The 53,052-nt window shown below is 36.1% G+C and overlaps 1 non-coding gene across 1 annotated transcript; it reads right to left on the reverse strand.

The window, feature by feature from the left end:
• Window positions 1–30,185: 30,185 nt before the first annotated feature.
• LOC128282215 (small nucleolar RNA R71) lies at window positions 30,186–30,292 on the reverse strand. Its single transcript, XR_008272429.1, has one exon. It is a non-coding gene; the product is annotated as a small nucleolar RNA R71 (small nucleolar RNA).
• Between the last annotated feature and the right edge of the window lie 22,760 nt (window positions 30,293–53,052).

Raw genomic sequence — 53,052 nt, forward strand, 5'->3', positions numbered from 1 at the left:
GGGGAACATACCCAAGGAATTTTAGGAGGGTAGGCTTGAGGAGCTACCTTATAAGAACATGGAAGAAAGAAGAATCCACACTAAGGTCAAATAGAAGAAGGGATATAAGTAAAGGAAAGGGTAGAGTCCGCGGGGATAGTAAGACATCCGAGGAACCGTCAAGACTGATCGAAGATTTATAGGATTGCAAATGAGGAAATCACCTGACGACATATTCGCCAATGGATAGGTTCAGGAATAAATCAGAGCCCGCTATATCGGGTTAAGGGAAATTTAGTCGTACAAGGAGGGAATTAATTGTATTTAGTTTTTTTTTCTTTTCTTACCCCTAGGAGACGGGGTCTAAGTATAAGTAAGCCAATTAGGAAACTCAAAAAGTTCTTTTAGGACTTACAAAGGTTTGACCTGTGATTTCAGGATTTGCAGAATAAGTAATTCGATGAGGGACCAAGCCAGACCGTGTTGGATCAATGAGCTCTATTAGTAAAGTATCATGCACATAGGAATGGGGTACCTTTAGAAACTTCTCCATAGGGGCAAATATATTGTACTTATGTAGTTCTCTTAAAGTCCAGAGTTGGGATAGTGAACTTTTATTTAAAATTTTGCCTCCATTGTAAGTTTTTTTTTTTTTATAAATAGGTAATACAATCTGATTTTAAAATAATGAGCTCTAATCTTGTACATGAACCCAATTCAATTGTGATGCTTCATACACAGATTCGACAAACGGGTTGGGTAAGGTTGTTACACTTTTTTCTAGGGTTCCATCGGGAAAAAACATTTTAAATGAAATGGATTTGGTAACCAGTTTGATATGCCATTGAAAGGATTTATATGTAAATGGTATATCCTTATAAATTGATGATAAAATATGTTAATGAAATGAGTTCTATATACTTGGTACAATCTTATGGATTGTTGATTGAATATGTCATTGTGTTAGGTTATGTGAAAATTAATATGAACTGGTATGTTTTAATATGCTTATAATGTTTAATGATCATGTATATATATATATATATACATATGCTCACCTTGTTGTGCCATGACATAGCCAATCTTATGCCAAGCTAAGGTAGCTATTAGAATTAAGTAGGAACAATGTAAGTATAGTATTTTCCATCTGAACTTACTAAACATTTGTATGCTTACTCTAGTTGTTTCCCCTACTTGTAGATCTTTACCTTGCTTAACTTGTCAAGTCGGATCAACATGAAGTACACACTATCAACAAGATAGTAGAATTATATTCATTTTGATTATAAATATTGTGGCATGTATATAAGGGCACTCTAGTATGCAAATGGTCCTTTTGGATGGTTAGTTACATGGTTATTGTGATTATGGTTGATCTTGTGCAATAAGGTTACCTTGTGACTTATGTAATGTATGATATTGGTTATGTTTAATGCTAGCATGAGTGATAATCTTAATCTTGTGTGATTTGGCATGTTCAAGGAGAGGTAGTTTGGTTAGTCAAGTGGATTAATGGTTTGGGAATAGCATGTTTGAATGTTATGCTTGAAAAATTGTTAGTTATACTTTGTTTTGGTTCATGTTAAAGATATGTGAGTTCTTCATACTCGAATTGCATAGGTATAAATGTTATAAGCTTCAATTGGTATAGACTGGTATAGAATGATGGTGTTTTGATTCTGGATATATGGAAATGGTATTGATCATGAATGAAAATGGTTTTGAGTTGAATTGAATTTGTATATAGAACTATCTTATGTGTACGAATGGTTATGTTGGGGCTATATAGCCAACTCTTGTAGTCTTATGTTAACTTGAAAATGTATGGAAATTGGAACATAGTGGAATATTTTACAGGTCACGACTTCACACCCTAAATGTCGCGACACCAGGTTATCTCATTGCAATGTCCCCTATTTGATATTGAGACGTCGACTATATAATGTTTAGAAATTTTATAAATTGGTCTTTAGGTTGGGAAGTTTGCTATTGTAACACCCCTAACCCTAAACCATTGTCGGAACAGAGTTATGAAGCATTACCTGACATATCAAATCAAATATGAAACTTAAACAGATAATTTACATACATTTCATAAATATATCATATATATTATCCAAATCAATTCAATTGATTTCATTCAATCCAATTCAAATACCATACCAAAATAACCCAAACATGCCATTTCATAATCTTAACATTTCATTTATATTGTATATAACCATCCAAAGTTAATTTATAATACCATTCACAAGCATATTTCAAAATGACCTATACAATCAACCTAGGTACATGCCATTTTACAAAAGAGAATATACATCGCCACTTTGCTGAGTTCGGGATTGGCTTGGATGATGTTCCGGAACTTTTGACTTCAACTAACCTACACTCAATGGTATTATTATAATTCAAATTTTAAAATAAAAAATAAATAAATAAATATGCACTAAACTTTCATTCCTTAACAATAGCTATTTCAAATAACTTTTCTCCATTTTGGTTCACACATTATTTCACTATATCAAAAATCCATTCCATGAACCCATGGTTCAAACATTTTGTTTTCATATTTCAATTCAATATCCCATTCCAATTCATATACAAAATCATGTGATTTATCAATTCAATTAATACGAATTCTAATTTCAAATTCGTTCATTTACCCCTATTAACTTGACTCGAACTTTCACGGATACACAGATCCAACCAAGCACACTAGTACGACACCTTGTGCCTCATCAACCTAGCCGAAGTGAATCAGTACTTAGTACCTCATCAGATTTAATCTGAACCAATAATACGACACATAGTGCCTCATCGAAATTATCTGAAGCAATATTATGACACATATAGTGCCTCATCGACTTGAGGTCGAAGTATCTCTGAACACTTCCAATCCTATGGCATGCCAACTATATCCGACTTATCCCGACTAGTTAATAGGGTTTTCAATTCACTTTCTCAATTCAATTTCAATCAAATTCATACCAATCAAAAATTCTCATATTTTCAATTCAATATCACAATAACTTATTTAATTCAATTCAAATCACTTTCAATTTCCAATCAATATAGATTCAAATATTCACATAATTCACAATTCAATATCATTTCTTACCTCAATTCCACTTAGCACACACATTAATTAAAGTTCAAAAATAAATAATAACTAAATTCAAATTATAGTAATACAAACCGTAATTTTGAATCATTCATCGTCGACTTTTCCTTTCCTTTATTGGTCGATATCTCCAGCACAATGTTAGCAAATTAGCTTGGAGCCCTAATTTCCCTTTTTTTTTCTCCTTTCTTTTTCTCCCTATTCTTCTCTGTTTTCGTTTGCTATTCTGTTTATGTTTCTTTTCTTTCTTTTGTTTATTATATATATATAATAATATAATAGTATAATATAATAATATAAATTAATATATATTACTTATTTATTAAGTAATTATAATATAATATATTATATTTTAATAAAAAATATCTTTGATATTTCTATCGTAAACCGCCTCAACATTTGAAAATAACATAATTGCCTATTTGGTCCTTTTAACTTTCTTTAATATATAATTAAACTTTCACATCTATTGCAATTTAGTCCTTTTTCGTAGTTACTCTTATTTTAAGCTAATTTACCTAACCAAAACCTAATTAAACTCACAACTAACTTCGTAAATATTTTTAATAAATATTTACGAATCTGTTTTACTAAAATGAAGACCTGACAACTCACTTTTTCGATGCCTGTAAATTTTAGGTCGTTATATTGCTCCCCCTTAATAAATTTTGTCCTCAAAATTTACCTGAAAAGAGGTGGGGGTAATGAGATCTTATAGTTTCATTTGGTTCCCAAGTTGTTTTTTCTACACTATGACTTCTCCACAATACTTTCACTAAGGGAACCCGTTTATTTCTTAATTCTTTTATCTCTCGTGCTACTATATTAATTGGTTCTTCTTCATATGTCAAAACTGGTCAGATTTCAATATCTTCTGTAGAGATAACATGAGAGGGATCTAATCGATATCTTTTGAGCATAGAAACATGAAAAGCATCGTGAATCTTTTGTAATTTTGGAGGCAAAGCCAAATGATATGCAACTAGTCCAACTCTCTCCACAATCTCAGATGGTCCAATAAAACGTGGGCTCAATTTTCCCTTTCGACCAAATCTTAGAATTTTCTTCCAAGGGGATACTTTAAGAAATACCTTATCATCGACAGAATATTCAATATCATGACATTTCAGATCTATATATGACTTATGTCTATCAAAAGCTGCCTTTAATCTTTCTCGAATCTTCTTAACAATTTCCTCTGTTTCTTAGATTAACTTTGGTCCAATCATTTTTTTTTCATTCAATTCCACCCAGCACATAGGTGATCGACATTTATGACCATATAAAGCTTTATACGGAGCCATTTGAATACGCAATTGAAAACTATTATTATACACAAATCCAACCAATTGTAAATAACATTCCCAACCTGATTCAAAATCAATGACACAAGCTCGAAGCATATCTTCTAATATCTGAATAACTCGTTTAGACTATCCATCAATCTGTGGATGAAAAGCTGTATTGAAATTGAGCCATGTACTAAAAGGTTTATGCAACTGTCTCCAAAACCTTGAAGTGAACCATGGGTCCCAATCAGAAATTATCGATATAGGAATACCGTGAAATCTTACAGTTTCTTGATTGCAAACCTCAGCAAGTTTCTAAAGTGACCAATCAGTTCTAACTGCTATAAAATGAGCTGAATTTGTAAGCCAATCAACAATCACCAAATAACATTTTTCTTACTTTCCGACAATGGTAACCTAGTTACAAAATCCATCATAATACAGTCCCATTTCCATTCAGGAATATTAATAGGCTGAAGTGTAACAACCCGATTTAGGGCCTAGTCGGAACAGTGGTCTCGGGACCACATATTCAAAGATAGAAAAATTATTTTTATATTATTTTTATGAGGTTATAGTATGATATTATTAGTGCATGAAAATTTTGGTGAGTTAATTTCAATGTTTTCAAGCCCGATTGCGAAAAAGGACTAAATCGCATGAAAGGAAAAAGTTACATTTTAGTACCCAAATGTGTTAGATAGCTACAGAATAAAATTTTAGGGCTTTTAAAGGGAAATTACACCCTTTTAATAGTGTTGTTCAGCCATGTGATGGATTTTAAACAAATAGTCAAAGTATTAGGTGGACGATGTCATGATTTGGTGATAAAATAATGCCTAAAAGCCTAGCTATCATTTCCTTCTTCTTCATCTTCTTTCTCCACCAAAAATATCATAAAAAAATGGAGTTTTGAAAGCTGAAAAATTACAGCAACTTATTCCTCTCATAATGTAAGTGATCTTGATGATTTTCTTGGTGATTTTTACATTTTTAGTATGCTTGTTTCATGGGCTTTCAAATGAGGGGTCTATTTTGCATAATGATTGAAAGTTTAGGGAGTTTCCATGAAAGGATTTATGATGTTTGCTGAGTTTTTATGGAAGAATATGAGCCCTAGTTGTGTTATAAACAACTTTTGTGAAAGGTGCTAGCATGAAAGCACCTAAAAGGACTATTTTGCATAAGTTGCAAAATGAGTGGTTAGTGTGTAAAATAGTTAGAATTTGGGATTGCTATAGTAGTAAAAAGAGTTTATCTAGGCTTGAAATATGAAGAAATTTGATAAAAATTGATTTTCGGGCATAGTAGTAAAATGGTCATTTTGCCAAGGCCTAAGGGCAAAATGACCATTTTACCAAAGTTGTGAATTTATGAATGCCTAATTGTATTTAGTGACTAAATGGATGCATATTATTATTATAGATGAAGATTTTCCAAAACTGAGCCTAGACCGGGGCAAAGCCAAGCAATCCGATTAAGCCGTCTAGTCAAGTACTTTTTGTAATCCGAGTCAAGTTGTATGTAAATGATACAACCACACTGTTAATATTTGTATTCATATTGTCATTGAATTGATAATGTATGAGTTGTTAAGTTATAAATTAAGAATGCCTTGTAATATTTGAGATAGTAGAAATATCCTGTTGAAACCTTAGGATATGAACTGGATATTCGTGCCAAGACATTGGGTGATTTGTACGCTAGTGTAAGACATGTCTAGGACATACTTCGGCCACATTATGAGAGCCAGTGTAAGACCATGTCTGGGACATGGCATCAACATCCAGACAAGGGCTAGTGTAAGACATGTCTAGGACATGCATCAGCCATATTATGAGAGCCAGTGCAAGACCATGTCTGGGGCATGGCATCGGCACAGAGATGAGTGCCAGAGTAAGACATGTCTGGGATATGCATCGGCCTCGACAGAGATAGCCAGTGTAAGACATGTTTGGAACATGCATCAGCACGCATTTATGAGAGACAGTGTACGACCATGTCTGGGACATGGCATCGGTAATATATCCCATGATGAAGGTTCATAGAATATCCAGTAGTATTCCAAACAGTTCAATGATGAAAGTTGTAGTTCAATTTTGATAAAGAAAGGGTGATCCTGTTGTAAGTGTTACAGGTACCTATATGATAAGCATGAGTAACGAGCTTAATTTAGAAAATGAGACTCAAGTAGATAATGAGTAAGTTAAGTTATGTTTACCTTTGAGCTATAAGCATGATGGCAAAGGGTGATCCTGTTGTTGTATATTTATTTATGTGCAACTTACTAAGCTTTATGCTTACCCTCTTTCCTTCCCTCTTCTTTCAGTGTCGCCAAGCTAGCTTAAGGATCCTCTAAAGTCAAAGATATCGATCACACTATCAGCCGCAGCTCTCGGTATAGTTTGATTTACATTTTTGAAGGTGTCATGTATAGGGCTAGACTAGGATGTTGTATTAAGAGAATTATTCATGTATTTTGGCTCAAGTTAAAAACTCTTCATTTTGTATCAAGCCTAGAATAATGGCTATTATTCATTTTGATAAAAGCATATAATGTTCTTTCTATGGATGAATTGGTGTCCATTGTAATGAAATTTGTATATTGACATGATCTTGTGTAGGTTGTGCAAAATGGGTGACAAAATAGCTTGGGACATAGCCTAGTTTGTCCATATGGGTAAGACACGCGGGCATGTGTCTAGGCCTTGTGTGACACACGGCTCACGCCCATAGGTGTGCGTCATGGTCGTACGTCCCTTGCACTTAAAATTTTAAAGTCATTTTAGTACACGGACAAGCCACACGGGTGTGTATGCATGCTAGTGGTACACGGGAAGAGACACGACCGTGTAAAATACACGGTTATAGGGCACGGGTGTGTGCTTGGGTCATGTGGATTTGGCAGAATGCCCAGGTTTTCAGACACGAGTTTAGGACATGGGCGTGTCCCTAGCACACGGTCGTGCGTTCTATATCCACACGGGCATGTGGAGTCTTGATGCATGGAATTTTCTAAGTTTTTCATGAGGTCTCAGTTGGGTTTTGAACCACCTCGGATCTATGTTTTGGGCCTCATAAGCCCGTATAAGAGACAGCTTGATTGTGAAAAGAGAAGTTTTTAAATTGTTTGAAATTTCACGCCCCAGTTTTATACAGTTGAATGAGTTTAAGTCAGGTAGCACCATGAACCCTATCCTAACGTCGGATACGGGTGAGGGGTGTTATATTTAGTGGTATCAGAGCATGATTTTGTCTATTCTAGGACTAAACTAGCCAGAGTACGAGTCTAGCTATACATGCCACGTATATGCATATTGATAATGTGACGATTCCTAACGATTATAAATTGTGTTTTTCTTATATAGTAAATGGATCTTGATAGAACCACGACAGATGACGTGGAAAGTAATGCCCTGGCTCCAGCAGAAGGGACCGCACCTGTAGAGAGTGAGGTCGTAAGTATGGACCAAGGCCGAGGGGCTAGGGAAGCCTACCTCCAAATGATGGATGCTTGGTATACAGAGTTCGGTGCGAACCTGAACACTCCACCTCCCCCACCTCCCCCGATTCCTCAATATGCCCCAGTGGCTCCGCAAGGTGCAAACGTGTTCAGAAGAGAAAAGCCTCCGATAAAAAAGATCCGAAAGTAAGGGGCCGAGGAATTTCAGGCTAGTGTAGATGATAACCCAGAGAGAGCGGAGTTTTGGCTAGAGAATACCATGAGGGTATTTGATGAGCTATCATGCACACCCGATGAGTGCGTGAAGTGTGCCATGTCACTTCTACGATACTCAGATTATCAGTGGTGGAACACTCTCATGTTTGTGGTACCGAGAGAAAGAGTAACTTGGGAATTCTTCCAAGAAGAGTTTCGAAAGAAGTATATTAGCCAGAGGTTTATGGACCAAAAAAGGAAGGAATTCCTAGAGTTGAAGCAAGGTAATAAGACTGTGACAGAGTATGAATAGGAGTTTGTGAAACTCAGCAAGTATGCGTAAGAATACGTATCCACTGAAGCTACCATGTGTAAGAGGTTTGAGGATGGCCTTAACGAAGACATTCGAGTGTTTGTGGGCATCCTAGAGTTAAGAGAATTTGTGGTGCTCGTTGAGAGAGCATGTAAAGCAGAAGAGCTTGTGAAGGAAAAGAGGAAGGCGGCCATTGAGTGGCGAGATTTAAAGAGAAGACAGTTAGGGAAGATGCATCAGTCCTCCTCTAAGAGGTCGAAAGAAATTAGTACACGATTGAACGCTTCGGTAGGATTTTCACGAAGGAACAAGAATCAACAGAATATGATGTCTAAAGCCCAGACCACTTCAGTTGCTAGTGTCGGTAGTATACAGCAAAATAGACAGGAGTGTCTGCAATGTGAGAGATGCTACTTAGGCAAATATCGAGTAAACGAGAGGGGCTATTTCAAGTGTGGGTCACTTGACCACTTTATCCGCGAGTGCCCTAAGATAGACGAGAGAGAGAGAAAACAAGAGGTGAAAGCAAGCAGTGCTGCCTTGAGGGGTAGGCCTCAAAGGAACCCCAAGAGTGGGAATAGTAGTAGAGGTGCATCAAGAGAGGCCACGATAAGGTCTGAAGGCAAAGCGCCAGCGAGGACCTATGTTATACGAGCTCGTGAAGAGGCAGAGTCTCTAGACGTGATCACGGGTACCTTTTCTATTCACAATATACTTTTGTCGCTTTGATTGACCCGGGATCCACCCACTCTTACATATGTATAGATTTGATGCCTCGTACAAACATGTTAGTAGAGTCCACTAAGTTTGTAATAAAAGTGTCTAACCCGTTAGGCAAGCATGTATTAGTGGACCAAGTATGTAGAAATTGTCTTTTGATGATTAGAGGCCACTATTTTTTAGCCAACTTGATGTTATTGTCGTTTAATGAATTCAATGTAATTCTTGGGATGGATTAGTTGACCTCCCATGGCATTGTAGTAGACTGTGGGAGAAAAGTAATTTAGTTAAGATGTGAGGATGGAAATGTTCTTCGAGTTCCGCCAGATAAGTCAGATAACTTGTCTGTGGTAATATCGTCTTTAGTAGTCGAAAGATATTTGAGAAAAGGTTATGAAGCTTATCTAGCTTTTGTGCTAAATACCCAAGTGTCTGAGTCGAAGATTGAATCAATGCCAGTGGTTTGTGAGTTTAAAGACGTCTTTCCAGAGGAGTTACCAAGGTTACCCCTAGAGAGAGAGGTTGAGTTTGGTATCGAGTTGGCTCTTGGTACTACGCCAATCTCTATTGCACCTTATAGGATGGCCCCCACCGAGTTAAAGGAGTTGAAAGTGCAGTTGCAAGAGTTAACAAATAAAGGTTTTGCTAGATCGAGTTATTCATCATGGGGTGCTCCAGTGCTTTTTGTGAAAAAGAATGACGGGTCAATGAGGTTATGTATCGACTACAGACAGCTTAACAAGGTGACAGTAAAGAACAAGTATCCCTTGCCGAGGGTTGATGATCTCTTCGATCAACTGAGAGGAGCCACTTTATTTTCCAAAATAGATTTGAGGTCAGGTTACTACCAGTTAAGAGTCAAGAAACAAGATGTATCGAAGATTTCTTTTCGGACAAGATATGGGCATTATGAGTTTCTTGTTATGCCTTTTAGACTGACAAATGCCCCAGCAGTATTTATGGACTTGATGAACCGCGTCTTTTGACCGTATTTGGATAGGTTCATTGTCATTTTTATTGATGACATCTTGGTTTATTCGCGTAACGAGAATAAGCACGCGGAGCATTTGAGAACTGTGTAGCAGATCTTAAGGGATAAGCAACTTTATGCGAAGTTTAGTAAGAGTGAGTTTTGGCTCAAAGAGGTCGGGTTTCTAGGACATATAGTGTCGGGTGATGGAATTCGAGTTGGTCCAAATAAGATCTCCGCCATTGTGGAGTGGAAACCACCGAGGAATGTGACAGAGGTTCACAGTTTTCTGGGGCTAGCGGGATACTATAGATGATTTGTAAATGGATTTTCTATAATAGCCACCCCGATAACAAGACTATTGCAGAAAGATGTCAATTTTGAATGGATAGAAAAGCGTCAGTAGAGTTTTGAAAAATTAAAGGCTTTGTTGACCGAAGCCTCAATTTTAGTACAACCTGAGTCGGGCAAGGAATTTGTAGTTTTTAGTGACGTCTCCCTAAACGATTTAGGATGTGTACTAATGCAAGAAGGCAAGGTAATAGCCTATACCTCAAGATAGCTAAAACTTCATAAGAGGAATTATCTGACCCATGATTTAGAGCTAGTAGCTGTGATGTTCACACTGAGGATTTGGCGACACCATTTGTATGGTGAGAGATGCCTAGTATTTACTGATCACAAGAGTCTAAAGTATTTAATGACTCAGGAAGATTTGAATTTGAGGCAACGATGATGGTTAGAGCTAATAAAAGATTATGAGTTGATTATCGACTACCATCCAAGAAAGGCGAACGTAGTCGCTGACGCTTTGAGTAGGAAGTCATTGTTTGCCTTGAGAGCCTTGAACATTCAGTTGACTATATCTAATGATGGATCGGTCCTAGCAAATTTGAGAGCCAAACTGACTTTTCTTCATGCAATCTGTGAAGCTCAGAAAGATGACGAGAAACTACAAGCCAAGAGAACTCAGTGTGAATCAGAGATTGAGTCAGATTTTCGTATTGGTACTAATGGGAGTATAATGTTCAAAGATAGAATTTGTGTGCCCTAAGATAGTGAGCTCATTCAGAAGATCTTACAAGAGGCACACAGTGGTTGTTCGTCAGTTCACCCGGGTAGCGTGAAAATGTACAACAACCTTAAGAAAATGTATTGGTGGTCGGGTATGAAAAGAGAAATTTCAGAGTTTGTTTCCAAGTGCCTAGTGTCAACAAGTAAAGGCTGAACATCAAGTGCCTTTGGGTTTACTTTGGCCTAGTATAATTCCCGAATGGAAATGGGATTGTATTACCATGGACTTTGTGACCAGTTTACCACTGACCCCGAAAAAGAAAGATACAGTATGGTTTATTGTCGATAGACTCACTAAGTCAGCACACTTCATACCAGTGCATACCGACTACTCCCTTGAAAAATTAGCTGACTTATATGTTTTCGAGATTGTGAGGCTTCACGATGTGCCGTTGTCAATTGTTTCGGATTGAGACCCGGGGTTTACCTTGAGGTTTTAGAAAAAGTTGCAAGAGGCTCTAGGAACTAAGTTGAGTTTCAGCACGGCTTTTCATCCGCAGACTGAAGGACAGTTAGAAAGAGTAATACAGATCTTAGAGGACATGTTGAGATGTTGTGTTCTTGAATTCCAAGGAAGTTGGGAAAAATACTTACCATTGGTTGAATTTGCCTATAACAATAGCTATCAGTCAAGTCTAAAAATGGCGCCTTATGAGGCTTTGTACAGGCGAAAGTGCCAAACGCCCTTATACTGGACCGCGTTGAGAGAGAGTCAGATTTACGGGGTAGATTTGATTAAAGAGACTGAGGAAAAAGTTAAGGTGATTCGTGACTATTTGAAAGCAGCCTCGGATAGACAAAAATCCTACACAGATTTGAAACGAAGGGAGATTAAGTTTGAAGTCGGGGATACGGTATTTTTGAAAGTTTCCCCATGGAGGAAAGTCCTCAAATTTGGTAGAAAAGGCAAGTTGAGTCCTCGTTTTATAGGACCTTATGAGGTTACCGAGAGAGTAGGGCCTGTTGCCTATCGTTTGGAATTGCTGCCAGAATTAGAAAAGATTCACGATGTGCTTCACGTGTCTATGTTATGCCGATACAGATCAGACCTTTCGCACGTAATTGCACCAACTGAAGTTGAGATTCTTCTAGATATGACTTATGGTGAAGAACCAATCAAGATCTTAGCTCGAGAGGTCAAGCAGTTAAGAAATAAGAATATACCACTTGTGAAGGTTTTGTGGCATACACATGGAATCGAGGAAGCCACATGGGAACCCGAAGAGTCTCTAAGAGAGCAATATCTAAACTTATTCACCGGTAAGATTTTTGAGGACGAAAATCCCTAAGGGGGGAGAAATGTAACAACCCGATTTAGGGCCTAGCCGAAATAGTGGTCTCGGGACCATATATCCAAAGATAGAAAAATTATTTTTCTATTATTTTTATGAGGTTATAGTACGATATTATTAGTGCATGAAAAATTTGGTTAGTTAATTTCAATATTTTCAAGCCCGATTGCGAAAAAAAACTAAATCGTGTAAAAGGCAAAAGTTACATTTTAGTACCCAAATGTGTTAAATAGGTACAGAATAAAATTTAGGGCTTTTAAAGGGAAATTACACCCTTTTAATAGTGTTGGCCGGCCATGTGATGGATTTTAAACAAATAGTCAAAGTATTAGGTGGATGATGTCATGATTTGGTGATAAAATAATGCCTAAAAGCCTAGCTATCATTTCCTTCTTCTTCATCTTCTTTCTCCACTGAAAATATCAGCAAAAGTGGAGTTTTAAAAGCTGAAAACTTACAGAAGCTTATTCCTCTCATAATGTAAGTGATCTTGATGATTTTCTTGATGATTTTTACATTTTTAGTATGCTTGTTTCATGGGCTTTCAAATGAGGGGTTTATTTTGCATAATTATTGAAAGTTTAGGGAGGTGCCATAAAAGGATTTGTGATGTTTTCTGAGTTTTTATGGAAGAATATGAGTCCTAGTTGCGTTATAAACAACTTTTGTGAAAGGTGTTAGCATGAAAGCACCTAAAAGGACTATTTTGCATAAGTTGCAAAATGGGTGGTTAGTGTGTAAAATAGTGAGAATTTGGGATGGCTATAGTAGTAAAAAGACTTTAGCTAGGCTTGAAATAGGAATAAATTTGATAAAAATAGATTTTAGAGCATAGGGGTAAAATGGTCATTTTGCCAAGGCCTAGGGGTAAAATGGTCATTTTACCAAAGTTATGAATTTATGAATGCCTAATTGTTTTTAGTGACTAAATGATTGCATATTATTATTATAGATGAAGATTTTCCAAAACCGAGCCTAAACCGGGGCAAAGCCAAACAATCCGATTAAGCCATCCAGTCAAGTACTTTTTGTAATCCGAGGTAAGTTGTATGTAAATGATACAACCACACTGTTAATATTTGTATTCATATTGTCATTGAATTGATAATGTATGAGTTGTTAAGTTATAAATTAATAATGCCCTGTAATATTTGAGATAGTAGAAATATTCCGTTAAAACCTTAGGATATGAACTGGATATTCGTGCCAAGACATTGGGTGATTTGTGCGCCAGTGTAAGACATGTCTGGGACATGCTTCAGCCACATTATGAGAGCCAGTGTAAGATCATGTCTGGGACATGGCATCTGCATCCAGAAGAGGGCTAGTGTAAGACATGTTTGGGACATGCATCAGCCATATTATGAGAGCTAGTGTAAGACCATGTCTGAGACATGGCATCAGCACAGAGATGAGTGCTAGAGTAAGACATGTCTGGGACATGCATCAGCCTCGACAGAGATAGCCAGTGTAAGACGTGTCTAGGACACGCATCGGCTAAAAGTTATGCTAGTGTAAGACATGTCTGGGACATGCATCAGCACGTATATATGTGAGCCAGTGTAAGACCATGTCTGGGACATGGCATCGGCAATATATCCCATGTTGAAGGTTGATAGAATATCCAGTAGTATTCCAAACGGTTTAATGGTGAAAGTTATAGTTCAATTTTGATAAAGAAAGGGTGATCCTGTTGTAAGTGTTACAGGTACCTATATGATAAGCATGAGTAGCGAGCTTAATTTAGAAAATGAGACTCAAGTAGATGATAATGAGTAAGTTAAGTTATGTTTACCTTTGAGCTATAAGCATGATGGAAAATGGCGAGATTGTTGTTGTATATTTATTTATATGCAACTTACTAAGCTTTATGCTTACCCTCTTTCCTTCCCTCTTCTTTTAGTATCGCCAAGCTAGCTTAAGGATCCCTTAAAGTCAGAGATATCGATCACACTATCAGCCGCAACACTTGGTATAGTTTGATTTATATTTTTGAAGGTGGCATGTATAGGGCTAGACTAGGATGTTGTATTAAGAGAATTATTCATGTATTTTGGCTCAAGTAAAAAACTCTTCATTTTGTATCAAGCCTAGGATAATGGCTATTATTCATTTTGATAAATGCATACAATGTTTTTCTATGGATGAGTTGGTGTCAATTGTGATGAAATTTGTATATTGACATGATCTTGTGTAGGTTGTGCAAAATGGGTGAAAAAATGGCTTGGGAAATAGCCTCGTTTGTCTACACGAGTAAGACATGAAGGCGTGTGTCTAGGCCGTGTGTGACATACGGCTCACACCCATGGGTGTGTGTCATGGCCGTGTGTCCCCTGCACTTAAAATTTTAAAGTCATTTTAGTACACGGGCAGGCTACACGGGTGTGTGCCAATGCCGTGTCATAAAGTCAGTATGCATGCTAGTGGTACACGGGTAAGAGACACGACCGTGTGTCTCGATCGTGTGAAGGACACGGTTATAGGGCACCGGTGTGTGCTTGGGCAGTGTGGATTTGGTAGAATGCCCAGGTTTTTAGACACGGGTTCGAGGCATGGGCGTGTCCCTAGCACACGGTCGTGTGTTCTATATCAACATGGGCATGTGGAGTCTTGATGCATGAAATTTTCTAAGTTTTTTATGAGGTCTCGGTTGGGTTGCAAACCACCCCGGATCTATGTTTTGGGCCTCGTAAGCCCGTATATGAAACAGTTTGATTGTGAAAAGAGAAGTTTTTAAATTGTTTGAAATTTCATGGCCCAGTTTTATACAGTTGAATGAGTTTAAGTCAGGTAGCACCACGAACCCTATCCTAGCCTGGAATACGAGTAAGGGTGTTACATGAAGTAATCCAGTAGGAACCTGATGCTCTGCCTTTACTCGCTGACAAGTCAAATATTCACCCACACACTTAATTATATCCCTCTTCATACCCAGTCACCAATACAATTCTCACAAATTCCGTAACATTTTCATTCCTACAATGTAACACCCCAAACCCGGCCTAGACGTTATGGCCAAATCTAGTGATGTCACATGGTAGTGCTTTAGAAATCGCAAGGATGTTAAAACCATTTTTCTGTATATACCACTTTTCATTATCTTATGCTATCTTCTAAAATGTGTCATTTCTTTTCAATCACTATCCATTTTCAAAATGTAATAATTTGCGGAAGCTTTTAAAACCACTTTGTATAAATGGTAGTTTTGTAAAACATTCGATTCTTTTGAAAACCCGAGTTTTCCTACTACTAGCAGTAAAAACCGTAACCCTTTGCAAAATCCCAATTTAAGCAAAAATCCAGAAAGGGCCTTAATTACATCAAATTTTTACCAAATATAAATTAAATCATAAGTAAACAGAAAATAGTCCAAGTGGAAAACGATGTGGCCACTGCTGAGTCCTCTGCTACTCCAATCCGTCTAATGCTGGGGATTACCTAAACAGATAAAACAAAAAAGGGTGAGTTTTCATAAACTAAGTGTGTAATCCCAACAGATAAATCATGCATACAAAAAAAACATCATAATACAGTCTGGGGCCGGAGCCCATTACAGAACCAGTCTGGGCCTTAGCCCACTCAGATACAGAACAGATCATCAAAGTCCTACCCACCAGCCTCTACACACCATCTCCGTCCAACCCTACACACCATGTGGGGATAAAATCAACCTACCCATCCCTACACACCAGGCTTTATCGAAAAGCGGCACATAATCAAATAATTGTAGATGAGCTGCTAAATATCAGGCTTAAAAGCCTTTCAGAATGCTTCCCCCAATTAGCATCAACCCAACCCCAATGCAATACAACATACAAATTTGACATGCTAATATGCAGTTTACCAGATCATATACTCAATTCAGTACAAATATCATTCTCAGTCGAACACCATATATTTAGATCACATAAATAGGGATCTAAGTAACGCTTACCGACCCTACAGTAGGCCCACAGTAATCTTGGGCGACCCGTACAACCTTACTAAATATTTCAAAAAAATGGGCTCACATGCCCATGTTGCGCACATGGCCCAAATTGGCCTTGGCTGTGTGGATCACACGGCTTGGCCTAGTATCCCACACGCCCGTGTGGGTCCACATGCTTGTGTAGCTCACTTGGCCCAAATTGGTCTAGCTCGTGTGTCACACATGGCCTACCTGGCCATCATATGGCCATGTCTAGTGTGCACTTCCTAGCCACGTCAGTCACATGGCCGTGTACTGTCACATGGCCTACCACACGGCTGTGTGGTTGCCCGTGTGGCATCGACAGATTCATTTTTTAGCTTTTTCCATTTCTCGTTTTCTGTGATTTCGGGTACACACATGGTTCTAATTTACTGCAAAACACTTTCGAGCCTTTAGAGACCTAAAATCAGTATATTTTAGCCTTTAAGAAACCCAAAAACGAGTCTAAAATGATTAATCACAAAAAATGAAAAGTCAGCTTACCGTTATAGAACAAACACTACTTTGAATCAAATCGATGAAACGCTAATACCAACCTTACGAGTGCCTCCTAAACAGCAACCAAAACCCCATTAGTGAACCAAAAACTTACCATATGTGCCCCAACAGTGAGAAAACAAGACAATAGCAATCAAGGAAAAAAGTAAAGTTGAACAAACAAAGGAATTTCAGTAGTACAAGGAGTAAAAGAAAGGGGAACCGACAGCAAAAAGAGAGGAAAGAGAGAAGGGTAGCTGAAATTGCCAAAAAGGAAGCAGTAAAATTGAAAACTGATAACTCCTCAGTGATTTTCTCCTTAATTCTCTCCATTACTCAGATTTCTGATCCAACTCAAACTCTTCCTTGTAACCACACAAAAATAAAGCCGACGCAGGGAATCGAACAAAGAACCTCTAACTTTTGACCTCTCACACACACCCAGAACACTTAACCATTGAAGCAGATACACACTTGTGCCATAAATTCACAGAAACAAAAATATAACTTTTGAGGTGTTACAACTCTACCCCGTGAAAGAAAATTTCAGCCTCAAAATTTACCTGATCAGAACAGAAGAGGATACTACTAACGCATCACATCTTCAGGCTCCTACGTAGCCTCCTTAGTGCTATGATTCCTCTATAACACATTTACTAAAGGAATAGATTTCCTCCTCAAAATTTGAACGTCATGATCCAGAATTTGAACCGGCTCCTCCTCGAAAGTTAGATCTGGTTGAACCTCAATCTCCTCAATAGGGACAATATGCGTGGGATCAGAGCGGTAACGCCTCAACATTGAGACGTGGAAAACATAATGAATGTGATCTAACTCCAAAAGTGGCTCCAACTGATACGCGACTGGTCCTACTCGTCTCAAAATTAGATACGGCCCAATAAACCTAGGGCTCAACTTACCTTTGCGACCGAACCTCAGAATCTTCTTGCATGGCGAGACCTTGAGAAAAACGAAGTCCCCCATAGAATACTCTATCTTATGTCTCTTCATATCAGCATAAGACTTCTACCTGCTAGAAACTGCTTTTAGTCTATCCCTAATAAGTCAAACCTTATCTTCAGTTTCCAAAACCAACTCCAGACCCAGAACACATCGCTCGCCCAACTCAGTCCAACATAAAAAAGTACGACACTAATGACCATACAGTGCCTCGTAAGGTGCCATCTGGATGCTAGCACTGGAAGTTGTTATTGTAGGCGAACTCCGCCAATGGCAAGTACTCCTCTCAACTGCCTCGAAAATCTATAACACAACTCCTCAACATGTCCTCCAGAATCTGAATCACCCTCTCCGATTGACCGTTTGTCTGAGGATGGAAAGAAGTACTGAAGTCTAACCTTGAACCAGAGCTTCACGAGTCTTAAACTGACGAGACGTATATGCTACCACCCTACCTTCTTGCATCAATACACATCCAAACCGACATGTGATGCATCGCTGTAAACAGTAAAATCTCTTCCAGACTCAGGCTGTATCAGAATAGGATCCTCAATTAAAATAGTTTTGAGCTTATCAAAGCTCTCCTGCTGTGCATCAGTCCAAACGAAAGGAACTCCCTTACGCAGAAGCTTAGTCAACGGAGCTGCAATCAAGGAAAATCCCTCTACGAAACGTAGATAATATCCTGCCAGCCCCAGAAAGCTACAGATTTCAGACACACTCTTCGGCTATTTCCAACTCAACACAGCTTCAATCTTACAAGGATCAACATGAATCCCCTCATCTGAAACCACATGTCCCAAAAAAGTCACTTCTCGGAGCCAGAATTCACACTTACTGAACTTTGTAAATAATTATTTCTCACGGAAAGTCTGTAAAACCACTCTGAGATGCTCATCTTGCTCGTCTTCAGACTTAGAATACACCAAGATATCATTGATGAACACCACTACAAACTGATCTAGGTAGGGCTGAAATACTGGTTCATCAAATCCATGAATGTCGCTGGTGCATTAGTCAAACCAAAGGGTATAATTAGGAACTCGTAATGTCCATATTGAGTCCTAAATGTCGTCGTATGAACATCCGCCTCCTTAACTCTCAACTGATGATAGGCTGAACGTAAATCAATCTTAGAAAACACATAGGCCCCTTTGAATTGGTCGAAAAAGTCGTCTATTCTCGAAAGTGAGTATTTATTCTTGACCGTTAGCTTGTTCAGCTGTAGAGCTGTAGATAATCGATGCACATCCTCAATGTCCCATCTTTCTTCTTTACAAATAGAACATGTGTTCTCCACAGAAACACACTGGGATGAATGAACCCGCGATCTAACAGCTCCTGAATCTAATCCTTAAATTCTGCCAACTCTTTCGATGTCATTATGTAGGGCGCGATAGATACCAGAGCTGTACCAGGGATCAACTCAATTCCAAACTCCACCTCTCAGCTTAGAGGAAAACTGGTAGTTCCTCAGGAAACACAACTGGAAAGTCCATCATGGTTCTGATGTCCTCAACCAAATAATCCCCAAAATCTGAAACACTAATATAGGTAAAAATGCCTCACATTAGTCAAATAATTCCGACGCGCTCCTTAATCACAACTACCTCAATATCCTCTTCGGTTCTTAAGACGACTCTCTTCATCATACAATCCAGACTTACCTAGTGTTTTACCAGCCAATCCATCCCTAATATCAAATCGAACTCCCTAAACGGAAGCTCCATCAGATCAGCCAGAAATACTTTCCCTTGAACCTCTAACGAAACGTCTCTATACAACCTACTAACCCGAAAATATTGTCCCAATGGGCTCAACACAGTCAGCTCACTATCAATATTCTCAACTAGAGTACCCTAATGACATCTGGAGCATCTCAGTCCTCTCGGCAATGAGCAGCATAGACAAGAGCAGGCTGCCTCACCTCTATATGTCTAGCACTTTTGCCCAGTGCTCTCTATCCATGGCCTATGCCGTTACCACCTCTAGCTTGCCCACAGCCCCTAGGTGGCTGTAAAAATACCCTCGGCAGCTGTGTAGTCCCAGTAACCGAAGCTTGCATCTGATCAATTCTCAATAGAAAATCTCTAACACAATGCTCAGTGGACTCACATCTCAGGCATGCCCCAATAGTCCTCTAACACTCGTCTAGATGGCGTACAATAGGAGCCCCAACTTTCACTGACCCATCAGGTCTGGCCTTTTTCTTAGTCCTTAACACAGAACTCAAAGGCTCTGAATCCCTCTTGTTCTTACCCTTCTCGTCATCCATGTTCTAACGCTTTGCACACTTAACATCATCAGCAATCTTGGCCTTCTCGACTAGCGCTCCCTCTGCAGAGCTATCAGTACCCTTAGATTATCCTTGAGGTTGTCTTCAAAACGGACACATCTCTCATATTCATTCGCCACCATGCCTCACGCATAATGGCTCAATCTGAAAAATTCAGCCTCATACTCGGCCACCGATAGATCACCTTAGGTGAGATTTAGGAACTCACGGCTCCTAGCATCAATATAACTGGGGCTCCTACATACTTACTCTAAAATGCTGTCTTAAAATACTCCCAAGTCAATCGTTCGGATTGGGCGCCCTCCTTAACCATCAGCCACCACTGGTATGCTTCGTCACAAAGCAGAAAAACAACCCCCTTAAGCTTTTGCTCAGCAGTAAAGTTTAAGTCTTCCATAATTCTTTTTGTGGCCTCCATCCAATACTTGGCCACGTTAGGGATGACTTCAGTGACACCCCGAAATAACTCAGCCCCATTAGACAAAAGTCGTTCCGTAACCGACCCTCGGCCTCTAGATCCAATGTTAGGCCTGTGACCCTCTCTAAAATCCGTTGCATAGCTTGGGACAATGGGTCGTCCCCAGCCATGTGATCCCGAAACCCAGTCTCAATAGCAGGTGACACTGGCGTCTCACTAGTGTCTAAATTTGGTATATTATCCATGGCAGATGACTCAGCTCGAGCCCCTCTACGGCCTCTACCTCGACCTCTAGTACCACTTCCACAATACCTCATGCGCTCATTGCCTAATTGAATTTATCTGTATTAAAAATTTTATGAATCAGATATAGTTTCAGTATTTATTAATAGATGTTTTATGCAAAATAGTATCAGAAGTTCAGAGTTTGTTTCCGTAAGTTGCAGTCTCACTACAGTTTTCAGTATAGACTAACTAGAGTGTTTTCAGTGTAATGTACTAACTAAAGTAGTTTTAGTATATTCTAATCATACTTTCAGTCAATTCTAAACAGAGTTTCAGAAACTTACAAAATCGGCACCGTCGGTGTACCACATACTTATTCATAGAAATATTTTAAACTATTTACAAATCATTTCTTTAAAACCAAATTTTAAAACCCAAATCTTAAGCCGAGTTTTGCAACCTAACTCTGATACCACTAAATGTAACACCTCAAACCTGGCCTAGACATTATGGCCGAATCTAGCGATGTCACATAATAGTGCTTTAGAAATCGCAATGATGTTAAGACCATTTCTCCGTATGTACCACTTTTCATTATCTTATGCTATCTTCTAAAACGTGTAATTTGTTTTTAATCACTATCCATTTTCAAAACATTATACTTAGCGAAAGCTTTTAAAACCACTTTCGTATGCATGGTAGTTTCGTAAAATATTCGATTCTTTTGAAAACTCGAGTTTTCCTACTACTAGTAGTAAAAACCATAAAACTTTGTAAAATCCCAAATTAAGCAAAAATCTAAAAAAAAGGGCCTTAATTACATCAATTTTTCCCCAAATATAAATTAAATCATAAGTAAATAGAAAATAGTCTAAGTGGAAAACTGTGTGGCCACCGCTAAGTCCTCCGCTACTTTGATCCGTTTAATGTTGGGAATTACCTGAATAAATAAAACAGAAAATGGTGAGTTTTTGCAAACTCAGTGTATAATCCCTACAAATAAATCATGCATACAAACAAACATCAGAATACAGTCTGGGGCCAAAGCCCATCACAGAACCAGTCTGGGCCTTAGGCCACTCAGATACAGATGTAGACTAGATCATTAAAGTCCTACCCACAAGCCTCTACACACCATCTCCATCCAACCCTACACATCATGTGAGGATAAAATCAACCCACCCATCTTTAAAACCAGGCTGTATTGAAATACGGCACATAATCAGATAATTGCAGCTGAGCTGCCAGATATCAGGCTTAAAAGCCTTTCAGAATACCTCCCCAAAATAACATCAATCCAACCCCGATCAATGCTACATACAAATATGACATGCTAATATGCAATTTATCAGATCATGTACTCAATTCGGTACAGATATTATGCTCAGTCGAACACCATATACTTAGATCACATAAATAGGGGTCTAAGTAACGCTTACCGACCCTATAGTAGGCCCACAATCGTCTTGGGCGACCCGTACAACCTTACAAAATATTCTAGAAAAATGGGTTCACATGCTCATGTGGCCCACACAGACCACATTGGTCTTGGCCGTGTAGATCACACGGCTTGGCCCAGTATCCCACACGCCTATGTGGTTTTACCCGTGTGGGTCCACATGCCCATGTGGCCCATATGGCCCAAATCGGTCTATCCGTGTGTCACATGCGGCCTACTTGGCCATCGCAGGGCTGTGTCTAATGAACACGGCCTGGCCCTGTCAGTCACACGGTCGTGTACTGTCACACGGCCTACCACACGGACAACCACATGCCCTTATGGCGTCGACAGATTCATTTTTCAGCTTTCACTGTTTTTCATTTTCTGTGATTTTGGGTACACACCTAGTTTCGGTTTGCTGCAAAATACTTTTGAGCCTTTAGAGACCTAAAATCAGTATATTTCATCATTTAAGAAACCCAAAAACAAGTCTAAAATGATTAATTGCAAAAATGAAAAGTCAACTTAACGCTACAGAATGAACACTACTCTGAATCAAATTGATGAAACGCTAATACCAGCCTCACGAATGCCTCCTAAACAATAACTAAAACCCTATTAAACACTTAATCAGAGTAACATACGAGTTAGTGAACCGAAAACTTACCACATGCACCCCAATAGTGAGAAAACAAGACAATAGCAAGAAAAGAAGAATGTAAAGTTGAACAAAGAGGGAAACAAAGGAATTTTGATAACACAAGGAGTAAAAGGAAGGGGAATCGGTAGCAAAAAGGGAGGAAAGGGAGAAAGATAGCTGAAATTACCAAAAAAGAAGTAGTAAAACTGAAAACTGATAACCCCTAGTGATTTTCTCCTTAATTCTCTCCACAGCTCAGATTTCTAATCCAACTCAAAATCTTCCCCTCAACCATACAAAAATAAAGCCGACGTAAGGAATTGAATACAGAACATCTAACATTCCAGCATTCCACTTAACCATCAGACCAGCAGGCCTATTCTGATATGCTTTTACAAATTCTTAAATATAAGTCTATTGAACAATCAAAGAAATACCAAAAATTTCCTAAGATGGGGCTTGAACTTGGGACCTCTCACACACACCCAGAACACTTAACCACTGAAGTAGATACACACTTGTGTCATAAATTCACAGAAACAAAAATATAACTTTTGGGGCGTTACATATAGGGTGTAAAGCAAATGGATCATCATGAGTTTCACAAAATATCAACTCTTTTAGCTCAGAAACGGTTGGTACACAGATCCGATCACGGTATCTCAAACAACCATGCTTATCAAAACTAAAATTCTCCATCATGCCATTCTGAATCATTTTTCTTTTATTCACCAACTTGTCATCTTCTAGTTGTACTGCCCTGATCTAATCAAACATTACTGGTTTAACTCCCAACTAAGCCAATAAGCTTCCATCTTCATTTATTGAGCTGTGTAAACATCGCTTGTAATTCAATTACTGCTTTTCTACTCAATGCATCAGCTACAACATTAGCCTTCCCATACAAATAATGTCTCCAAATCTTCAGTGCAAAAATCACAGTAGCTAATTCTAAATCACTCGTCGGATAATTATGTTTATGGGATTTCAACTACCGAGATGCATAAGCAATCATCTTTCCATCTTGCATCAAAACGCACTCGAGACCATTTAATGAAGCATCACTATATACAACAAAATATTTTTCTAACTTTGGTAAAGTCAAAATCAGTGCCTTAGTCAACATTTGTTTCAACTTCTCAAAACTATCTTGATACTGATCATCCCAAACAAAGGGAACATTCTTTTGCAGTAGCTTTATCATTGGCAATGCTATCTTTGAAAATTCATTTACAAACCTTCTGTAGTACCCATCTAATCTAAGAAAACTACGTACCTCTAACACATTCTTCGGTGCTTTCCACTGAACAATTGCTTCAATCTTCTTCGGATCAACTCTAATTCCATCTACTGATACAACATGTCCCAGAAATGCAACCTCTTGTGCAGAAAGCTATCTTCAGTACATCGCTTTCTTTCACCTTCAATTGATAATAGCCTGATCTCAAATATATCTTTGAAAACACAAAAGCTATTTTCAACTAATCAAATAAATCATCAATGCGAGGTAATGGATATCGGTTCTTAATTGTTACCTTATTCAACTACCGGTAGTCAATACAGAGTCGTATCAAACCATCTTTCTTTTTAACAAATATTACTGGAGCTCCCCAAGGTGAAGTACTAGGTCAAGTAAAACCTCAATCCAGTAATTCTTGCAGCTATACCTTCAGTTCTTTTAATTCTATAGGTGACATTCAGTACAGAGGTACTGATATCGAAGCTGTACCAAGATAAACCTCAATTGCGAACTCCACTTCCCGATCAGGTGGAAAACCCCACAATTCTTCAGGAAAAACATTAGAAAATTCACAGACAGTTCAAATTTTACTGGTACCACATTATGTGCTTCGCCCTCTTCTCGTATTCGTACCACATAGGCTCGAGATGATATTCTAGCTTCTGACTGTTGTGTGGCAACATCACTTGTTCTTCTTGCATCTCTTCTGAAAATTGAACCACCTTTGACTGATCCTCGACCTCTAGCAGTAGATACAAATATCTGTAATGTAACGGGTGTAGCACTTTTATTTTTCAGACAATCTTTAACAAAATGCTTGGTAGATCCGCAATGAAAACAACTCCTAGTCATTTTCCAACACTAACCCCAGTGTTTCTTTCCACAATGTTCACATTTTGGTATTTCAATATCCTGTGATGGACCCTTTACACTGCCGATAAAGATGTTCATCTGATTCCTACTATTTTTTTCATCTCTATCTGATCTGAAACTTGGTCTCCAACCACCACGAAATTCTTTTGATCTTTTCGGTTGCGGGTTTGTACTAATAGCCCCAGATTGTTTCCCAGTCGAACGAGTAATTTCAGAATTTTTACCGAGACCCAAAACTTGTTCCACCATTTTAGCTCTTTCAACCAGATCTACACACTCAGTTATTCTATGAGATACTAATTGTACCCTTAATTCATCGCGCAAGCCCTGTAGAAATCATTTACAACTATCAGTCTCAGTCGGTACAAATTCAGATGCATACCTACTAAGTCTCAAGAATTCTCGTTCGAAGTCCACCACTGACATCTCACCTTGTTTAAGCATAAAAAATTCTTGGTTTTTGTCTTCTATATACAGTTCTCCGTCATACTTTTTTTTTGAAATTCTTTCTGAAAGAATTCCCAACTTATTTGTTCTGTCGGTATATGTCAAATCACTGATTCCCACCATACATAGGCTTCCCCTTGTAATAATGAAAAAGCACATAATAAACTCTTCCTGGGTACATTCAGGTTGTTGTAGGATTCTTTTTATTGATTCCATCCAATTTTCAGCAATTGATGGATCAACTCCTTTTAGACCCAAAAATTTTGTGGCACCGTACTTACATAATTTTGTGATCAGAGCTCATCATGTAGTAGGAGCAGATGCCGGAGCTGCAACACCCCCTACTCGTGTCTAACGTTGAGACAGGATACGAGGCATTACCGGACTTAAACGCAAACAATCATGCAATCCAAGCTATAAAATTTCATTCCAAATTAAAACCAATCAAATATATTCATAGTGTCCCTATTATGGGCTTACGAGGCCTATAACATACATTTAAAATGGTCCGGGACTAAACAGAGAACTTTGAAAAGTTCTGAGAAAACTTAGAAATTTTTCTCATAAAACAAGGTCACACGCCTGTGTGGACACAAGGGCACGCCCTTATGTCATCAACATGCCCGTGTCCTTAGGCCGTGTAACTCTCTGTTTATGACATCAGCACACAATTTGAACCACACAGCCAGGTCACACCCCCATGTCACCAAGCTATGTCCCTCACAACAGTCTTATCTTAGCCCGTGTAGCCAACACTTAAACTAGTTTTTCAAGCCTTCATGTTACCCATAATCCCTTACAACTTAATACACATCATAATCACAATTCATAGTAGCATTTTAATGATTAAAACACTCTTTATTGTGACACAACATGACATTTTCAAGGTATCATACACGTTTTACATATTCTCACATTATACTGAATCTAGGCATACCATATCTCATTCATTTGACCAAGCCAAATACTTTACCACTTATTCTCTTATACCATGATTATCAACTTATCCATCAAGCATTCACATTCAAGGCATTATTATCTCACTTGCCATATTATATCTTAAACATGGTCATGATCACTTCGAATGGTCGTGAAGCATTCATCACATATGCATGTCACAACACCGGTCATGTATAGCCAACCATCATGTTTACATTATTTCATCATAAACATTATAACATAGCATGGATAGATAGATTTACAAACCATACTCAATATGAGCCACACCCTATGGCCATATACAAATAAATGAAAATAAGTCAATACATTTGGCCAAATCATAGAACACATACCATAAAAACTAATCCTTATACATGCCACTCACATGAAACTTTTCAACCTATGTATCAATATCCCAAGGTGATAGCTTGGTAGTGTGATGTTGTCTCCAACATTCTCCAACCCCGAGCTAACCTGACAACACTAAAAGAAATAGAAAGGAGGGAGTAAGCTTTACGCTTAGTAAGCTCGCATGAAAATAATAAGCAATGAATTAATATGCTATTTCAATTTCTCTCTATTTATTCAAAATCCAGTCAAGTTGTTTTCTTAAGGCACAAACACTAAATCATTTATATCTAGAGCTACAGAACTCCAAATTAAGATCCGTTAATTTTCCTTAAGACTAAACTAATATATCTTCTTACCATAAAATTTTCAGAATTTTTGGTCTAGCCAATAAGCACAGTTTATTCTTTAAAGTTACCCCTATTTTGCTATCTGGCAATTCCGACCTCTCTTCACTATGAATTAATTATATCATAGTACGGGACTCAGGTGATGCTCTCATATATTTCCTTTGAAAATAGACTCATTAAGGATTTTAAGCATATAATTTATAACTCATAATAAGTTTTTTAAAATTTTTAAAGATTTTAAAAATTAAGATGAGGGAGTCCGAGATCATTCTGACCCTGTTTCACAAAAATTCAAAAATCTCATCATATGAGATTCCTTTTCTTACACCATTTCCTTTATCTGAAACTAAACTCAATAAGATTTAATTTAATGTTTTACTTAGCCTTTAACTCAATTTCCACTATTTTTGGTGGATTTTCAAAGTCAAGCCGCTAGTATTGTACTAATCTGTCTTAGTGCAACATGATGATAACCATCACAAATTTGTCATAGAAATTATTCTCATAAATACCACTCATTCATTTGCACTCTTATCATAAGTCCATTTCATTTCACATGGCAAACACATGCTCATCGGTTTTGAGTACGTACTTGTGCTATCTCTTAGCACAACCACTCATCTAAACATGATAATCATCTACATCATACTAGTATCATCTAAGCATAGATGAGTTTATCATTTCAAGTGTTTCCGTTCCATTTCTCATATTAATTCCCATTAAATTCCTTAGAATCTTAATGGATACCACATTTATCGTCAAGTCATGCAAGTGATCATTTCAAGTACGCACTCCCGCGAGCCTCACTCATTACGGCGGGATTACCAGTTCAGGCTAAATCCCCCGTATCATAACACACAAAGTGTTGTCAGGATTACCAGTCCAAGTTAAATCCCTTACAATGACATACACTTTCATAAATTCGGATTCTGAATTAACAGTCCAGGCTAAATTTAGTCCTTAATTAGATTACTCATCCGGACTAAATCCTTAATGTACACATATTCTTCGGGAGGCTCGATCACTTGAGGAACACCTATCTGGGCTAGATCATTTCTATATTGAGATAAACGGATTACCTGTTGATAAACCATAAATTATACATATTTTTACCCCATGTTTAATGTATTTTATAGATGATTTCCCATTAGAATTGGTGAATTCGATGCTCCTTATGCTTTAATTTCATGTTTTATACTTAGGAGAGCATAGGAGAGCGAAAGGAAAGAGAAACGGGCCAAAAATGGAGAAAATGGGCCAAAGTATGAAATCAACACGGCCTGACTTCCTCACACGGGCAGACTACATAGCCGTGTCAATTTTCCAGGCTCGAGCACAGCTTGAAGTAATCGAACACGGGCGTGTACCACGGGCGTGTCCCTGCCGAGCCCAAGGGCTTCTAGGCATTCCAAAGCCTATAAATACACCCTAGAGAAGGAAGAAAAGGGGAGACGGAGAAGGGGGAGTAAGGAATTACTCCAAGGAAGCCGATTGATCCATCTCAGAAGCCGGATTCATCATTAAGACTGAAGATCTCTCCTCAATTTCCCTTTAGGAGTTTTGGGTTTTCTTTATGTTTTGTATTCTTTATTCTTCTGAGATGTTTTCTTATTTAGTTATGAACTAAAACCCCTAAATACCTAAGGGGAATGAAACCTAAGATGAATCTTGTTATTATTTTTTAATCGTATGATAAATATTTAACTTGTTCTTAATTATGTGTTCTTAATTCTTGTTTTGATATCCCAGGATACTGATTCAAGACATGCTCTTATTCAGAGGAGGAATAGACCCTGTCTAAGAGTACATTTGTCATCATTAAGCAGAGTTGATTGAACGTCTAAACATAGGGTGACAAAATTTTGTCGGATTAGGGTGAAACCTAATAAGGGGATCCATAGATCGAGTTAATGCAACCCTAGAGTGTTAATTAGAGAAAAGTCTCGGTTATTCAATCTAGGGATTAGAAGTTTTTTTTTTTTTGAAATAACTAGGGATTAGAAGTTATTAGTCTTGAATAGGGACAATAACATAACTTAGGGATCTCTACGGAACAAGTTGAATGAATAAATCGTCCGATTCGGAGCTAGAATAACAAGTAAAGTCTAGGTGGATTTTTCCTTAGGTATTGTCTTAATTCAATTGATGTTTCCCAAAAGCAATTCCCCAATTCTTTTCTCTGTGCGTTCTTAGTTTAGATAATTAGTTAATTAAAACAAAACCTCTTTATTCTTAGGCTAGATAATAAAAAAATAGTCATTACTAGTACTTTTAGTTCCTTTGGGTTCGACAATCTGGTCTTGCTAAAACTATACTACTGTTCGATAGGTACACTTGCCTACATCGCAATAATAGTTAGTTTAAGAACGAGTAATTATAAATATTTAAAACCTAACACGAAATCACGCGATCAAGTTTTTGGTGCCGTTATCCGGGAACTAAGATATTAGGAACGCTCAATTTTTATTACTTTAGCCATTTATTTTTCTTGCAATTTAATTTTATATTACAATTATTATTGCTTACTTATTTACTTTTTTTCCTTCTCTTGGCAGGTTTTTATAGTTTATGACTAGAAGAAACCCGTCAGGACCATTACTTTTTGACAAAGAAATCAATCGATCGTACAGTTTGTAGAAACCAAAGAGAAATAAGGCAAAGCTTAAGATACACGGAGAACGAGCAAGAAGACGATTCTCAACCCCCAACTGAAGAGATGGCTAAAAACCAAGGCAATCAGCTACCTCCTGCAATTGCGGTTAATCAAAATCCTGCTCCACGCACTATGTATGATTATGCAAAACCTTCTTTAACAGGAACTGAACCGAGCATAGTTAGACCTACTGTAGCTGCAAATACTTTTGAATTAAAACCTAACACTATTCAAATGATACAAGAATTTGTTCAGTTTGATGGTTTGCAGGATGAGGATCCCAACGCTCATTTAGCCAACTTCATAGAACTATCCGATACATTTAAAATTAATGGCAATTCTGATGATGCCATACGTCTTCGGTTGTTTCCCTTTTCATTGAGGAACAAAGCTAAACAATGGTTGAACTCGTTACCATGAGGGTCAATTAATACTTGGGAACAAATGACCGAAAAATCCTTACTAAAATATTTTCTGCCGGCTAACACGGCTAAATTACGTAATGATATCTCTTCTTTTGTGCAGATGGATTTAGAAACCCTCCACGATTCATGGGAGAGATACAAGGACTTACTGCGAAGGTGCCCTCACCATGGGTTACCGCTTTGGCTCCAAGTTCAAACATTTTACAATAGTCTGAATCATTCGACTCGGCAAATGGTTGACGCAGCTATTGGCGGAACCATCATTAATAAAACACCTAAAGATGCCTATGAGTTTATTGAGGAGATGTTACTGAATAACTATCAGTGGCAAGTCAACGAAAATAGCCGGTGTTTATAACGTCGATTCGGTCACCATGCTGTCAAATCAGGTAGAACTCTTGAATAAAAAAATTGATGGTTTTCTTAGTTCTTCACAGGTTCACCCAGTAATGCAGTGCGAAGCAAGTAGCGGTAGAACAAGCCATGCGGAATATCAACCTTATACCCATAACATGGATAACGAGCAACTAAACTACATGGGTAATAATCCTCGACCTCAAAAAAATCCATTTAGTAACACTTACAATACAGGTTGGAGGAACCATCCCAATTTTTCGTGGAGAGGCCAAGGAAATCAAAGACCACAACATCCTCCAGGTTTTCAGCAACCACCCTACCAACAGGAAAAGAAGCCGAACCTAGAAGAGATGCTCTTAAAGTTTATATCAGTGTCAAAAACTCATTTCTAAAACACCGATATAGCACTTAAGAATCAACAAGCGTCGATCCAAGGGCTCGAAACTCAGATAGGCCAGCTTTCCAAACTAATCTCTGAACGACCACAAGGTAGTTTACCAAGGAATACTAAACCCAACCCAAAGGAATAGCTCAACGCGATTAATATTCAAAATGAAGAAGGATTTGTGGAGCCTGAACCAGAACTGCGGTAAAAAACTGTGGCAAGTACAGGTTAAGGTGAGGTAGATCAAAATACAAACAAATCAGTAAATGTCGAATATAAACCTCGTGTACCATACCCCAACGCCACAAGGAAAGACCGCTCAGATGAACAATTTGGTAAATTCCTTAAACTCTTAAAAAAATTACATATTAACTTATCGTTTATTGAAGCTCTATTGTAGATGCCAAGCGTAATGAAATTCTTAAAAGAGCTTTTAGCAAATAAGCAGAAGTTGGACGAGGCGTCGCATGTGGAGCTAAACGCAGTGTGCTCAGCTATTCTGAAAAATAAGCTACAGCATAAACTAAAAGATCCAGGGAGTTTTACGATTCCTTGCTTAATTGGTAGTTTAGATGTTAATAATGCATTAGCTGATTTATAGCTGATTTAGGGGCTAGTATCAACATCATGCCTTTTAAAATGTTCAAGCAAATAGGTCTCGGGAAACCCAAATAGACTAGGATGAGCATTCAATTAGCAGATAAAACTATAAGATTTCCTAGGGGTATTATTGAAGATGTGCTAGTCAAAATCGATAAATTTATTTTTCCCGTTGACTTCATTGTTTTAGACATAGAGGAGGATAGCAATACTCCTTTAATCCTAGGAAGACCCTTTTTAGCAACTGCTAAAACAATTATTGATGTTGGCACAGGTGAGCTCACGCTTCGCGTAGGGGACGAAACACTCACCCTTCAAGTTCGCAATTCTGACAACACATCGGAAATTGAAAGTGATCGTCTAAACCATTCTATTAAAACTGACCACATGATACAACCCACTTTGCAAGAGTTAAGTCTGAAGGAAGTACATGAGCCACTCTCAAACAATAGTAGAGGTTCTATTTATGAAGAACAAATGCTGCAAATAGAGGAGCTAGATGAATGGTGAACACATAAACCGAGAACACACGATAAACAGAAACTACGCCAGAACGAGCCCGATACCTCTCCAAATCAACTTAAGGTTGGTGATAAAGTCTTATTAGATGTCGCAAATCCCTACATTGTCACTACCACACCAAATGAGGAAACCCTCTTACGGTACTCAGTATTTTTCCATTTGGTACAGTGGAGGTGAGGTGAGTCATCCCAAGTTTGGCACTTTTAAGGTAAACAACACCTGATTAAAACCTTATTTTGATGAGATTGATAGCAGGAATGAGGAGTATAAACTCCTTAAACCACCATGACCATTCACTGGAGAGGTAAGTCGAGCTTAGACTATAAATAAGCGCTTCTCGGGAGGCAACCCGAGCACTAACAATATTAATTTCTTTAAATTTTGGTATTTAACTCCTAACTTACTAATAGAAATCTTGAATACAAGTGTTTTCACAGAGACACGGCCAAGCACACGGGCGTGCTTAAAGCCGTACGAAAACAGGTTAAGGATTTCCCCAACACGGGCTACGATAAAATGCCACAGCCGTGCGACATGGCCGTGGTCAAGCCTACCAAGACAACATGGGCGTGCGACACGCCCGTGTAGAAGACCCATGGTTGAACCTGTTAAAACAGCACGGGCGTGTGACACATCCGTGTCTAACACCCGTGGTCGAACCTGTTAGATTGACACAGGCGTGGGGCTTGTACACACGGGTGTGGGAGAAGCGAATGAAACTAGACACGGTCGTGTGACATGGCCGTGTGAACCTACACGCCCGAGGAACATAGGCGTGTACTAAATGTCAGACGCGCCCAATTTTGAAATTCGCAAATCACACAGGCTGAAATTGGGGAACACGGGGGTGTGCCCTGGCTGTGTGGCCCAAAATCTATAAATACCCTACACTATTCACTTTCTTTCCCATTCAAAAAAACCCTAACCCTAGCCGTTGCAACTCCACATGGCCTCCCTGCTACGCCCGTGCGCTGCTTCCCACTTTATTTTTTACGCTCAATCTCTTTCCCTTAGTGTTTGTTTACTCCTTTCACTTCAATTTTACTTATTTCTAATGCTTATTATCAACATAATCTTCATATCTTTTGAACTATTTTTCATTTTTCTATCATTTAATTTGCATTCTTAGGTTAGTTATCATACATTTTGTGTTAAATCAAGTTATTAGGAACACCTCATACCCATGACATTACTATGTTTATTCTCATGCTATTACCATGCCAATGTATATCATTTAATTTACATCACACATTCCGTGTTCAATTGAAATTAGGAAAACCTCATACCCATTACATTTCTATTCTCATTCTCATTGTTATTGTGGTTTAGTTTGCTTTATATTAATAGTATTGGCTGAAATAATTAGTTCCAAATTCATGCCTTTTATTTTTTCAAATTTGTTTACCTATTATTATTATTCTTTATATTATAGGCTTGTGATGTCGTCTCCACAAGGAAAGAAAACCGTCGTACCTGCTTCAAAGAAGAGGAAGGGAGCGTCCTCTTCTGCGGGTCCAACCGCGAAAATTCGTCACCTTCTCCTACAGTTCCCCCGAGGGCTCTAGGAAGAACTGTTCCAAATATTTCAGGCCCGACCTTTAATTGTTGGTCGCTGCATCGTCTAGGCTGCTGTAGAACAAGTTTAGTTGGCTGATTCGATTTGAGCCCTCTGAACCACCGACCCTTGGGAGCTATTCTTTGGGATTATCGAGCCAACATACCTTGAGCTCACGATGGAACTATGCACAACATTCTATCTTTAGACCGTAATGACGAACTAAAATGATCCCAGCACGGTTCAATTTCGCCTAGGTGGATTAATCCGCCAACTAAGCGTCCTAGAGTTTGGTGCTGCACTAGGCTTTTATACAGAGGAGTTCAAGGAGGAGAATGAACTACATGCTCTCAGTCGCCACATACATTTCTCTCCCTCGAAGTACTGGCACACTTTGGCCCCTGGCGTGGCCTCCTACAATCCTAGCTGCTCCAAGGCATCAGTTCTCCCACCATCTCTGAGGTACTTACACGTTATTTTAACTCACACGGTTACAGGGAGGCGAGAGAGCACTGGTGTTGTCAACACCCACGATGCCTACTTCTTATGGTGCATGTCGCACAGGCACGTCATCGACCTTGCCTATTTCATCACCCTCGTAATTTAGCACCAAACAGAGCGGCATAAGAAGGGAGTCATCTCCATTGGCTCTTACGTGACTTAGCTGGTGCAACACTTCGGACTCCTCAACACCGTGGCCCAAGAATCATCCCTCACCTTCATCGGCTAGATATCTCCACAAGGCATCTCGAGCATACTTAGCATGAGGATGATCGAGAGGCGCCGAGGAACCTACCCTCCCCAGTATCATCTCGCCCAATCTACTGAAGAGGAGGCCTATGAGGACATTCCTGATGATGTCCCCCCACAGCACAAGGGCCCACCGACTCAGCCACCACCACCCTCTCGTCCAGTTCATGCGGTGACTTCATACGCTGACATCTCTGAGCGCCTCACTCGATTCGAGCAATAGTGTTTTCAACGATTTGACAACATTGATGCTACTCTATAGCAGATTTGTCAGCACCTCCACATCTCATCGCCAGTCCCACCTCGCGAACCATCCGACGATGAAGATGTTTAAAAACATTTATTTATTATTTTATATTTTTAATTTTTATTAAAACTACTTTTATTATAGATTGTTTCCCCAAGTCTAGGTATTACTTTGAATTGGAATTCACAAGTTTTAACATCAAAAAGCCATAATTTTTGTGAGATTTTTGAGCTTTTGAGCATCTATTAGTTCTTTCATGCTCACTTTCATCATTGCTTTGAGTGCGTTAGTATTGAACTGTTATTCTAGAACTTGCTTGATTATGCATGTCGAGACCACACTATTTGATTTGATATGTCAAAATCATTAAGGCACTTAAGATTAACCCACTCATGCCATGAAAAGCCTACCTTTACGATTAACCCATAGTAAACCCCCTTGACCCTAACAAGTCATTTCTTATACTACCCTTAATATTAACCTTTAACCCATTATTGTTGAAATCCCTTAAATTAATCACTATTTTTGTCTAGATTTAAGTTAAATGGATTGCTTAGCTATGTTTTGTTCTTAATAGTTAGTCCATATTATTTAACTTGTTCTTAAAAAAAAAACTATGTATATATATCAGTAATTCCATATTCTGAGAAGAAGCTCTGTTGTACGCAAGTAATGATTAACTCTTTTTCTAGTTAGGTAATTTGTCAATTCAATCTTGATTTTAACCCTTTCTTTCATCTTGTGACCACACCCCCTAACCAAGCCGCATTACAACCCTCTAAAGACCTTTTGATTAATGTATCATCTTAAATTATAGTGGTGGAGATTTGATTTTCATGCAAGCCTATGGTAATGACTTTTCATTATTAACTATTGAGTGCTTCATTTATTGTCCTTAAACACCTCGAGTGATTTGAGTGAATCTTTAGTGAGGATGTAAAACTCTGTGATATTCTGAATCAAAAGGTAATTACTCAGATGAGGAGAGACACCTATGTTTGCATGATTAAATACTCAACTCAGAATGTTTGAAACTTTTATGTTCTTTTAGTTGAATTCTCAATGTATGATTACTTATGGATTAATGTGAGATATTATCAATAGAAATTATAAGTTGAGAAGAATTTATTTTGATTATGAGTTGAGAATTTTTCTTGAGGAAAAGCAAATGCTTAAGCGTGGGGGTATTTGATAAACCATAAATTATACATATTTTTACCCCATGTTTAATTTATTTTATGGATGATTTCCCATTAGAATTGGTGAATTCGATGCTCTTAATGCTTTAATTTCATGTTTTATACTTAGGAGAGCATAGGAGAGCGAAAGGAACGAGAAACAGGCCAAAAACGGAGAAAATAGGCCAAAGTACGAAATCAACACGGCCTAGACTTCCTCACACGGGCAGACCACACAGCCGTGTCAATTTAGCAGGCTCGAGCACGGCCTGAAGAAATCAAACACGGGCATGTGCCACGGGCATGTCCCTACCGAACCAAGTTGAGTCCAATTCGAAAAAGGCTAATTTTGAGGGCTTCTAGGCATTCCAAAGCCTATAAATACACCCTAGAGAAGGAAGAAAAGAGGAGACGGAGAAGGGGAAGTAAGGAATTACTCTAAAGAAGCCGATTGATCCATCTCAGAACCCGGATTCATCATCAAGACTGAAGATCTCTCCTCAATTTCCCTTCAGAAGTTTTAGGTTTTTTTTTATGTTTTGTATTCTTTATTCTTCTGAGATGTTTTCTTATTTAGTTATGAACTAAAACCCCTAAATACCTAAGGGGAATGAAACCTAAGACGGATCTTGTTATTATTTTCTAATCGTATGATAAATATTTAACTTGTTCTTAATTATGTGTTCTTAATTCTTATTTTGATATCCTAGGATACTGATTCAAGACATGCTCTTATTCAGAGGAGGAATAGACCCTGTCTAAGAGTACATTTGTCATAATTAAGCGGAGTTGATTGCGCGCTTAGACATAGGGTGACAAATTTTTTCCGGATTAGGGTGAAACCTAATAAGGGGATCCATAGATCAAGTTAATGCAACCCTAGAGTGTTAATTAAAGAAAAGTCTCGGTTATTCAATCTAGGGATTAGACGTTATTAGTCTTGAATAGGGATAATAACATAACTTAGGGATTTCTATGGAACAAGTTGAATGAATAAATCGTTCGATTCGGAGCCAGAATAACAAGTAAAGTCTAGGTGGATTTTTCCTTAGGTATTGTCTTAAGTCAATCGGTTTTTCCCAAAAACAATTCCCAATTCTTTTCTCTATGCGTTCTTAGTTTAGATAATTAGTTAATTAAAACAAAACCTTTTTATTCTTAGGCTAGATAATAAAAAGACAGTCATTACTAATACTTTTAGTTCCTTTGGGTTGGACAATCCGGTCTTGCTAAAACTATAATACTGTTCGATAGGTACACTTGCCTACATCGCAAAAAATAGTTAGTTTAAGAACGAGTAATTATAAATATTTAAAACCTATCATGAAATCACACGATCACCCGTCTGGGCTAAATCCTTTTCTGCAACACATGCAAGATCTCATGTCATGTAAACAATGGTTTATCCATCGGACATCCCTTTTCATTCAACCGGGATTTTCTCTTTTCATCAAGTATATCAATATGCATAGATGATCATGCAATGTACATTCAATTCAACACATTTTCATGTTTATTTGGGCATTAGTCCATACAACCAAAAATAACATATCATCTAGTTTTCATACAAACTTATTCATTTAATTTAAAATGTCAATTTCCATCAAATGTCCATTAACGTCAAATTCAATACAATCATAGCAAGATATATTTCATGTATAACAATAATAACATGAATAATATGCTTATTAAATCACGCGAACTTACCTCAAATACAAAAACGACAAAGTTACCATTTTAATCCATAACCTTGTATTTTCCCGATTTAAGCCCTCGATTTCCTTGATCTATAATTTCAAATATAGACTATTTAGGAATCACATTGTTCAAGTTGACCCAAAAATCATAGTTTTGAAAATTTATAATTTTACCCCAAAACTTTCACATATTTGCAATTTAGTCCCTAGGCTTGTAAAATGAAATGTGTTTAATTTCTTGATTACCCAAGTGTAGCCGAACCATATTCAATCTTATGGCAGCCCACATTTCTCATTAAAATAGATTTTTAGTTACCTATTTTACACCTTTTTAAGTTTAGTCCTTTTTAGCTTTTTCATGAAAAATCACTTAGTAAAAGGTGTTAAATACATTTCAATCTTTCATATTATACCATTAAAAATAAAAATACTAGCATGTCATGCATGGGTAAATTATTAATTACCTCAAAATAATGGTAGAAACGAGTAGAGCATGTTACCGGGATTTTAAAAATACAAAGAACGTTAAAAACGAGGCTCGGGATCACTTACTATTGAGCTTGAAAGCTTGGAAACCCTAGCCATGGCTCCCCTCTTGATTCACACGGCCATGGGAGGAAGATGGGCACATTTGGCTTTTAATTTTTGTCTTTTAATTCATTTTACCCCTAAATGACCAAAATGTCCTTTTTACCATTCTTTCAAATTTTACCCTTCCAAGCCCATTTTTGTCCAAATTGTTAGAACTTGGTAAAATTACTCTTTAAGGACCTCTAATTAATATTCCAATTCAATTTCATGCTAATTGCTTCTAGAACACAAGTTTTACAAATTATTCGATTTAGTCCTTAAAGTCTAGTTGAGCACTTTTCCAATAAAATTACCTCATGAAATTTTCTGTAGCACCCCAAACCCGGCCCAGAAGTTATGGCCGGATCCGGCATGCCACATCAAAAACGTAAAAAAAAATTTCCATTCTAAGTCCAGAAAATCGTACTTGATGTTCAAAAGATTAATTCATTAAGGGTTAAGGTGAATGGAAGTCGTGCACCGTAGGAAACCAAAAGAGGAGGTGAGTCCATCGGATCGCTAAGTACCAAACTCCCTTCGAATCCAATCCTAGACATGCAAACCGCCATTGCCATACCTTAACGTCATGTATATTTCTAGGAAACCAATTTGATTAAGTCCTTTTTAGGAAAAGTGATTAATTTTGGAAAATATCTTCATTACGGAAGCTTTGCTTGTTTTCGTGTTATTTTGAAATCCATTATTGTTTTTGAAAACGCGCCCTAAAGCTATCTAATTTCAACAGTTAAATATAAATATTACCTATCTTAATAAAACATATAAAAAACATCAAAAATAAATAAGCGGCCTTATTACATTTAAAAGCCCAAAACCTCAAACGTAATTAAAATGATGTCCAGTTCACCAGAAGAAAATCAAACTTTCAGAACAGGTGGCCACTCCGAATTCCCTCACAGCTCCAAGCCCACTATGGTTGGGGATTACCTGCGTGGATGAAAATAAAAGGGATGAGTTTGGGGAAACTCAGTGTGTAAAATAACCCAACCATAGTCTAAATCAACTCAACCCACAGAAACAGAATAAGTTGGCCTTAGCCTGCAGCGCAATCTGAATAAAGCCCATAGGCCCATAGCGTAACGTAACAGATATTACATGTTTATGCGAAACCCAACCATATCCAACCGTATACACCCCGCATCGACCTTACACCGTGTGGGGAGACAACTCGACCCACCCAACCGCTACACACCATAGAATTTGCAGCATGGCTGCTGAGAATGAATAATGTGACAGAGTCACGGATCAGATAATCGTGGCGAGCCACCGTATCAGATATATGTGGCGAGCCACAGATCGATATTTGTGGCGAGCCACCAGATCGAGATATTTGTGGCGAGCCACCGGATCGAATATTTGTGGCATAGCCACCGAACGCTTCCTCCATAATATAACCCATGTCCCCATGCAACAAATATATAATCATGGCATACATCATACGTAATCGGATCGTCATGCTTTTCGGTCAAAATTAACCCTGGGGTATAACGGTAATTTTACACCTAGGGGTATAACAATAATTTTCCACTTTTAAAGGTATTTCAGTAATTTATCTATTTTAGGGTTTTTCATGCATATTCCTACTTTTCACGTACTAATGTAATCACGCATCGAGGGTTCTTGCCGAATTGGGCCGTTATTCATCATTCCAATTTTGGCCCATTAAGCCCAAAAATATCGAGGGCACGTAAATCATGCACTTTGCGGTCCAAACATTGCAGCTTACCAAAAACATTAATCGATTTACCTCACGAGCATTCGCACTTTCATAAATCTACGAATCTGGGTTTTGGCATTTCGCTTTTCGCTTTTGCCGATCTAGACTAAGAAAGAGGGTGTTAGTTACACACTTTTGCGACGATATCTTGTGAGATCCACACACGAACCGCCTACAATTGGATTACTAACACGTTAATCTAACTATTCAAATACAAACTACATATTAACCCCTTACAATATTCGGCCAACCACACCTACAGATCATAGTAAGCTTATAAGAAATCAATAAGCAACTCATTAACAAATTTTTGTCAATGTTTACCACATAATCATAATTTCACTGCAAGCTGTCTTCCTGAGCAACAGTCACTAAATTATTTATAACTGGAGCTATGAAACTCCAAATCAAGTTCTGTTAATTTTCCTTGAAAATAGACTCATATATCTTCTATCCATAAAATTTTCAGAATTTTTGGTTTAGCCAATCAATACCAGATTTTTCTCAAAGTTTCCCATGTTTCACTGTTTGACTAATCTGACCACACTTCATTACGAATCAAATTTCTCATTGTACAGAATTCAAAATATGTTTTCATTTATTCCATTTGAAACTAGACTCATTAAGCTTTAATTACATAATTTATTCAGCTTCTAATTCATCTCCCACAATTTATGGTGATTTTCCAAAGTCACATTACTGCTGTTGTCCCAAGCAGATTTATTACCAAATCACTCTTTCACACCTAACTTGCATGCTTGTTATTTAAACATGTATATCACCAATCAATCATCACATATCTATGATTTTACTTAAGTATAATCTCCATTTCATCATTTTAAAGCACAACATGTTAGCTGATTTTTTCCTTTAACATCTAAGGCACATGCATGCTCATTTGTTTGGCTCAACTTCACCTATCTTCCATTTTTCATCAAAAGAACATGAAACAACAACCATTTCCTTCATTTTAATTCATGACTAAATGCTCACAACACAACTAAAAATCAAAATATACTTCAACAGTTAAGGTAGAATCAAGAAGAACTCATGAACCTCAAAATAGAAGCAAGGTACCAAGAACTTACCTTCAATTTTTCTCCTCCTAATGACCGAATACTCAAGAGCTTTCTCCTCTCCTTTCTCTTCTCTAATTTTCAGCTATGATGAACAAAGATGGACAAAACTTTGTTCTTTTCACCCCTTTTTCTTTTAATAAAACTTCATATTTCATCCATTTAATTCTTTAATACAAAAGACATGAAATTCTTATCATGAAACATTTACCTAACCCATTATCATGAAACATTTACCTAACCCATTATCATAGAACATTTACCTAACCTATTATCATGGAACATTTACCTAACCCATTATCATGGAACATTTACTTAACCTATTATCAATTTGTATCAATTTGTACCATAAATTATGGATATCAAGTGTACATTTTGTCTACAACAACATGATGACTGGCCACTTCATGTAAAATGGGAGGTTTGTCATGCAAATCCTCCTATTTTGCACTCCTATTTATTTGGCCACTTCAATTTAGCCTATAGCATTTTCAAACATTTTCACATAGGTCCTATTTCATAATTTCACTCCCTTTTTCTTATGGAACAAAAATTAACTAAAATTGCCGGGTTCTATCTTAAGCTTGGGCTTTCTAGAGGCCCACTAACATAATTAAACCTATGCCAACATTCACAGGATTCCCGAAAATTGGGGCGTTACATTTTCACACAAGCATAGAGACATATCATAGACCTTATAATAATCATTAAATAATTATTACCATATCAGATTTTTTATCTCAAAACCACTATTCTGACTAGGCCCTAATTCGGGATGTTACAGTGGCAGATGTAGTTCCTACTACTCGTTGAAGGGCATCAAGTATGACCCTAAGTAGTTGTCAATCATCCCTCTCTCTAGAATTTCGCCATTCCACATTAGGGGGTTGATTAACTATCGAATTTACACTCGGTGTTGCTGAATTTGTTTCATCTAATTCACGGTCTCCAGTATACATTTCTTGATCTACATCATCTATACGTTCATCTGAAATCTTTAACTATAAAACAAAATCAAACAGATATATCAGCATCCAAATCCCGACTCAATTATGGCATGTACCTCTAGACTCATTTCTTAGCTCGATTTAGTCTGAGAATCGACTAAACCTGAATAACTCTGATACCACTAAATGTAACACCCCTAACCCTAAACCGTCACCAGAACAAAGTTATGAGGTATTACCTGACATATCAAATCAAATACGAAATTTAAATAAATTATTTACGTAGATTTCATAAATATATCATATGTATTATCCAAATCAATTCAATTGATTTCATTCAATCCAATTCAAAAACCATACCAAAATAACCCAACCATGCCATTTCATAATCTTAACATTTCATTTATATTGTATATAACCATCCAAGGTTAATTTATAATACCATTCAAAAACATATTTCAAAATGACCTATACAATCAACCTAGGTACATGCCATTTTACAAAAGAGAATATACATCACCACTTTGCTGAGTTCGGGATTGGCTTGGATGCTGATCCGAAACTTTTGACTTCAACTAACCTACGCACGGAGACAACCGTACACTGAGTATATACACTCAGTGGTATTACTATAATTCAAATTTTAAAAGCAAAAATAAATAAATAAATATGCTATTTCAAATAACTTTTCTCCATTTTGATTCACACATTATTTCACTATATCAAAAATCCATTCCATGAATCCATGGTTCAAACATTTCGTTTTCATATCTCAATTCAATATCTCATTCTAATTCATATACAAAATCATACTGTATATCAGTTCATTTAATACCAATTCTAATTTCTAATTTGTTCATTTACCCCTATTAACTTGACTCAAACTTTCATGGATACATGGATCCAACAAGCACAATAGTACGGCACCTTGTGCCTCATCGGCCTTGCCAGAGTGAATCGATACTTAGTACCTCATCGGATTTAATCCGAACCAATAATACGACACATAGTGCCTCATCGAAATTATTCGAAGCAATATTACGACACATATAGTGCCTCATCGACTCGAGGACAAAGTATCCCTAAACACTTCCAATCCTATGGCATGCCAATTATATTCGACTTAGCCCGACTAGTTAATAGGGTTTTCAATTCACTTTCTCAATTCAATTTCAATCAAATTCTTACCAATTACAAATTCTCATATTTTCAATTCAATATCACTGTAATACCCCGAAAATTTTTATAGTAAAATATTATCCGTGATATAGTAAAATAAGGAAATAAAGTGACAAAAAGGGAAATTTTGAGTTATGTCAATATTGGGAAGTATATTATGACATATTGATTCAAGAAAGGATTAAATTGTAAAAGTGAGAAAAGTTTTGTGGCCCAAGAGTAAATACTCAAAATTTGAAGGATTAAAGTGTAAATATGAAAAGTTGAAGGACTAATAGTGAAAATATTTTAAGGGTGGAATGATCTAGAAACCAAGGAAAATTGATGAATTAGGACCAAATTGAATAGGTGAAGAATTATGAGGGACTAAATTACAATTTTACCAAATTAAGTGATGACTCAAGAATGGAATTTTAAAAGATCACAAAGGGCAAAATGGTCAATTGGAAGAGAGAGAAATCTAGAGACAATGATGATGTTGGAGATATTTTAGATAAATTAAATAAAAATTAATTTTTAAATGATATTTTATTATTTTATTATTATTTTATTTAATATATATATATGAAAGGAAAGAAAGGGGAGGAGGATATGATCACCTTTCTCATGCAACTAACATGAGAAGAAGAAGAAGAAAGAAAGTTTTCCTTTTCTTACAATTTAGTCCTTCCTCCAAAAATTCATTATTTTCACCTAAAAATTGAAAAAATTTCCATAGCCATCAAGAGATAAAGATAGCAAGGAGATGATGGGGAGCAAGAATATCAAGTTGGATTCAAGAAATAGAAGCTGGAGGAGAGAGAAAAATCAAGTTAAAGATTGAAGTCAATAAGAAAAGGTAAGTACATCAAGATTTCAATATGTTTTTAAGTTTGTTATTATTAACAAATCATGGAAATAATGTTATAGTAGAGTTTTCTTACATAAGGTCCTATGTTCTTGATATGTTAGTGAAGAGAAAATAAGAGAAAGTGATGAGAAATGGTGTAGAAAAAGAAAATAAGGGTGTTATAACATGGTAATTAATATCTTGCACTAAAACAGTTCTAGACAGCAGCACTAGTCTAACTTTGAAAAATCACCAAAAATTTTAGAAATCTAATTATAGGATGAATAAAATATGAGATTAAATCTTATTGAGTCTAGTTTCTTATAGAAGAAACGGTGTAAGTAATGGATTTGTAAATCATGAGATATAATGAATTTTTTGAGACAAGGTCAGAATGAATTCGGGTTCCCCTGTTCTGACTTTTGAAAATCATAAAAAATTGGATAGAAATAATTAGGGGCTTAAATTTATATTTTTAGAATCTTGAATGAGTCTATTTTCAATATAAATAAACAGGAATATCATTTGAATTCTGTAAGAGGAGATAATTAATTTTTAGTGAAGAAGGGTCAGAACTGTTAGACAACAGAATAGGGGTAAATTTAAAGAATAAACTGTACTTATTGGCTAAACCAAAAATTCTGAAACTTTTATGGAAATAATATATATGAGTGCAGTTTCAGGGAAAATTAGTGGATCTTAATTTGGAGCTCTATAGCTCCAGATATAAATAATTTAGCGACTATGACACAGATGGACAGTTTGATTATTCATAAAAGTAAATAATAAAAATTATAGATGATGTTACTTCCAATTGTGTTATATACATTAAAGATGTGGAATGGAGAGGAGGAGGAGGAGGAAAATATATATGAATATTCAGCTAGCATGGCTAATTTGCATGTTTTAGGCTTAAGGACTAAATTGAATAAAAGTAAAACTTCAGGGGGCAATTTTATAAAAATGTCAAAATGACCAAATTGAAGGGAATGAATTGTTTTATTATCCAAATTAATAAATTGAATGAAATTGTCAATTTAAGATCGAGTGAAAATTGGGAAATGGTAACTTACCAAAATGTCCCTGAATCTTGATATTTTTGCAATTTCACTAGGTAAGTTCGTATAACTTGAATTATATTCTTAAATGCTTGAAATGTATGTTATTGATGTGAATATGATTTGAAAGTTCATTGTATGAAAATTTATGAAACATTGGTATATTTGATAAAAAGGGGAAGAAATCCCGGTTGAATGAAAGGAAATTTCGATGGATCTCTGAGGAGGAATTGACGGTACAAAGGATCTAGCCTAGACGGGTGATCCTACCCTGATATAGCCCTCCCGAAGAATATGTGGAAAATGGATTTAGCCCAGACGGGTAATCCGAATTAGGGTCTAAATTTAGCCTGGATTGGTAATTCAGATCCAAGCTCATTAGAGTAATTGTCGTTGCGGGGGATTTAGCCTGGACTGGTAATCCCGACAATACTCTATGAGTTTATATTGCAGGGGATTTAGTCTGGACTGGTAATCCCGCTGCAAGGATGAGGTTCGCGGGAGAGTGCTCTCTGATATGAAATGTGTAAGACCATGGTTGAAAGATACCATGGCAATCTTATATGAAATGTGTAAGACCATGGTTGAAAGATACCATGGCAACCTGATATGAAATGAATAAGACCATGGTTGAAAGATACCATGGCAACATGACGGGAAATGAATAAGACCATGGTTGAAAGATACCATGGCAACGTGATATGAAATGAATAAGACCATGGTTGAAAGATACCATGGCAACATGACGGGAAATGAATAAGACCATGGTTGAAAGATACCATGGCAACATGATATGAAATGAATAAGACCATGGTTGAAAGATACCAGGCAACATGACAGAAAATGAGTAAGATCATAGTTGAAAGACACTATGGCATCATGTCAAAGATAAATAAGACCGTGGATGGGAGACGTGATGACATCTATTGAACAATAGATATTCAGGTAATATGCATCAGATGATGAATGGTTATATAAAATGGTTGTGTGAAATGTTTACAAGAACTGGTCATATGGAAATGTATATACAAAATAGTTATATGAAATAATTATGAAGATAGATAAACGAAATAAGAATAAGTACATGGAATATAATTTATGTTAAGTTTGATATAAACTTTACGGAATAAATATACATAAAATATATGGAAATGATGGAGCATGAAATATTGATATAATGAAATGATTGATATATACTTATGAAGAAAGCGGTAAGAGAATGATATGTTTCATGACATGTACATATATGATTATCTTTGATATGTTGATACAAGGAAATTATGTAAGTAAAGACAATTATTAAACTCAAGTGTGACTTGTCGAGAAAATAAGTATATCAATGTTGAATTTATATGAAATATGTGCAAGTATACTAACAATGATGTGGCTTGACGCTTAGACAAGGTCAAGCTATTGATTGAATGGTAACATGTTTAATTATAAGAAGCATTGAAATAGTAAGTACTTAGATGAAAATAAAATTTAAGATTTTGCGAATTTTTTTATGATCCCGATTTAATTCCGGTTGGTTTTTAATGTATGTTTGGGGCTTCGAGGGCCCAATAAAGAGACGTTATGATTATTTTCAAAATATGAATAATAAATGACTCAGAATTATCTGAAAATGTTCAGTAAACTCCGGTAATGCCTCGTACCTATTCCGGCAATAGATACGGGTAGGGGGTGTTACAATTACAATAACTTATTTAATTCAATTCAAATAACTTTCAATTTCCAATCAATATACATTCAAATATTCACATAATTCACAATTCAATATCATTTCTTACCTCAATTCCACCTACCACACACATTAATTAAAGTTCAAAAATAAATAATAACTAAATTCGAATTATAGTAATACAAACCATAATTTCGAATCACTCTTCGTCGACTTTTTCCTTTCCTTTCTTGGTCGATGTCTCTGGCATGATGTTAGCAAATTAGCTTGGAACCCTAATTTCCCTTTTTTTTTCCTTTTTTCCTTTCTTTTTCTCCCTAATTTCTCTGTTTTCGTTTGCTATTCTGTTTATGTTTCTTTTCTTTCTTTTGTTTATTATATATAATAATATAATATAATAATATAAATTAACATATATTACTTATTTATTAAGTAATTATAATATAATATATTATATTTTAATAAAAAATATCTTTAATATTTCTATCGTAAACTACCTCAATATTTGAAAATGGCATAATTGCCTATTTGGTCTTTTTAACTTTCTTTAATCTACAATTAAACTTTCACCTCTATTGCAATTTAGTCCTTTTTCTTAGTTACTCTTATTTTATGCTAATTTACCTAACCAAAACCTAATTAAACTCACAACTAACTTCGTAAATATTTTTAATAAATATTTACAAATCCGTTTTACTAAAATGAAGACCGACAACTCACTTTTTTGATGCCTGTAAATTTTGGGGTCGTTACAACTACTGCCTTTATGGCCGCAACACCACCTATTGGATGTCGGGATGCCAACCTTTGAAATCACGAAATTGAACCCAAGTTCGAGACATCTATCTGGTATAGTTTGGAAAATTTTACAATTTGGTCCACGAATAGGGAAGCTTGTATACTGTCTTAGAGGTCGCAACATTGATTCCTTGATATCAAGACATTAACTTGAAATATTTTGGGAGTGTTGCTTATTAGTTTTCCAATGGTCCTGGGTCATCAAATAAGATTTCATAAGCTCGTATGAACGTCGGTTCGACATATGCTATGATATAATGATATAATAATCATGTTTTTGAATTTAATTTAGTATAATTATGAAGAAATATATTGTGATTAAATGATGTTTTTTCGATAATGGTTGTGACATCCTATAACTCAGACCCGACAACCGGGTCAGGTATGGGGTGTTACAAGAAATGTAGCCCCTTCACAAAAATCAAACTCGGAAACTAGCTAGTCTACCAATGGGAAAGAAGACAATTGGATGCAAACAAGTGTTTACAAAGAAAGAAGGATTTCCTGCCAATGGATGTTTACAAATGAGGGAATTTATTACAATGAGGTCTTTTCTACAGTTGTAAAGCATTCCTGGTGGCACAATTGGATTTGTAACTAGTTCAGTTGGAAGTAAAAAAAAAAAAATTACATGGAGACTTGGAAGAAGAAATCTATATGGCTTAGCCAAAAGGATTCAAGGTTGCTAGAAAATAAAATTTAGCGTGTAAACTTGAAAAATCGTTGTGCAATTCAAAGCAATCTTCGAGGTAGTGGTACAAGCGATTTGACAAGTTTATGACAGAACACAAGTACACAAGAAGCAAATATGATCATTGTGTATATTTTTACAAGCTTAAGATAGTTCTCTCATGTATCTTTTTTTTATGTTGATGATATGTTGGGTAGCTTTTAAAAGTCAAATAAAGATTGAGAAGCTAAAGACACAATTGAAAAAGGAGTTTGAGATGAAGGATTTATGAGAAGCAAAGAAGATTCTTGACATGGAGATAACTCGAGATAGAAGCTTAAAGAGGCTTTGTTTGACTCAAACAACATTTGAAAAAATTGTTAAAGTGTTTAAGCATGAATAAAAAGTCAAAACCTATTAGTACTCCCCTTGCTCCTCAATTCAAGCTTAGTGTCTTTATGTTGCCAAAGAATGATGCAGAATAAGAATACATGTCAAAGATACCATATGCTAATGTTGTTGGTAGCTTAATGTATGATATGGTATATATAAGGCTTGGTATTTCACAAGCAATTCTGATTGTGAACAAGTATATGCATGATTTAGAAAAGGAGCATTGGCAAGTTGTGAAATGGATTTTGTGATATATCCATAATACAATGGATATTGGATTGATTTTTGAGCAAGAAAATAATCAAGGTGTGGTTGGATATTGTGATTCAGACTATGCTGGTGAATTGGGCAAATGACGATCAACTAATGGTTATGTGTTTACTCTTGCAAAGGAACTAGTTAGTTGGAAGTGTACTTTAAATTCAACAGTTGCTTTATCTATTATAGAAGTAGAGTATATGACAATCACAAAGGCTTAAAAAAGGCAATTTTGCTTCAAAGGTTGCTTGGTGAACTTAATTAAGCATAAATATGTCAAAGTACATTACGATAGTCAGAGTACTATTCAGTTAGAAAAGAATCAAGTTTATCATGCAAGGAAGAAGTAGTTTAGTATCATTTTGTACGAGAGATTCTGGAAAAAGGTGGAGTAAAGATCTAGAAAATTTCAACCAGTGAGAATCCTACTGATATGATGACTAAGGTTGTGACTATGTTCAAGTTCCAACTATGTTTGAACTTGAAGGTTGAAATTTGAAAACACTATCAAATGTTGTTCTGTAATGAGATTGAAGATGTGAAATTTTGCTAAGGTGGAGATTTGTTGAAATAGCACAATCTCACATCTAAAAAATACAAAGTTATGGAGGTTTTGTACTACTATAAATAGGGATTATTTCTCCATTTTTGAATCATCCGAAAACTTGTCATATTCTTCATAAGGCAATTTTTCTCTCCCCTCATTTGTAGTATTTCACTTGTATCTTTTGCAGAGAAATATATTTGGTAGTGTCCAATGACGTAGGCATAATTTGTCGAACCTCGTTAAATTTCTAGTGTTCTTTATTACTTTTTTTTTATGTTTCAATATTTTGTAGCGTATAATTTTAGTAATATATTGACTTATTACATTATATTATAGGGAGATTTTGTCTAGGAGGTTGAGTTTTAAGTGGAACCATTTGTGACCTCTCCAGTAATTTAAACCTAGTGTGGGGAAGCACGGGAATTAAACCTAGTATAGTTTTCTAGTACAACATAGCTCTTATAAAAATATATAACTTAGTTTTGACCCATAAAAATTTTATTACTTCACCTAGAAAATGCCATGGATTTAGCTTGCATTTATGCTTAGATTGTGTATCTAGTGTTATGTTACAAGTTAACTATTTAGAAATGATAATGAATTATATGGTTGTATGTGTTTATGTGAAGTGACAATTATAGAAAAGGGTGGAGGAAGCAAGGGGAAGAGTAAAGCTTTTAATTGCAAAGAGTAAAAATATTTCGACTTTTTTGTAAGTGTTTCATAAATTTTCTTTTACCTTGTAAACATACTATTTCATTTAATCATGACTTAGTATATGAAAATTAAAAGATTTTACTAATTTAAGGCAAACAATAAATTTGCTTAAAATATTAGTGTATTAATAATAATGAGATTATTAGACTATGTATGATAAATAGAATATAAACTAAAGATTGAAAGGTACTTTGTTAAGTTATATTCAACAATGCTCCATAAATATGAGTTCTAGAAATGTTAAATGACACAATTCAACCAACTCTTAATCCTTGTACTAAAACAACCTATACCTAATAAAGATTTACAAAGTCGAGTTCATGTCCCAAGCAACAAAAGAGGTCAAAAGGTAATTTGCACATTGCCCCAAGTTGAGAACTTATGGAGATATGAGAAATAGATGGAATCATTTGTTCGTTACAACAGTGCAACTTTTTTTTCTTTGAAGTACAGGGGTGATCTCCTCTCACCACTATTCAATTTCCATAAATAGTGTCTTACTTCTGACAAAATTGAAAAAAAAATGTATTAGGTATATTTTTTCTCAAGATTTTCGAGAACCCTAAACTAAAAAGTTTTAGTGTTATTAAGAGATTGAAGATGAGAAATTATAATTAATTTTAATTAGCTTTAAATAAATTTTTAAGTGTTTATTATAAATTTCTTTAACTTTATTTTATTATGTTTTTTAGTAATGTGTTCAATTGTGATACATTTACTGTGCATAGGACTCATACAATGACAGTGCATCAAATGTAATCTCATAAAAATATCAAAGGAAGTAATGAAAACATGTCAACGAATGAGATGTCAATATATGTTGCTTTTTATGTCCAGTCATTCGCCTCTTTTAGATTATGATTGGGTCTTTCCCTCACTTTAACGATCTAAATATATTGTGTTAATTGTTTATATTATTCTATTTTAGATCTCTCTAAATTTATATTGATTCATTTCTTACCTTTATTTTTAGGAGTTTGCATTTGCTATTTCATTTTTCCCCATATGTAAGAGAACCAATCTCAAAAGAAGAAATCTTTACTTAGTGCTGTGAATTTGCATAAAGTCTTTTACAGCAGAACCACATGACTGTCCAAATCTTTCACCATAGTTGCGCGCTCAAAGCTACCATGTTCTCTTCCTTTTTTTGATTGCCAAAGACAAATTTCAATGGATTTCATTGTCATCTTTTTCTCTCAATTCTCCAATTCTACAACAGTTACCACATCCATCATTCCTTCTTGAAATATCTTCTTCCTTGAACGGCTTCATTATAAATTTGTAGCAACGTCTAGAAAAAGAAAGAGTACAAATTTGGTTAAGTTTAAATCCTCTATGGATATAATAATTTATCACTTTCCATATTATTATATTATTTTAAATTTTTAAATAATATATTTTTATAAAAAATTTAGCCACTTATTAAAAGAATTCTACACTTATGGATACGAATCTGTCTTAATATTTGCGTATATTTGAAACATGGAAATCAACTTAACTCAAATTACTACTTATAAGTATTAAGTGTAAAAGTAAGACGCATTATACTCTTAATAATAAATTCGAGTTTAAACTTTGAAAATGACATTGCTAAGAGAAATAACAATGATTTCATGAATCTCAAAAAATTAATCTTTATAAATTGTAAAATGAAATGAAGAATAATTATGTAAGAACTTTCGAGCTTACCTAGCAATACACGAAACCAATACCAAGAAGCAATGTAAGGCTATAAACCTTAGAATGGCTACAGTATAATAACAAATAAAGTTTAAGCAAGGTCTTGACCAAAAACCAAGTAAACATAAGAGAATGACAGAACTAAGAAGTGCTATAATGTTTATTAATTAAGCTAAATTGTCATACTCTAGGGCATACCTTAATTTTTCATTTCCATTCAGTGTTGAGCTTTTCCATTAAAGTGTTACAATGTTTATATTTATATTTTTTTTTTTGGTGTTCTCCATGTTTGTTTTAATGTTTATATATATATATATATATATATATATATATATATATATATATTTAAGATTTGTGATTATCTTTTTCAACAATATCATTTCAAAGTTTGAACATGCATTCTTCTCTTGGGAGTGTAATGTACTTCATTACTACACCCAACATTTGTTGGGTTTTTTTTAACACCTGAGTATTAATATTATAATTTCATTTCTTACTTGGACCTAGAAGTCTCCAGATTATTTCTCTCTCTCTAAATATTATTTCATGGCCAATAAGTGGTTAGAAGAAAGGGGAGTGAACTACTTCAGATATTTGAACCGAGTGTGAAGAGTTCTCATTGTTGAGAGGGTTTTACCTAAATACCACCTGACTTGAACAAGGCTAGTATAGATAGTATGGTAGAAAGATTCATATTTTTTTTACCATACTATAGGGTTTTATAGGATAATGCCAATTCTAATCCATTCATTTTATTTAAGACATGAAGTTTGAATTTTTTTTTCTTTACACCTTGATAAAAAGTCAAATTTCATTCAAATTACCAACATTAACTGATAGTTTTTATGTATAACTAGGATCAATAACATTGTAGCAATAATGGGAGAATATTTATAACTAGGATCAATAACATTGTAGCAATAATGGGAGAATATTTACTTCCATAAATTTCATTGTTCTTTTACTTCACAAAAACTCGAGATTTAATCCTATAGATATATAAATTTATAAACTTATAAATTCAATGCAATGACTTACATTTTAATGACATCGAATTGGATAAATATCATGAAAAACAAAATCTAAGCTATCAAATTGATTCACTGTCAAAATTAAATAATATAGCATAAGAAGATCTATCCACACTAAATACAAAAGGTAATTTAAGCGGTAAAAGCAGATAAGGTTACTCGTTGTTATAAAAAAATATTATTTCATTAATATTTCCAATATGCTTTACAAATTAAAGTATATGTTAATATGATGTTTTAATATTAATTTATGTAATTAAAGATAGATATATTCTAATCCTAATTAAATGTAAGCATTTTATTATATTATAAATAATAATAATGCTTGGTGGTCATTGTATTTTGACTTAATATGATCTAACATATCCTTTATGAAATTCATATAACTGAATATATATATTCTTTGCGAGTAGTTTATTCATAGTAATTGAATATAAGGCAAATAGATGTTGATTGGGATCATACAATTAACTT

The sequence above is a fragment of the Gossypium arboreum genome, chromosome 1 (assembly GCF_025698485.1).
Source record: "Gossypium arboreum isolate Shixiya-1 chromosome 1, ASM2569848v2, whole genome shotgun sequence".
Classification (NCBI taxonomy): domain Eukaryota; kingdom Viridiplantae; phylum Streptophyta; class Magnoliopsida; order Malvales; family Malvaceae; genus Gossypium; species Gossypium arboreum.